The 71,851-nt window shown below is 42.8% G+C and overlaps 2 protein-coding genes and 1 non-coding gene across 3 annotated transcripts in view; all 3 read left to right on the forward strand.

Moving 5' to 3' along the window:
* Positions 1–923, forward strand: part of MYCL (MYCL proto-oncogene, bHLH transcription factor) — a 4,537-nt gene extending 3,614 nt beyond the window's left edge. Inside the window, exon 3 of the mRNA XM_068966599.1 lies at positions 325–923. Coding sequence (XP_068822700.1) covers positions 325–923 — 599 coding nt within the window. The remainder of the gene's footprint in view (positions 1–324) is intronic.
* Positions 924–14,953: 14,030 nt separating this feature from the next.
* TRIT1 (tRNA isopentenyltransferase 1) lies at positions 14,954–57,156 on the forward strand. Its single transcript, XM_068964431.1, has 11 exons — positions 14,954–15,067; positions 41,732–41,872; positions 44,839–44,937; positions 45,659–45,804; positions 49,488–49,630; positions 50,227–50,338; positions 50,711–50,823; positions 51,056–51,133; positions 53,692–53,801; positions 54,122–54,239; positions 56,464–57,156. The coding sequence occupies exons 1-11, from the start codon at positions 15,062–15,064 to the stop codon at positions 56,631–56,633; spliced, it is 1,236 nt and encodes a 411-aa protein (XP_068820532.1). The 5' UTR covers positions 14,954–15,061; the 3' UTR covers positions 56,634–57,156.
* A 7,435-nt stretch (positions 57,157–64,591) lies between these two features.
* LOC138074625 (U6 spliceosomal RNA) lies at positions 64,592–64,698 on the forward strand. The gene has a single exon (XR_011144458.1). It is a non-coding gene; the product is annotated as a U6 spliceosomal RNA (small nuclear RNA).
* Positions 64,699–71,851: the final 7,153 nt, after the last annotated feature.

The raw sequence follows: 71,851 nt of genomic DNA on the forward strand, positions 1-71,851 counted from the left end.
GCTCTTTCTCTCCATCCCGTCAGTGGGGGAGGGGAGAGCCTGTGCAGACTGGGGGCTGTTGGCTTGGGTCTGCCTTTTGTTCTTATCTAAGCCTTGCTGTGCAAAGAGAAATTGGAGAATATTTTCCTTCTTGCTTATTTCCCTTCCTTTCCTTCACACCACCCTTAGCCTTGATACAATTGAATCAGTTGTCTTTCTCCCCACGTGAATTTGTTTATATCTAAATTGGGAAGATGTCACCTCCTTTCCCAAATTCCAGCATAGGGTCTGTGTATGTGTTTCTCATGGGGTGTGTTTCTTCTGTTGATCTCTCTTCTCGGACAGAGGGTGAAGAAATTGACGTTGTGACAGTGGAGAAGAGGCAGTCCCTGGGTGTCCGGAAGCCGGTCACCATCACGGTGCGAGCAGACCCTTTGGACCCCTGCATGAAACACTTCCACATCTCCATCCATCAACAACAGCACAACTATGCTGCCCGTTTTCCTCCAGAAAGCTGCTCCCAAGGAGAGGCTCCAGAGCCAGGGCCCTGTGAAGATGGTCTGAAGACAGATGCACCAGAAGAAAAGGAAGATGAGGCAGATGAAGAAATTGTGAGTCTCCCACCTGTAGAAAGCGAGCCTTCCCAGTCCTGCAACCCCAAACCTGTCAGTTCTGACACTGAGGACGTGACCAAGAGGAAGAACCATAACTTCCTGGAGCGCAAAAGGCGGAATGACCTCCGTTCCAGGTTCTTGGCCCTGAGGGATCAGGTCCCTACCCTGGCCACCTGCTCCAAGGCCCCCAAAGTTGTGATCCTGAGCAAGGCCTTGGAATACTTGCAGGCCCTAGTGGGAGCCGAGAAGAGGATGGCTACGGAGAAAAGACAGCTCCGGTGTCGGCAGCAACAGCTGCAGAAGAGAATCGCGTACCTCAGTGGCTATTAACTGACCAAAGTCTGACTGCTCTGTCTTCACAGAGACCCAAGTTTATTTTTTAACCTTCCCTCTTCCCCTTAGAAATTTGCACATTTCAGTTCAGGTGGGGCGGCCTGGACAATAGATTCCCGGAATGCATTGCAGCCGGTGCACACACAAGAAGGGCTCGCATTCTTGGAAACATTGCAACCTGGCTCCCGCTCTGCCCTGACTTGCGGGAGTGCAGTGGCTTCTCTGGCGCCTTTGGCTTCTCAGGCAGGCAGCACTGAGGAGACTCTGGGTTTGTTGAGCTCACTAGCTCCGAAGAAAAGCCTGACAGATGCTATGCAACAGGTGGTGGACGTTGTCAGGGGGCTCCAGCCTGCATGAAATCTCACACTGCGGATGAGTCTTAGACTGAGAAAGGATGCTCCCACTGGTGTCTCTGGGGTGACGCTAGGACAGCTGGGCTTGGATGCTCTCCCCAGGCTTCTTTTTCCAAGAGACATACGAGCTGTCTTGAGTGAAGACGAGCTCGCAGACTTGATCAACAGGGACCATTACCTCACTGTCAGACACTTTACAGTAGCTGAGGAGTCAGAAACCTTTAGCATATATATATTCCCATGTTAGTTGACACCCCTCCTCCCACTCTCCATGCTGCGATCTTGAGAACTTATAACGCGCTTGGCCTCTTAGATTCTTTGTCTCAAGGCCCTCTGGGCCCTTTCCTCTGAGGGCAGAGACCATCCCATCCCCACCAGGAGCTTTTTTGGTTTCCTTCCACCTATGTTATGCAATGGGCTCTAAGGCCTTTTCCTACAGGTCAGAAATACTTCCCCAGGACACAGGGCAAAGCGTCCCAGCCTGTGACCCGGGGAAGGTTTGGAGTCCTGGCTGCGAAAGTGTTCCTTGCCCAGGTGTTTTCCATCTTGGAAATCCTCTCAAAGCAGATGCCAGGCACCTGAGGGGGAAGAGCTGTACTACTTCCTCTTTCCCACTCCCTCTCATCTCAACCCCTGACTGATAACTTTGAAGTTCTACTCAGTTCAGTTCAGTCGCTCAGCCGTGTCTGACTCTTTGCGACCCCATGGACTGAAGCACGCCAGGCCTCCCTGTCCATCACCAACTTCTCTAGTTTATTCAAACTCATGTCCATTGAGTCAGTGATGCTAGAACCATACAAACCTGTGCTTCTCTTGCAACTCCAAGGAGCTTGCTGCCCCTGTAGCCACCCTTGGGCCCTCTGCCAGCCTGACATGAGTCAGAATCCCATTCCCAGAATCTGGGCCTTATTGCAGTTCTTACTGGGAGAGCCGCTGGGACTCATCCAGTGCTCCAGAAGGTGGATTAGCTTCCTGGTGGGTTTTTAAGAAGCTTCCAGGAGCTCTGGCTCAGTGGACCATGATGGATTTTACCCAACTGGGCTCAGCCTCTCCAGGTGGATTCCAGGCACAGCCTCCGATCTGAGAAAGTCACCTAACCCAACAAGTGTCACGTGGGCAACCCCTAAGTCTAGCCTGGAAGAAAGATCGGCCCTTCCAGCACTCCGCCCAGGGCAGCAGGTGCCTACTGGATGGGGGTTTGAAAATGGGGGAGGGAAGGAAGCTAGAGTGCTATACGTGGCTCTGGGAAGCCAGCTGCTACTTCTAAACCTGTTATGCATGATGGTCTGTTCCTGAGGTTGCTTCCTGGCCTCAGAGAACCCCAGTGGAACTTGCAAAAAGCCCCCTGCTTCTGGAGCATGGTTTTGGGGAGCCAACTGACTTCTGGAACTGTCTCTGGAGAACAGGTGGGATGTAGGTTATTGATGTCTCACCTGAAGAGCTTGGGTTTTATAAGCTGCTGTTGGGTATTATGCTGGGAGCAGTCTTCTTTTTAATACTGTATTTTTGTATGCCTTTTGCAAAGTGGTGTTAATTGTTTTTGTACAAGAAAAAAAAAAAGAACTCTGGGGCAATTCTCCTGCTGCAAAAGTCTGATTTATTTCAAAAGGCAGATTTACCTGAAATTTTGTATTTAGTTGTGAATACTGATTGCCTGATTTTAAAATGTTGCCATCTGGGACATCTTCTAATAAAAGATTTCTCAAATGTGTCAGAGGTGGGGGTGGGGGGAGCTTATGCCCACCATGTCTCCCAGAACCAAGGGACACTGTTTTTTAGGGTAGCCACAAGTGATCTCTAACCATGTTGCTAACCTGGTCACTCCACCCTGGGTTCCTGAAATGCCATTTCAAACATGTCTAAATAACGTAAGTTCAGTACTCAGTAAACACAAAATTGTCTTGTGAATTCCAGAGTGCTGAATTTGTATTTTAGAAGGCTTGAAATCCTGGTGTTCCACCATTAATTCATCCTGTGCCTTTTACCTTTACCTGAAAGCCCTAGTTTCCCTACTTGTAAAATGGGGATAAATGCTACTTCCCAAGGGATTGTTGTTATTTAGTTGCTAAGATGCATCTGCCTCTTTTGCAACCCTATGAACTGTATAGCTTGCCAGGCTCCTCTGTCCATGAGATTTCCCAGGAAAGCATACTGGAGTGAGTTGCCATTTCCTTCTCCAGGGGATCGAACTCACATCTCCTGGATTGGCAGGCAGACACTTAACAACTGAGCCACGAAGGAAGCTTATCACAGGGATTGGCAGGCATTAAAGGTAGACTTTTTCTTTTTCAACTGCAAGGCTTGTGGGATCTTAGTTCTCCTACCAGGGATTGAACCTTGGCCATTGGCAGTGACAGTGCAGAGTCTTAATCACTGGACCACCAGAGTATAGACTTTAAACTGCTTTTAAACTGTAAAGCCTTAAATCTTTTTAGGTGGTACTTTTACCATAGGTATTTTAATACCTTTTTTTTTTTTTAACCATGCCTACCGCCCTGTGGGCTTCAGGAGACGTAAGAGATGTGGGTTTGATTCCTGGGTTGGGGAGATCCCTGGAGAAGGGAGTGACAACCCACTCCAGTATTCTTGCATGGAGAATCCACATGGACAGAGGAGCCTGGAGGGCTACAGTCCAAAGGGTCACAAGAAGTCAGACGTGATTGAAGCTACTGAGCATGCCTGCATGCACTGCCTTGCAGGATCTTGATTCTCTGACCAGGGATCAAACCCAAGCTGCCTACAATAGAAGCGCAGAGTCCTAACCACTGGGCAACCAGGGAGTTCCCTTGCAGGATGTCTTTTTAAAAATTTTATGAGAATCGGTGATATAATGTGATTTTTTCCCCCTTTCTCCTTTGATTAATACAGGAACATAGTTCTCAGAAACTTGCTCTAAATGCAAGAGGGGAGACTTTAATAATAGCCACTCCTGATGGAGCACTGCTGATCTCTAAGCACCTTGCTCCTTCCTACATGTTAGACCACACCAATCATGTGCCAGGACTACAGAAGAGGGAACCAAGGTTCTAAGGGTGAAACATAACTGCCCAACGTTACACAGCTAGTAAGTAAATGAGTTCAAGGGATGTGAAACCAGCTTTGCCTATCTCTAGAGCCAGAGGTCTTAACCACCGCATAATAATGATCAGCTTCTTTTGTTATCATGGGGTGTGTAGAGGAAGTAGACAGGGAATTTAATCACTTAACTGCTTGTGGGAGCTATCTCCTTGGGGCCACTGTGCCTGCCACTTATTGGGATGAAGTGGAGCAAATGTCCTGTGACCAGCCACTCTGCCACATTTGTGGGTTGAGTAGGTTCGTCTTGCCCCAGAGAAGCCCCTTCTAGGACTATGAAAGGAAAACAGGTGCAGGTCAGAAAAACCATGAGTATCATGGTAAGAGAAGGCCACTGTATCTCATGTAATCCTGCCTTACAGCTGAGACCTGGGTCGATATTGCCCACCTGCATTCCTACGCCTGAGTCCAAAAGCTACTATAAATTCCTCACATTTACAAAGTGACTCTCATCACAGCCTGGTAAGTAAGCAATATCTGCCACTTGGTACTGGAGCCCAGACAGTTTTTCTGTTTTGGTTTTTTGGCCACACCTTGTGGCTTGCAGGATCTTAGTTCCCTGAGCAAGGATGGAACCTGTGCCCCCTGCAGTGGAATGGAGTCCTAACCACTGGACCACCAGGAAGTCCCCCAGACAGGTTTCCTGCTCAAGGTCACAGATCAGAATCCAAATCCCCAAACCAGTCTTCTGGCAGGTAAACTTCCCACTCCACCCCTATGACCCCTAGGTCCCCAAAGCCAGGGCATAAATAGCTGTTTGATAAAACAGACTTGGATTACTGGGATACTTTCCTTAAAATTCCATATCCCTCTTTTAGTTCTAGTCGCTCTGTTCCCACTGAGTGTAACATCCTTTTTTGGGGGGCTGTGCTGGATCTTTGTGGCTGTGCTCAGGCTTCCTCTAGTTGCAGTGACCTGGGTCTACTCTTCGTTACAGTACAAGGGCTTCTCATCATGGTGGCCTCTCTTGTTGCGGTGCATGGACTCCAGAGCGCAGGCTCAGTAGTAGTGGCGCGTGGGCTTAGTTGCCCCAAGGCATGTGGGATCTAGGTATCAGCCCCATGTGCCCTGCATTGGCAGATGGACTCAACCGTTGGACCAGCAGGGAAGTCCCCATTCTTCTGCTTTGGAGGCCATTAGTTAAGAAATAAGAAAATTTGTAGGGGCTTCTCTCCCTCTACTAGACCTTGAAAAAATTCACGAGTGCTCAGTAAAATCCTAAGAACTCCTAGGTACAGGGCCTACAGCTGATGCTAATGTTGCTTTACATTGCTTAATTCTCACAATAACCTGGAGGAAAGGATGGTATCAGCCCCATTTCACAGGTGAGCAAATTGGAGCTCAGAGACATTGAAGTCATTTGTCTGAGCCCAGACAGCTAGTACAGACTGCCTGACTTGCCTGACTCTGAGCTTCAGTTCCTTTGAGTCTGAAACTCTGCTGAGAAAGGAGTGGGAATAAAGCCATCTCCTGGGGGGAAGAAAGGGTGTTTCTGGAATGTGAAGTATTTTAAGCTCCTTCCTAGCTCACTTCTGCAGACTCCTACCTCTATCTTTGTCTGAAAATAGCCAGGAGTTTATTCCTGGATTTCGGAGAAAAATTTCTACAAATTAGGTTTGCCTCTGAATAGTACACTTAAGGGACTACATACCCCTCCCAGAGATGTGAACAGAGATAATAAGGAACAGCTGAGAAGACACACGTGGTGTGGGAAAGAGAGCCCATCTGCTCTGTTAGACAATCAAAGGCTAAATGGAGTGCTTAACTCCTGCCCCTATTGGTAGCTATTTTAGGGGGACTGAGACAGGTTGAACTATCTTAGAAGTGCTGAATTTATCTTAAGTGCCCCTGGAGTCAGAATATTTCAGAATATGCACTTTAGAAGGAGAAGGGATGGGTGCAGGGGTGGAGGGGCAGGTGGTGAGGGGAGGGGGGGGTGGGGATGGTTTTGTTGACCTGGAAGGTGATAGGGGGTGTGAAAGAGGACTCGAAGGATAAGATAACCAGTGGGAGAAGACTGATGACTGGGTGACTAGGGAGGGCAAAGGGGAGGTCTCTAAATATGTTAGCTAAAGTTCCATGGGGGTGTGGACATTTCTACTTTAAGCTTAGTGGACAGCTCTTAATGTCTTTATTTAGAATTACTGCTAAAGGGATCAACCATATTAAGACTGGGCTTCCCAGGGGGCTCAGTGGGTAAAAAAAGTAAAGTCAAAGTGTTAGTCCCTCAGTGGTGTCCTACTCTTTGGGACCCCAAGGACTGAAGACCTCCAGGCTCCTCTGTCCATGGGATTTTCCAGGCGAGAATACTAGAGTAGGTAGCCAGTCCCTTCTCTGGGGGATCGAGATCGAATCTAGATCTCCTGCATTGTAGGCAGATTCTTTACCTTCTGAGCCACCAGGCCTGCAGTGCAGAGGACCCAGGAGATGAGGGTTCCATCCTTGGGTTGGGAAAATCCCCTGGAGGAGGGGATGGCAACCTGCCACAATATTCTTCCCTAGAGAATCCCATAGACAGAGGAGCCTGGTGGGTTATAGTGCATAGGGTCGAAAAGAGTTGGATGTGACTGAAGCAACTGAGCATGCACGCACCTGTATTAAGATTGCCATTCTTTTGGTGAGTAAACCTAAATATGATCTTAAGGTCTCTAATCAGGTAAGTTATTAAACAATTAATACTCAGTGCCAGGGGTCAAGTTGGTGCCCAAGAAGTAACTGTTGAATCACCTCTAAACTTGTGGGAAGTAGTATGGTTAGGTAACCTCCCACAACCAACAGAGCTCAGTTCCAAATCAAGCTCTCCATTTTCCAGCTTTGTGACCTTGGACAAATTATTAACCTCTCCCAGTCCCAATTTCCATATTTGTAAAACAAGTATAAATCATAGCACCTGCTTCTTAGGGTTGTTGTGAGCGATACTAAGTGCTTAGTAAATGATTAATATTATTTAAGCCATTTAACAAGCCCCACCTAGAACACCAATTAATCATATTTAAAAGGCGATAGAAGGGATTGGTAAAATAAGAAATCTTCCCAGAAGGAGTACTTAAAATAATCTGAGGTGGACGTATTAATGCCTCTGCTGCTGCTAAGTCGCTTCAGTCATGTCCGACCCTGTGCGACCCCATAGACGGCAGCCCACAAGGCTCCCACGTCCCTGGGATTCTCCAGGCAAGAACACTGGAGTGGGTTGTCATTGCCTTCTCAAGAGGCAATAAATCATCAGGGAAGGAGTAGCCAGGAATTTGGGAGACTGAGATGAGCAGAGAAAGAAAGAAGAGCAAAGACCTGAGTCTGACTGGTCCACAGCATCCCACACGCCCCATGGCAGGTAGGAGGTGGGAGTCTGTGACGCTGTTGCACATATGGGCCCTCCATTTGTCCTTACTGGGCACTGCAGTGTCTTCAAACTGAGCTGGAGTCAATGACTCCATTCAGTCATTAAATCCTCTAATGTGTATTTTTGTTCAGGCAGTGATCCTCACACCTTAGTGGGTCTTAAGAATCTGGAGATGGAAACGACAACCCACTCCAGTATTCTTGCTTGGGAAATCCCATGGACAGAGGTGTCTGGTGGGCTAGTATGGTCTATGAGGTTGCAAAAGAGTTGAACACAACTTAGCAACTAAACAACAAACAAACCCCCAAAACACTGATGTAGTAGGTCAGGGCCAGGAATCTACCCTGCTGATAAGCAAGGAAGAAGATGGAATCCTATGGTCACACTTAGAAAAACATTGGACTAAGGGCTTAGAGCCAGGTCTTGTGGCCAAACAAAAATATTCACAGAAGTTGCTATAGATGGCATAGTATAATGGTTAAGAATAAGGGCTTGGGGTTACTACTTATGTGATATTTGGGCAAATCATTCAACCTCTCCAAGTCCTAGAAGTTTCCTTCTCTAAAATGGATATAATATTAATACCTACCTCATAGGACTGTTGAAAAGATTAAAAATAAATTACTGTATGTGAGTGCTCAGAATAGTTCCTGCCACATAGTAAGAACAATGATATATGAAGTGATGGTTCCTTATGGAAGTTTCAGTTCAGTTCAGTCGCTCAGTCATGTTTGATTCTTTGCAACCCCATGGACTGCAGGATGCCAGGCCTCCCTGTTCATCACCAACTCCCAGAGCTTGCTCAAACTCAAGTCTATCAAGTCAGTGATGCCATCCAACCATCCCATCCTCTGTCATCCCTTTCTCTTCCTGCCTTCAATCTTTCCCAGTATCAGGGTCTTTTCCAATGAGTCAGTTCTTCACATCAGGTGGGCAAAGCATTGGAGCGTCAGCTTCAGCATCAGTCCTTCCAATGAATATTCAGGACTGGTTTCCTTTAGGATGGACTGGTTGGATCTCCTTGTGGTCCAAGGGACTCTCAGGAGTCTTCTCCAACACCACAGTTCAAAAGCATCAATTCTTCAGTGCTCAGCTTTCTTTATGATCCAACTCACATCCACACATGACTACCGGAAAAACCATGGCGACAGAGGGACGACAGAGGATGAGATGGCTGGATGGCATCACTGACTCGATGGACGTGAGTCTGAGTGAACTCCGGTTGTTGGTGATGGACAGGGAGGCCTGGTGTGCTGCGATTCATGGGGTCACAAAGAGTCGGACACGACTGAGCAACTGAACTGAACTGAACAAGTCTCAGTAGTATTTGGCTAAGTGAAGAGGAGGAAGGTGTTCTAAGCTAAAGGAATAGCTATGGGGAAGAGAGGATTGGGAAAGTTATGTGAAATCTGGGGATGGATCTGGTCTGATTTTCAGGCCAGGTGGTCTTATTTTTGTAAAACAAGAGGAGTTGCACTAGATTTCTAAAAGGATCCTTTTACCACAAACATCCTCTGTGATTCATTAAAATAGGGAAGTCAAGAAAAGAAACCGATTGTGGTTTGGGACACAATTGAGATTGAGGTGGTGGGATCATTCAAAATAGAGCACCCAACAGGAAGTTGGAAATGTGACATTAAAACTTTGGAAAGGGGCTTAACCAAGATACAAAGCTGATGAAGGCCCACAGTGCCAAGTCACAGGAAGGAGAAAGGGCCATAAAAGCAAAGGAGAGGGCTTGAAGAAGCCATGACATTAGAAACAGAAAGGACCTCTGATGGCTCTGCATCTTTTCTCCTTTTGCACCTCCCTACTCTGGTTTTGCAGCCTTTGGGGATCCCTGCGCATGTGTAGGCTCCCTTGGTGATATGGGAAGGCAGGAAGTGAGCTCTTTTTGAGAACAGAAACTTGGGGTTACTACCTTTGTGATGTTTGGGCAAATCACTCGACCTCCCTGAGTCCTAGAAGTTTCCTTCTTCTGGGATTTCCCTGGTGGTCCAGTGGCTAAGGCTCCATGCTCCCAATGCAGGGGGCCAGGGGTTCGATCCCTGGTCAGGGAAGTAGATCCCACATGCTGCAACTAAGACCCAACATGGTCAAAGAAATAAAAACAAATATTATAAAAAAAAAACAAAACGAAGTTTCCTTCTTCTGGTGTGCTCTGGAGAAAACTCTATAACACAACATAAATCCTACAACATGGTGAACTCCACTCTCTTCCCCTCACTTGTTCTGAGCACTCTGATGCTCCCAGATTTGAGCTGGCCAATCGCCAATGGAAAGTCATGGAAACGGACATCCACCAAACCAATGTGTTGTAATTACTCACAGGCACTGTACTGGGTTGTATTTTGTTCCCCGACTAAACTCATGCCTATCCAGAGCCTGTGAATGTGACCTTATTTGGAAATAGAATCTTTACAAATATCATCAAATTAAGGTGAGGTCATATTGGATTAGGATGGTCCCTAAACCAATGACTAGGATCCTAAAGAGAGGGAAGTGGGGACAGAGACACACCCACAACAGAGAGGATGGCCACATGAGACAGGCAGGATTACAGTCACACTGCTGAAAACCAAGGAATATAAAGAATTTCCCCAAACTACCAGAAGTTAGAAGAGGTAGGGAAGGATTCTTCACTAGAGGGAAGCATGGAGTGTGACCCTACCGGTACCTTGATTTTGGGCTCCTGGACTCCAGAACTATGAGAGAATATATTTCTGTTGTTTTAAGCCAGCCAGTTTTTAAGCCAGTTTGTGGTAATTTGTTATGCTATCCTGAGGAAACAAACACAGGCACCAAGTTCATCATGAAACATCCCTGCAGGAAACTTTTTTTAAAATTTAGGATGGGGGTCAGGCTGCAAAGCACTTTATCTTTTAATTTGTGATTTAAAGAAAAATATTTTTTTATTGGGCTGTGTTGGATTGTGGTACATGGACTCAGTAATTGTGGTATTATATGGGCTTAGTTACCCTGAGGCATGAGGGATCTTAGTCCCTGACCTGGGATTGAACCCACATCCCCTGCATTGAAAGGCAGTTTCTTAACCACTGGACCACCGGGGAAATACCTAATTTGTGGGGTTTTTTTTCCTTAATGTTTATTTGGCTATGCTGGGTCTCAGTTGTGGCATGTGGGATCTAGTTCCCTGGCCAGGGAATGAAGCTGAGCCCTCTGCATTGGGAGTGGATTTTCCTAGCCACTAGCCCATCAAGGAAGTCCCCCTAATTTGTGATTTAAAATAAAATTTTATGGCTGCACCATGTGGCTTGTAGGATCTTAGTTCCCTGATTGAACCCAGGGTCCTGACAGTGGAGGCATGGAGTCCCAAACACTGAACCGCCAGGGAATTTCTGGCACTTTGGATTGTACCAAAAATCTAGTGTTTTTCTTTGAACCAACTTTCTTCTCTTACTTTAGAAACAGATGCTTCAGGCCTTTCATGACACATTCCTCCTCCTGTCCTAAATGTCGCAGCATCTTCTAGAATTCCAAGTTCAAACTTTCTGGATGCTCCATTTTGAATGATCATTCCACTCTAATGGCTTCTCCCTACCTTTCTTTCTTTAAAAAAATTTTTTTTTAATTGGGTCATTGTCCAGATTCTGCACTTCTCCTTTTCAGCCATGTTTCCATGCCCATCCTACCCCACGTACTGCTCTCAGTTTCCTAAAGGCAAGGTAAGGCAATGTAGATGTTGCCCAGGCCATATCTGCCCTAGGATAGAATATACACATACACAAGCAGTGACAGTTAGGTGGCAGACAGCGGACTTACAGAAGGGCAGGCAGGAAGTATTATCCTCCAAGTAATTAGTCTCCCTCGTATCTCATTCCTGCATTTTAGACATGCTCTTCCAGACTGAACCTATCCCAGCATTTTAAGAAATAATTTTATTGATTTTTGGCTGTACTGAGTCTTTGCTGCTGTGCGGGCTTTTCTCTAACAAGTGTGAGCAGGGGCTACTCTCTAGTTGCTGTTCTGGGGCTTCTCCCTCTGGTGACTTCTCCTGTTGCAGAACGCCGGCCTCAGGTGCATGGCCTTCAGTTGCTGTGGCCCATGGGCTCTAGGGCACAGGCTCAATGGTTGTGGTGCTCAGGCTTAGTTGCTCTGTGGCATGTATGATCTTCCCGTACCAGAGATCGAACCTGTGTCTCCTGCATTGGCAGGTGGATTCTCTACCACTGAGCCACCAGGAAAGCCTGCATATTTGCCTTTTAAACTTTTTTTTTACTCCAAATAGTCTGTAAGCAGTGGAATATATTGAAGATGGGCTTCTGAATCCTCCACCTCTAGATATACACATATATTTAAGTGAGAGACTGCCTTTCCTCTTGAGCTGTCCTTCTGAATAGGTTGAGCTGCTTCCCATCTGGCCTCATACAAAGCAGAGAGGGGTCAGGGCTAATACCTGGGCATGACTACAAATAGCTTTTCTGACTCACTTTCGTCACCTTTTGTTTCTTTATTTCCCTGCAGTGCTCCCATTAGAGGGTTTTGGTGGTGCTAGAATCTGCCTGCCAGTGCAGGAGGCACAAGAGACACAGGTTCGATCCCCGGGTCTGGAAGATCACCTGCAGTAGGAAATGGCAGCCCACTCCACGATTCCATGGACAGAGGAGCCTGGGTGGCCACAGTTCATGGGGGTCGCAAAGAGTTGGACATGTCTAAGCACATTGTTTCTTAGAAACACTTACTAACTCTTCTTGATCATAGACTTCAATTTCCCAATTTTTACTTGAACTTAATCTCTCCAGTTAGGATTTCAAGTTACAGGTTATCTTTAAGGAACTATTCTTAGTATAGTTTAGAGTTCAGAAGATCATTAGGGAGACCTAGGTCCAAAAAAATAGCCTAGAGACATTTAAAAATATGTTCCAATTCTCCTTTGGTGAGGCTGGCAGAATTAGAATTACAATGAATGGAAATAGTATGATTTTTTTTTTCCTCACTTCTCCCTTCTCCTCATTTGTTTAGGACTACAGGCTCCATTCTGATTTAGGAGTCAGAATGAAATTCCTGCTCAGTATTTCAGTGATAATTCTCCCCATGGTCTATAGGATCCCTGTTCTCTTTGTTTCTATAGCAACAGTCCTGTGTTGCTTGGTTAGAAGCAATTTTCTACTGCTGTGGTGAAGCCCCATTTTTTCATTCCTTGCTCCCCTGTTGCCTCGGTAACCAGCCTCTCCCTCTTCTGGTCTCTCAGTAGTAAATTCCACTTCCCCCTCCTTCCTCCCTCTCTCTCTCTCACAACAGTCACCTGGTCATGACTCAGACAGCGCTTTCCCATTGTAAGTGGGCCTCTCTGTCATGGTCAGATTGTCATCATGATATTAGCCTCCCTTTTGCTTTATTTGCATCATTTCTCTGGCCTTCCTTCTTTCTGGTGGTTGTCAAGGTAACTGTACCCTCGGAAAATCTCCAGGCAAAGGCTCTACAGTTAACAACCATCATGTGAGAGTGTCTGCCAATATGTGGCCACACATCTCGATTTTAAAACCAGCCCCAGGCGGGTACCACAAATTGGAGAGAACAAGGCTTTTGATCAAAGCAGGCTGGATTGAGAAAAGGAGGTACAGGGGACCCTGGGACACGTGACTACAAGGTTGAGGCTGGGTTTGCAAGAATAGTCATTATGCCAGTAGTGATCCAAGTGATTGAGAAATGTATTTATTGGCAATCATTCTAGGCAGGTCTGTCACATGCTATAACCATCCAGGGGTGATTCCTCTGGCCCAAGAGTGACATGACCTGAGAGCTAGGCAGAGCCAAGGAGTAATCCCAGGGAGAAAGCAATTAGAACTCTTGAACTTGCTAACAAAGGGTGAGTAGAATAGGTATTTAGGCACTTTCATACATTACTGGAAATTTCTCTACCCTTAGGCGGCTGCTCTTACCTCTTTAGTGAGGCAGATGGGGTGTTACTATTATAATAACACAAAGTGTTCAACAAATGGTGGTTATTATGTGCCAGGGCATTGTAGCAGACACTTTTCAGACATTACTTCATTTTCTCCTTATGGCAACCCTGAGAGGTATTTAATGATGAGAAAACTAAGGCTAAGCTAATTGTGTGAAGTCACTCAGCTGATAAGTGGCAGAGTTGGAATTCAAATCCATGCTCATCTGACCAGGTGCCCAGGATCCAGATGCCTGCACCAGGGATCCAACCCCTGCCTCCTGGGGTGGAAGTGTGGAATCTTAATGCCTGAACCACCAGGGAATCCCCCAAAGCCCTTTCTTAAAGGTTGTGGAGTCTCCAGAATTTTGGTCCTCTCTGGACCTGATTTTTCCCCGTCCCTACTTTAATCTGAGGGTTGTTACTATATCCCTTCTACCTTCCTTATTTTTCCTCTTTGTATGTTGTCGGTTGTTTACTTGCTTATTTTTCTCTCTGTTCTCACCCCATCTCTTGCATCCTTTCACCAAAGAGATGACAAATTTTGTTTTGTCTTCTGATTGTGTCTGAGTTTGAGTTGTTGGATGAAAACATAACAGCAGCCCTCTTTTCCTGAGAACCAGGAAGATCTGATCCTAGAGAAGGTCACACCTCTGAGCTCACTGGCTGTAGCACTAGGTAGGCGAGCTATTCTCTCCATTAACAAATCATTGGGTATCTTTTCGGTATCAGGTACTATACTGGATCCCTGGGTCAGGATGATCCCTTGGAGGATGGCATGACAACCCGCTCCATTACTCTTGCCTAGAGAATCGCATGGACAGAGGAGGCTGGCGGGCTGCAGTTCTTAGGGTTGCAAAGAGTCGGACACTTCTGAGTCGACTTAGCGCGCACACAGGCACTCACTGTACTGGAGATACAGTAATGTCCCAGGCAGAATCTGTTCCTTGCCTTTACAGAACTAACAGTCTGGAGACAAAGTCAGACAATAGAGGTCAAAACATAATTTCATACTATAATTCGGGCTATGAAGAAAAAGAAGTGGGTGCTAGTTTAAAAAAGAATAATAGGTATAAATCTATTTTAGATAAGGCTGATATGTTCCCATTTAAGAGAGGAGTTAGTTGAGGTTTTCACACTAGCTAGTTGATGGCAGTCACAGCAGGAGCTTCTGAGCTTGGGGACCTTAGTCCCTTGTCTCCTCCTTCCCTCTAGAGCCCGAGGTCCGCGCAGGCGCACTGACGGTTGCCATGGGGACAGCTGATCCGGCGCAAGCGCAGACGTCTCCAAGATGGCGGCGGCGGCGGCGGCTGCGAGAGCTGTGTCTGTGGGCTCTGGGCTCCGGGGCCTGCAGCGGACACTACCGCTCGTAGTGATTCTCGGGGCCACGGGCACCGGCAAATCCACCCTGGCGTTACAGCTCGGCCAGCGGCTCGGTGGAGAGATCGTCAGCGCTGACTCTATGCAGGTATGACAGTGCGGCTGTCCCCGGCCTGGGGAACCGGAGGCCGCGTGCGGGCCTTTGGCCGAGTAGATATCTTGTCGCTTGGTGGAAGTGGGTGAACTCCGAAGCTTGTGGGGCGGAGAGGGCAGAGGAAGGGCACCCATAATTAGTAGGCGCCCACCGTACGCCAGACACCGTGCCAACATCTCATTTACTGCTGACGACTTCACTGTCTGGTGTGTGGGTTCTATTATTTTCCTTTTACGGATGAGGGAGTTCACCTCGGGAAGCGAAACGACCACCGCCTTGTCGCAAAGCGAGTATGTGGAGGCGATGGTATTTGAACCTACAAGGTTGACATATAGGTGTCCAATACATACCTTTTGATTGAAAATTATCCCAGAGCTTTTGCTGTTTAGAATTTCCAGCGAAACCAGGATAAATCATTTACCATCTGTGATTGTCTGCTGGGGGAATGGATCACCGTGGATAGTCTTGAGACCTGGATTCTCCTCCCTAATCTGCCATCGGCCTAAATAAGGTGACCTAAATAATTAGGTCGTGATTTGTGCTTCGATTGAGGGTGGGTGACATTTGGGGCAAATCTCTGATGGAGGAATCACAAGTTAAGAGTTTTTACAGAGTAAATAAGATGCTTGGTGTGAAATGCCTGCTGCTGAACCTCAACAAGGAGGGGCAGTCCTTTTCCCCACTGTACCCCATGAACCCTGTGGGCATGGTCTCCACCCTCATTAGTTCATTTGGGGTGACATGACCATCAGCACATATCAGGTGATTGGGATAATTCAACAAATATTTGTTTGCAACCTCTACTTTGTGCTGACTTTGAGAGACAGACTTTAGCTCAAATCCCAGCCTTGCCTTTTCTAAGATATGCAACCTTAGCTTGACCTCTCTGTTTCTTTTGTAAAATAGGAAGAATAAAATTAGTAACACAATATTATTGCAATGGTTAAACAGATTAAATATGTAAAACACTTAATAGGAGGCAGGTATTAAGTGCTAAAAATATGGTGAAAGTGAAGTTGCTCAGTCATGTCTGACTCTTTAGGACCCCATGGACTCTAGCCTACCAGGATCCTCAGTCCATGGGATTTTCCAGGCAGGAATACCGGAGTGGGTTGCCATTTCCTTCTCCAGGGGATCTTCCCAACCCAGGGATTGAACCTGGGTCTCCCGAATTGTAGGCAGACGCTTTACCGTTTGAGCTTCCAGGGAAGCCCTAAAAATACGGTAGGTGCTATTTTCTGCAAGGCCCTTTTGGAGAGACAAAACTGCATTCCTTGTTCTCAAGGAGTTTTAGTCCAGCTAAACATGAACCAAAGCAAATTAATACATGTTTGAACTGAGATTTTCATGATGCTTTGCAAGGTGTGGTAGGTGGAGAGGAGAGAGACTACAAATTTTAGATCTTACATCCATGGGGAAAGTCTAGCCCGTGTGTGGAGAATGCAGCAGGTGTGATGCACATTAGGAATCTTACGCTCAGGATTCCTCGTCTTGGTGGAACTGTTTCCCCTCCATAAGCGTGCGTCTTTTACTCTCTTTATTTAGGTCTTTACTTAGATGTCACCTTATTGAAGCCTTCTCCGACCATCTTTCTTAAAACAACACACTGTTGCTCCCTGTTTCCCCCTCTTCCTCACATACCACACTTGGCAGGAAAGTGTTCTTAATAGAACATCTTAATTTTACATCTGTTTTAAAGTAAGTTGGCAGGTCCTGGCAATAAGGGTTGGTGATTGCTCTGTAATAGCTATTATCCATTATTCAGAAATGTTTCTTTACTCATGTCTGTGTGCCACAAGGTTGAGCTTGCTAGAGGTCTTGCTCAAGGTGAAATAGGCCACATCAGTTGGACACTTTGTGTCTTGTACAGTGCTGATGACATGGTAGATCTTTAACATTTGATGAAATATTTGTTGGCCTGTCTTATCAAAATTACACATCTTGATCCATTTAGATTCTTCCTGTGGTTGTAAGTAACTAGAATATGAGAATTAAATTTCTTTTCATCCTTGGGATGCCGTGAGGATTAATTAATGCATGAAAAACACTTTGAAGATAACTGAGCTATCTGAACTGGCTATGAAAGAGTTAGTCGCTCAGTCAAGATTCTTTGTGACACCGTGAACTGTAGCCTGCCAGGCTCTGTCCAGGAATTATCTGGGCAAGAATGCTGGAGAGGGTAGCCATCCCCCTTCTCCAGGGGATCTTCCTGACCCAGGGATTGAACCCAGGTCTCCTGCATTGCAGGCAGATTCTTTATAGTCTGAGCCACCAAGGAAGATTGTGTTTAATTTTGATTATACCTGGGATATTCATAACATTTCCTCTCATACCTGTTGGAAAACTTTGACCTTTGATTTTTACTTTTCAGTTCAGTTAATGAAATGAAGTATCTCTGCCCCTTTCTCCGTGGGTGTACATAGTTCTTCATTTCTACCATTGCTTACCATGCCCCTGATAGGGTAGTGCTACTATGCTTGCCTTTTTTTTTCTCTGCTTGCTTTTTAAGCAATAGAAAGAGATAAGGCTTTTCAGTGACTTGAGGTTGACTCAAAAAAGTTTTGGCAAACTTGTAAACAAGTGGTACTGTTTTTTTAAAAGTTAACTTATTTTTAGTTGTACTAGGTCTTCATTGCCTCCCGAGGCCTCTCTCTAGGTGCGGCAAGAAGGGGCTACTCTGTAATGGTGCACTGGCTTCCCATGGCCGTGGTTTCTCCTGTTGCAGAGCAGAGGTAGGCACTTGGGCTGCAGTAGTTGCAGCATGCAGTTTCAGTAGTTGTGGCTCGCGGTCCCCAGAGCACACAGTCTAGTTGTGGCACGAGGGCTTGGTAGCTGCGGCTCTCGGGCTTAGTTGCTCTGGGGCATGTGGAATCTTCCTGGACCAGGGATTGGACCCGTGTCCCCTGCATTGGCAGGCAGATTCTCATCCACTGTGCCACCAGGAAAGTCCCAATGAATGATATTCTCAGTGTTGGAGTTAACCAGCTTCTCTTCTAATTTTATTTTTTATTAACCAGCTTCTTGAAAGAACAGTTTCAGTTAAATCCGCGAGCAGAATCATAACTTAAATTTGTATAGCCCTTTTTATAAAATGCTTCTATATATGCTTTTTTGTCCTCACAATAACCTTGTAAGGTAGATACAATTATCATTTCACAGGTCTTAAAGTGGGTAGCAGACCTAGAGTTGGACATAGGTCTCTACTTTCCACGCTCAGTTCCTTATCTATACACAAAACTGTCATCCCTTTTGGATGAGGCAGGAGCTGTGGGAGTCAGTCATTGGAGAGTACTTCTCAACTTGTATGACACTCATCCTTCACACAGAGAAGGCGATGGCACCCCACTCCAGTACTCCTGCCTGGAAAATCCCATGGATGGGGGAGCCTGGTGGGCTGCAGTCCATGGGGTCGCGAAGAGTCGGACAGGACTGAAGTGACTTAGCAGCAGCAGCAGCATCCTTCACAGGAATATGTTACATTTTGGTCAAGATATAAAATGTATTTTAGGATTCATATTGTGGATTGTAGTGTGAATTCATCATGATATCTCAAGTTGAGTGTTGAACTGAGTGGTGGCCACGTGATGCATTGCTTAGGGGGCTAAAACTTACTGCAGCTGAGACATAATTTACTGTGAATAATTTGATGGTACCAAAGGCAAAGAATGTTTACTGGAACAGAGGAGAAACGAAGGGCTTGTAGAGAGCCTAGAACGAGCAGTAAACTTGCTTGTTATAACAGCCACAGAGATGGAAGGGTGACCAAGTGGAAAGTGCGACAATTAGAAAGTTTTTGCAAGTTTCCAGATTGACCTTTCTAAACCAGCATTTGAATTTTAATAATCTCAGAAGTATACCAGTAACTCAGAAAGGATTGTAAAACACTGTCTTAAATCTTAAATTGTCTTGCACCTCATACTTCTTCTATCATCCTTTTGTCCTACCTTAATTGTTGGGTCATCCCCACGGCAGTCCCAGCAGGGCAGTTTTCATCCAAGGAAAGTACTTGTTTTTGTAAACATTGAAGAAGTAAGTGCTGTAAGTACTGAGGTAGCTTCTTTGAGATAAAACCACGGGGTGTTAAGGGTCGTGTGTCTAGGGTGGTAATATTGTGGTAGATAATGACTCGCTTTTATAGCCAGTTAACACCTGAGGTCCTGCCTTGCCTCTCGCCTCTTATTCTTGCATCAGTGGTTTGTTGAGTAGGAAGTCAGAACTAACTCTCTGAGGAATTACTTGGTTAGGGACTTCTGGGCTCAACTGTGGACTTTCATGGTAGGTCTGACAAAAGTGAAAAACAACCTTTGTGCTTAATTTTCTGAGTTTTCCAAACTCCAGTTTCACAAGTTGTCGAAGCATACATATTCTCAGCTAGCAGTAAAAGTCTGAATTCAAAGGACAGGTAATACAATCCCTGTTTTCCAGGATGGAAACACTGAGTTGCAGAAAGATTAAAGAGCAGACTAGAGATCACACTACCAGGCACTCGCACACCTGGGGATTGGATCTGGCTCTTCTGACCCGTGTAGTGTCTGATATATTGCAGGAAGGCGATGCTGAAGGCCTTCTTTTCAGTCTTTTCTTGGCGTGTAAATTTAAGGTACAATGCTTCGCCTTTAGTGACTGATGAAACATTGTACTGAGAAATTTGAAGGCACTTGCCAAAAGATGTACAATGGCTGCCTGGAAATACAGACTGCCAACTATATGCCAAGAGAAAATAAACAAAGTGTTCTGTTTGGGTTTATAGAGAGGAAGTCTCTCTAATGCCTTATTAGTTCTTCAAGTTCTGTGGAGAAGCAGTAGTCATACATAGGAGCACAGTTCCCTTGTGTTTGCCTAAACCTCCAAGAGGAGAAGCAAGTTATTTTTGGCAGTCTGACTAGTAAGCAGGCTATGTGTCATCTAATAAATGTGGAGTTCTCCGTTCTTTGTCTGCTTTGGGACATAATTTAGGAGCAGTGTTTTTTTTTTTAAAAACCAAAGGACTGCTTGTCTGATAGTGCTCAAGGGAGATCTGGCTTGCATGGGGGAGGGGTATGAAAGAAGAGATGGGATAGTGGGTTACAGTGGCTTACTAGGACAGGAAAATAAAAGCTACAAAAACTTGTCAACTGAGAGGAATGAGGGCTATCCAGAGTCTCCTTGACACAACTGACAGAGGCAGTCTTTTAAAGGACTAAGCATGAGCGTGAACCAGAGGAGATACCTCAAATTTGGGGTATTTAAAAAATATATCTAAAAAAAAAAATGTATATATATATATATATATATATATATATTCATTTCTAGGTCCCTGGGTTCACCTCCATTGTGAGTGAATTTGATTTTTCTTTGGCTACTGTATGAAGCATGGGTGGGTTGTACACATATATTTAGTTTTTTTTGCAGCTGTGGGAAGAACTTTAGAGTTAAATCTGCCATGTTCTATAAGGAAAGAGAAGTGGCTACTGGCTAAATGGGAAGACATGAGAGAGCACATGTGGGTTGCAGTTTCAGATTTGTGAGGATGTGGTGCTGCTCTGATATTTCATTGCTGGGGGCCGGGTGCTGAAACAGGAGTATTTATATGAGGGGTGTAAATTATTTGGGGTACACAAGAATTTACCTGTGTGCTCTGTATGTACTCTAGTATGGCTTAACCGAATTGGTTGTGGTTTCTTGTGTAGTTTGTTGGATTCTTTAGATAATTTGAATCAGACCAGGTTCCCTTTTTCAGTTTACCCAGAGCTTCTGAGCTGGAACTTCACCACTGCTCCTTCCTCATAGCAGCCAGAGTTCAAGCTCTTATACCACTGTGCTGTGAATAATAATTATACCGAAAATGATAACAATACAAAAATATATGTCAGGCAGTGTTTTAAAAGTTTGTCGTATCTCATTTAATATGCTCACCGCAGCCTTAGGTGGTAGACACTATTGTTATCTCACCCCTAAAAATTACTTCTTGAACCCTCATCTCTGCTATTCTGTGTTTTTTTCTCCGTCTCTTCCTATTTGTTTATCCATTCATCTGCCATCCCATTCTTTTCCGATATACCACTGTATACATTTTATCAGGCAGAGAAGGAAAAAGAATATTCCTGATGAAGGAACAGCATGAGCAAAGTAAAGGAAAGGTGAAAATGCATGGTGTGTTTTCAAGATATGACCCGCATCTATCATTGGCATAGACACTAGAAGGATAGCAGTCAGAGGTGAAACTAAAAATACAGACCCTGAGGCCCTTGAGAGGCATGCCGTGAGGTTTGGGGTTTTAAATGTGGGAATGATAGTAAATATTTCAGAAGGTAACTCTGAGGCCTGGGTGGAGAATGGGTTAGAGAGGGATAAACAGTTTAGGATTCTGTTACGTTAGCCTGGGTAAGAGGGGCTGGAGTTGAGTTGTGGCCGGGAAAAGGGGTAATCATTTTGATGTTTTGGAGACAGAATCAATAGGATTTTGGTTACTGAAGTGGAAGCATTGTAAGGGAAAAAGATGGAGAACAAAGCCTTTTTGTGTTTGGAAAAAAGAAAACATGCTTGTTTAAAAAAATCCAAATAATATACAAAAGTTCCAAGGAAATACCACCATAATCTTAGCGTCCAAAGATAACCATTTTGACATTTTGGTGCACATCCTTCTAGACCTTTTTTTTGTGTATTCGTGCATGTATGTATATGTGTTTTTTCCAATTTACAAAAATTATAAAATACATGTAACAAAATTTATCACCTTAACCATTTTTAACTGTATAATTCTGTGGTGTTAAATGCATTCATGATGTTGTATAACCACTCTCCATTTCCATAACTCTTTTCATCTTGCAAAACTGAAACTCTGTAAACAAGGCCCTGCTGTATAGCACAGAGAGCTATATTCAGTATCCGATTATGAACCATAGTGGAAAAGAATGTAAAAAAAGAATGTGTGTATATGTATAACTGAATCCCTTTGCTGCTGCTACTGCTGCTACTAAGTCACTTCAGTTGTGTCCAACTCTGTGCGACCTCATAGACAGCAGCCCACCAGGCTCCCCCGTCTCTGGGATTCTCCAGGCAAGAACACTGGAGTGGGTTGCCATTTCCTTCTCCAATGCATGAAAGTGAAAAGTGAAAGTGAAGTCGCTCAGTCGTGTCCGACCCTCAGCGACCCCATGGCCTGCAGCCTTGCAGGCTCCACCATCCGTGGGATTTTCCAGGCAAGAGTACTGGAGTGGGGTGCCATTGCCTTCTCCCTTAAATTAACGCAAATTGTAAATCAACTATACTTCAATAAAAAACAGTGATTAAAAAATACAGAAAATTAGATATTTTTCAAATTAAAAAGAAATCTAAAACTGTACTCATTAAGTAATAACTCCCTAGTCCTCCTTTCTCCCAGCCTTGGCAACCACCATCCTGTATTCTGTGTCTGATTTTGACTACTCTTACATAACTTATATAAGCAGAATCATATGATATTTGTTTTGTGACTCGCTTATTTCACTTAGCCTAACGTCCTCAGGTTCATTCATGTGATTCTTTTTAACATAAGTTGACTCATACATTTCATGCTGCTCTGTAGCATGCTGTCGCCCCCCTTAACAATGTGTTACAGTTTTCTTTATGTGTTAATGTATATAACTTGGTATCAGTGGTCTTAATCTGGGGTAATTTACCCTCCCACCCCCACCCTAGGGGACACTTGACAATCTCTCAGAGACATTTTCAGTTGTAAAAAATGGAAAGGTGGGTTCCTGGCAACATCCTACCATACATAAAACAGCCCCTCCCAGCAAGGGTTTACCTGGCCCCAAATGTCAATATAGTGTACTGAGGTTGAGAAACCCTGTTCTACATTATTGTTAGCTTTTAAATTTTGAAGTAATTATAGATTTACACAGGGATTTCAAAGATAGTCCATGTCCAACTCTTTGAGATCCCATGGACTGGAGCACGCCAAGCTTCCCTGTCCTTCACCATCTCCCGGAGCTTGCTCAAAGTCATGTCCATTGAGTCAGTGATGCCATCCAACCTTCTCCTCCTCCGTCATCCTCCTCTCCTCCTGCCTTCAGTCTTTCCCAGCATCAGGGTCTTTTCTAATGAGTCGGCTCTTCGTATCACATGGCCAAAGTACTGGAGCTTCAGCTTCAGCTTCAGCATTAGTCCTTCCAGTGAATGTTCAGGCTTGATTTCCTTTAGGATTGACTGGTTGAATCTCCTTGCAGTCCAAAGGACTCCCAAGAGTCTTCTTTAACACCACAGTTCAAAAGCATCAATTCTTCAGTGCTCAGCCTTCTTTATGGTCCGACTCTCACATCCATACATAACTATTGGAAAAACCACGCCTTTGACTCTATGGACCTTTGTTGGTAAAGTGATGTCTCTGCTTTTTAATATGCTGTCTAGGTTGGTCATAGCTTTTCTGCCAAGGAGCAAGCGCCTTTTAATTTCATGGCTGCAGTCACCATCATCTGCAGTGATTTTGGAGCCCCCTAAAATAAAGTCTGTCACTTTCTGTTGTTTTGCCATCTATTTGCCATGAAGTGATGGGACTGGAGGTCATGATCTTCGTTTTTTGAGTGTTGGGTTTTAAGCCAGCTTTTTAACTCTCTTCTTTCACCTTCGTCAACAGGCTCTTTAGTTCCTCTTTGCTTTCTGCCATAATCCCATACTGAGTTATTTATTTATTGATCAGACTGTTTCAGCTTTGATTATTGGGTGCTCTTTCATGCTGATACTTGCATCCTTTGGCATGTCCCATATTTGTTTGTTTAGCACTTCCTTACTCTCTGGCAGTGCAAGATGCTTTCATCTTAGTTTGTCATGTTTCAGTTCTAGAATCGGCCGTTTTTCCGAGGAGCCTTGGTTCCTTTTACTGGTGAATGGCAGTCAGATACAAAGTACTGGGTGCTAATTGTGCTTGTTGCTACTAGGATATCATTGCTTCTAATCCCTTCAATGGGAAGAGCTAGGCAACATATGTACATACACTTATTCATGCATACCCAAATATCTATGTTTATTTCTGTATCTATGTAGATGTTAAAATAAACTTGAGTTTATACTGATATCTCTGACTCTATTCCACCACAGGTTTTATTCTGATCTTTCCTTCTTGTTATTTGTGACTTCTTCCTCAGAGTAATAAACCTGGCTCTCCTTGTCTACAAATATTTCTTTTTTTGTACAACCTGTAAAATAGTTTAACTAGTTAATCCTGTGAGAAACAAATTTACCAACTAGAGTATAATGTGTGTAGATAATTCATTTTGCCATCTTAGCCATATAGTATCTAGCCATAACATTGTTTTTCAAAGTTACTTAGGTCAACTCCCCTTCTCCCCCTTCAGTGAGATTATGTCATACATCTGTAATATAATTAGATTCATTTATTGCAGACTGCATTCTGTCCTGGTTCCTCAGTCATTCTGGTTAGTATTAAGTTTGCATATGGTAGAGAACATTCATTTTTGTGTACAGTTCTTTGGGTTTTGCAAATGGAGAGTCGGGTGTCTGCCATCAGATATACTGAGCCGCTTTCATCACTAAAAATTGCCTGGGTCCTCTTTGTGGTCATCTTCTCTACCTACACCGATTTTTGGCAACCTCTGATCTGTTTTCCATCCCTGTGTTTTGCCTTTTCTAGAAGGTCATATATGTGGAGTCATACAGTACTCAACCTTTGGGGTCTGACCTTTTTTTTTCTGGCCATGCGGTAGCATGTGGGATCTCAGTTTCCCAACTAGGGGTCAAACCCAGGCCCTCTGCAGTGGAAGTGTGCAGTCTTAACCACTGGACCACCAGGGAAGTCCACGGTCTGACTTTTTTCACTTAGCAAAATACATTTAAAATTCCTCCATGTAGTTACATAAGTCTGTTTCTCTTTATTGTTGAGTATTATTCCATTGTACATTATGTATCCTTTCATCTATGAAACGCCATCTGAATTTCCAGTTTAAAGAAAGCTATTATAAACATAGGTAATGATTTAACTTTACAGGACTGGTTAACTAAGAAAATAGTTTCTGAAAATAGTTTAGGAAACTACTAAATTGTTTTCCAAAATGACCGTACCATTTTGTATTCCTACCAGCAGTGAATGAAAATTTTTGTTTCTTTCTTTCGGCATTTAATATTGTTGTTTTTGCTTTTAATTTTAACAATTCCAAGAGGTGTGTGCTGGAATCTCATTGTGGTTAATTCAAATTCCCCTAAAGGTTAATGATGTTGAACATCTTTTCATATGTTTATTTGCTCTCTCCGTATATCTTTGGTGAAATATCTGTCTGATCTCTTTTCGGAAGGGGCTGTCTTATTGTTGAAATTTAGGGGGTTTTTAAAAACTGTATTTTGGGTACAAATCCTTTATATAGAATGTTATTTGCAAATATTTTATTCTAGTCTGTATCTTATTTTTTCATTCTCTTCAGTGTCTTTCACAGAACAAAGTTTTACATCTTCATTAAGTCCAATGTATCTGTTTTTTCTTCTGTGGGTTGTGTCTTTGGTGTCATATCTTAAAAACTCACTGCAGGGAGTTTTTGGCAGCCCAGTGGTTAGGGCTCAGTGCTTTCAGTGCCATGGCTCCAGGTTCAGTCCCTGGTCTGTGAACTAAGATCACATAAGCAGGGGACCCTACCAAAAAGAAAAAAAGCGAGAACAAAAAAACAAGACACTAACTCATTGCCAAGTCCATAGACATGCTGATTTTTCTCCTGTTCTTTAAAAAAGAAGTTTATATATACAACACACACACACATATATACACACACAAACACACGTGAGTTTTATAGCTTTTCATTTTACATTTAGACCTGTGATCTACTTTGAGTGAATTTTTATATAAGGTTGTGAGATACATATGGATGTCCAGTTGAACCAGATCTGATACTGTTCTTTCTCCATTGAATTGCCTTTGTCAAAGACCAGTTGACTATTTTTGTCAGTCTACTTCTGGGGCCTCTATTCTGTTCCATTGATGTGTTCGTCTATTCTTTTGCCAGTATCACTTTGTCTTTAGTTACTGTACCTTTATAATAGGTCGTGAGATTAGATAGTGTAAGCTGTACAACTTTCTACGTTATTGTTTTTGATCTCTGTGTAGTATTCCATTTCATAGATGTATCATAATTTACTTAACCATGTTTCTTCTGAAGGACATTTAGTAAGTTTAATTTGGGGTTTTTTTTTCTTTTACTTAATAAATGATGCTGAGATGAACATCTTTGCACACACATCTCTTCCTATTTGTGTAATTCTCTCTCAGAATAAATTTCTGGAATGGGATTGCCAGATGAGAGGGTGCACATGTTACTTACTTTCAGTTTTCTAAGAGCTTTATTAGAGGAGGTACTTAAATTTTTCTTATTGAGGTTAAACTAATGTAATATTAACCATTTTAAAATGAAAAATTCAGGGACTTTCCTGGTGGTCCACTGGTTAAGACACCACACTTTCACTGCAGAGGACACTGGTTTGATCCCAGGTTGGGGAACTAAGATCCTGGATGCCTTGAGGTACAGCCAAAAAAAAAAAAAGAACAATTTATTGGCACTTAATACATTCACAGTTTACCTCTGTCTAGTTCTGAAGCATTTCCATCACCCTGAAAGAAAACCCCATAACCATTAAGCCATTACTTTTGAGTTTCCCTTTCCCCCCAGCACCTGGGAGTCACCAATCTGCTTTTAGGAACAGATAGATTTTATCTGTTTTGGATATTTCATATAAATGGGATCATATAACACATGACCTTTTATGTCTGACTTCTTTCACTTACATTGATTGTAGCATGTGTTGGTGCTTCATTTCCGTTTATGGTTGAATAGATATTCTAGTGTGTGGATAGATCACAGTTTATCCATCTATTGACGGACATTAGCACCTTTAGGCTATTGTGAATAGTGCTGCTGTGAACATAGGTTTACATGTTATTTGAGTATCTGTTTTAAATTATTTTGGGAATATACCTAGCATTGGAGTAGAATTGCTGGGTTATATGGTAATTCTGTAGCTTTTTGAGGAATTGCCAAACTGCTTTACACAGTGGCTATATCATTTTGCATTCCCACTATCTATGTATGAAGACAGCAATTTCTCCACATCTTCTCCAGCACTTACTTACCTTAAAAAAAATTGTAGCCACCCTAGTGGATCTGAAAGTAGTATCTCATTGTGGTTTGGGTTTACACTTCCCTAGTGACTGTTGGACATCTTTTCGTGTGTTCATTGGCTATTCATGTATTGTCTTTGGAGAAATGTCTGTTCAGGTCCTTTGCTCATTTTTAAATTGGGTCTGTTGTTTTTTGTTTCAGTTGCACACATTACATTTTTTCTGTTGTTGCTTATCAATTAAAAAATTTTTAATTGGAGGATAATTGCTTTACAATATTGTGTTGCCTTTTAACATTTTTGCCGTATACAGTGTGAGTCAGCTGTGAGTATACACACATTGCTGGACTGCTTTCAATAAAGTTTACCTGTGGTATGTCTATTTCCCCTTACCCTTGCAATTCTGTGTGTTATCATTGTTGTCAGTCTGGTGGACAACAAATGGATTTTATTTAAATTACATTTTGAGATAAATTGTCTTTTCAAGGGTGCCTTGGGCATTTGTGTTTTTCTTTTTTGAATTTCCTGTTCAATATCTCTTGTGCTTACTTCTGTATAGCAGTTTTCATTTTTGTGTTTATAATTGGAAATATTGTTTCAGTTGGTCATTTGTCTTTTGACACTTACGATTTTTTTTTTTGCATATAAAGGCTTTTAATTTGTATATTCTTGTACACTTTTTAGGAGTACAAGTTAACTTTAACATTCTTTTAGAAAGAGTTCATGACTGAAGTTGATAATCCATTGAGCTGTTGGAATTTGCAGATGTGAATAAAATATGCTGATTCTCTAGTGTAAATGAAGATACATCCAGGGGTTCCTTGCCTTCACTCTGCATGTTACTCTCCTCTTGGAGTCTCATGTAGATGCAGATTAAACGTGGGATCCTGCATTGTCCAGGCTTACTTAGGTCTGCATACCTTTGCTTTGGTTAGCTACTTTCCTTTCTCTCTCTCTTTTTTCCACATCTTGCTGCCTAGCACAGTACTTGCAACAGTGGTTCTCACCTTCAGCTGTCGTTTGAAATCACCCAGAGAGCATTAAAAAAAATACCGATGCATGGGCTTATAGTAGTCAGTAAATACCTGTTGATTCCGATTACATGATTTGCCTAACTTTTCAGGTGCCAATATTCTCTCCTAACTTACAGTCCTCGTTTTTACTCTCAGGTCTTCATTTAGCTCATTTATTTTACCCTGGTTGTTGTTGTTCAGTTGCTAAGTCGTGTGTGACTCTTTGCGACCCCATGGAATGTAGCCTGCCAGGTTTCCTTGGGATTTCCCAGGCAAGAATACTGAAGTGGGTTGCCATTTCCTTCTGCAGGGGATCCTCCCAGACCAGAGATTGAACCCCAGTCTCCTGCATTGTTGGCAGGCAGATTCTTTACCACTGAGTCATCAGGGAAGCCCATTTAGCCTGGTAGGCAATTTTATTTACTGGGGAAACTGGGTTTTAGTCCCAGCTTTGTCGCTAACCACTGTATATATAACCTTGGAAAGTTCCTACTGCTCTCTAGGCTTTAATTTCCTCTTGGCTGTGTTAGGGAGGGGAAACTGATTGGATCAGATCAGGGATCTGCAAACTGTTTAAGTCCAGATAGTAAATATTTTACGCTTTGTGGGCCATACAGTATCTGTTTGTCACAGTGTCTGAAACCCCTTTCAGCTCTGGTGTTTTGCAGTTCTTTTCTTTCAAACCCTAGTCAGGGATCTCACCACAAAAAGCCAAGGAAAATATAGATACCAAGTATTTTGTGTACTGCTTACCATCTGTCTGGCACAGTTCTAAACACTTTGCATGTATTAACTCTATTTCTCAGAATAACCCAGCAAGGAGTGTAGGTGCTGTTTTTATCCCCATTTTACAGAGGCAAACTTGAGGCAAAGAGAAATTAGAGACTAAACCTGCCAAATGAAGGCTACCACTGGGTAGTAGAGCCAGGTTTGAACCTGGATTTTCTGGATCCAGTGTGCTATGCTCCTCTCCCTGCCTTAGACACACACCTCCAAATAATGGAGCACCTCAGCTGTTATTCTCCATCCTAAGAAAAAGTATCATTGAAGCCAAAAGGAGTGGGCCAATCTTAAGGCTGTAAAGATGACCACAGAATAGAAGCTTTATCATTAACTCTGTTTTCTTCTCTTAAACCAGCCCTTTTGTTTCTGTCTTAGCATTATGTTCATATGGCATTGTCCGTGTGTCTATTTCTAGCTTTCTGTCACACTGACTCTTTCTTTCTTTACTTTGGGCTGCGCTGGGTCTTTGTTGCTTCCTCCAGTTGGCGGTGAGCAGGGCTGCTCTCTCTGGTTGCGGTGCGCAGGCTTCTCTTTGGGGCGGCTTCTCTTGTTGCGGAGCACGGGCTCAAGGCGTGCGGTCTTCAGTGGTTGCGGCACACAGGCTCTAGAACTCGGGCTCGGTAGTCGTGGCGCACGGGCTTAGCTGCTCCACAGCGTGTGGATCATCATCAGGGATCGAACGGGTGTTCCCTGCATTGCTCGGTGGACTGCAACCGCTGGACTCCCAGGGAGGCCCTGCCATGTTTCCTCTTGAACACTTTGAAGGGGTTCAGTGTATGGCAACTGTTTTCCCCTCAGCATCTCAAATTTAGTTTCACCTCAGTAGAAATTCATTACTTCAGGCAAGCAAACAAACTAGGGTCAAATGAGGATAAAAATTCTACTTATAAGAGGCAGCAGAGGGGACTTCCCTGGCAGTCTGGTGCTTAAGACTGTGCTTCCGCCACAGTTTGATCTCTGGTTGAGGAACTAAGATCTCACATGCCATGTGTCATCCCCGCCCCCCCCTCCCCCCGCCCCCGCCAACAGGCAGCAGAAACTGCTTGGATTATAGGCAAAGCACCCTGCTTTAGTCCTGCCTCCCCTGCCATCAGTTATATGGCCAGGGTTGCTCTTTGAGCCTCATTATTCTCAATACAAAAGTTCAGGTGATTAGACTGGTTATGTTATCTCTGAATTTCCTTATATCCATGCTTCATCAGTGTTTGCAGGTGGACTTCCAAGCACCCACTGCAAAGGCTCTGCATTGCAAAATTTCTCACATTTCACTTAAAAGTATGTGCTAATTTTGCATTCTCTGATCTGATCTCTCTGTATTTATTATATGTCAAAATGTTTCAGCTGCTTGTTGCCACCAAGTAAGATTGATTAGACATTGTATGAAAAAGCAGAGATAGCACTTTGCTGACAAAGGTCTATATAGTCAGAGCTATGGTTTTTCTAGTAGTCATGTATAGATGTGAAAATTAGACCATAAAGAAGGCTGAGCACCAAAGAATTGGTCCTTTTGAACTATGGTGTTGGAGAAGACTCTTGAGAGTCCCTTGGACTGCAAGGAGATCAAACCAGTCAATCCTGAAGGAAATCAACCCTGAATAATCATTGGAAGGACTGATGCTGAAGCTGAAGCTTCAATACTTTGGCCATGTGACGCAAAGAGCCGACTCATTGGAAAAGAACCTGATGCTGGGAAAGATTAAGGGCAAAAGGAGAAGGGGACAGCAGAGGATGAGATGGTTGAGTGGCATCACTGACTCAATGGACATGAGTTTGAGCAAGCTCTGGGAGATAGTGAAGGACAGGGAAGCCTGGCCTGCTGCAATCCATGGGGTCTTAAAGAGTCAGACCCGTCTTAGTGACTGAATAACAACAACAAAGATAGATTTGCTGAAAGAATACATCACATACATATTATGTGTGCACTTTTAATTTGATAATCATAGCCTTATGTGATTCTAGTCCCTTTTCCTTTGAAGAGAGAAGATCTCTATGGGAAAGTAAAAGCCATCACTGGCACTATAAATTTCAAACCACTTCTATTACCAGACTGACTAAACATGTCAAGGTACTGGTTCTCCTGCTTTCTAGGCATCTTAATCTGTCTGATTTATTCAGCATGTTTGCAGTTGGATCTCTGCTAAACAAAGCTAAAAGAAGTAGTTGCCTGTCGTGATGTTCCTGCAGCTAACTCATTGTTTCTAATCTAGTAAAGTGTGAATTATTTTTAAAGTTATCATTTTATTAAGAAAGAAAAGTTAGCCAAGAGACTGACCTTTTTTTCTACTCTTCAACATCTCTTCAACTGAATAACCAAATTCAAATTACTTTAATTAAAAAAGAAAATCAGCTTTCTATTGAGTGTCAACATCTTAAAAAACTTTTGTTTTCCTTTCACCCTCCTGTGCCAAAACTTTTCTTGAAACTTGGGCTGTTATAACTCGAAGCGTTGCTAGATGTGAGGAACTTGAGTTTCCAGGAATAAAAACTGACTTTGCAAATTCACAAAGCTGATTTGTGTGGAGCAGAGATTAGCAATGTAGTAGGAAAAGAACACTGACTGTGAAGTAAGAAGACATGGATTCACAGTTTGTCTCTGCCACTAAATAGTTGGGTGACTTTGGGCAGATTGCCTAATGTGTCTACATTTCTATTTCCTCACTGGTGAAATGAGGCAACATAACTTCATAGAGAATGAAACTCAGCATAAAATCTAGCACTCTCTACCTCCAGCCCAGAGAATCCATTGAATATATTCCATGTATTAGACATTGTGCTAGATGCTGGAACTAGAGATAAAATACAGTCTTCCCTCAGAATTTGTAGTTCAGTGGAGGAGATCGAGATACTTCTCATGTACGGGAAGTTCTGTGATAGAGGTAATGTGGGAGCGTGGAGGACAGGCACAGATTGGGGAGAATTGGGGAGAGATCTCAAAGCAGGCTTTCATCAGAGGTGATGCTAAAGAGTTTGGGGATTCATGAGACCAGATTTTCATTTTAGAAAAATCACTGACTACAGTGTGTACTAAATTGGAGGGGTTATCCCGTAAAGGAAAGAAGATCAATGAGGAAGTGGATGGAACAGTTCAGTTGAGAAATCATGAAGCCTTCAATTGATAATGGCAGTGGGCAGTGTAATGGTGGTAAGCTTTGAGATAATTTTAGGAACTCATATGGATAGAAGTTGAGGGAGAATAGAATTGTGAGAGAGAGAGAGATACTAGGATCATTTAGCTTTTACTTTGATTGGGTGGTTCATTCAGGTATGGGTAGAAAGGTAAGGAGGTCAGTTTTGGACATAGCAGGTTTCAGGCGCCTGCTTGGGGTGGTGATAAAGATGATGATAGCTTTGTATTGCTGCTTCCTATAGGGCAGGCCTATTCCATGTGCTTTCCTGTATCATTTATTTAATTTTTACAATAATTCTTTGAGGTTAGATTTAAGGTTATCCTTAATTTATAGATGGGGCTTCCCTGATAGCTCAGCTAGTAAAGAATCTGCCTGCAATGCAGGAGACCCTGGTTCGATCCCTGGGTCGGGAAGATCTGCTGGAGAAGGGATAGGCTACCCACTCCAGTATTGGGCTACTCTGGTGGCTCAGATGGTGAAGAATCTGCCTGCAATGCAGGAGGCCCCAGTTTGATCCCAGGGTTGGGGAGATCTCCTGGAGAAGGGAATGACTACCCACTCCAGTATTCTGACCTGGAGAATTCCATGGATTGTATAGCCCATCGGGTTGCAAAGAGTTGGACACGATTGAGTGACTTTCACTTATTTTATAAATAAGGAATGTGAGGCACAGAGAGGTTAAATACCTTGCCCAAGGTTACATAGCTAGTAAGGTGTGAAGCCACGATTTAAATCCTGACAATCAGACTCTAGAGTCCTTACTGTTAACCACTTCAATACTGTATTTTATAGCTCTCACTGATGATGGAAATGTCTACGAGGGAGTTAAATGTACATCATGAGAGAGAACTAGATTGTAGATAGGATTTTGGGAGTTAAAAACACACACAACAAATGGTTACAGAGGCCTTGGGGGTCACGCAGAGAAAGTGTATAGTATAGAAAAATGGCAGATGGATGCTGTAAAGACTGCCATTTCTCAGTATTGTTCCCATGACATGCTTAGTGGCTCAGTTGTGACCCTATGGACTAGCCTTCCAGGCTCATCTGTGGGATTTTCCTGGCAAGAATACTGCAGGGTTGCCATTTCTTCCTCCAGGGGGTCTTCCCAATCCAGGGATCGAACCCAAGTCACCTGCATTTCCTGTATTGCAGGTGGATTCTTTACCCTTGAGCCACTGGGGGAGTCCCCTTTTCCCATGACAGACATTGCTAATAGCTCGGTGGGAGGTCCTGTGAATAGGAAGAAAACCTGGAAGAAATAGTGCCATTTGCAGTCCCAAAGGAGATGATTTATGAAGGAGAGCTTGGGTGTATCAGATTTTTGTATTTTCCGTTATTTGTTTTGAGAGCTTAGTATAAAAAATGTTATATTTGGCAGTCAGGGTTTCTTAGTGATCTGAGTGAGTGAGATATCCACAGAGCAGTGGGGATCAGCCAGCAGAGAAGATGGGTGGATAGTTATTATAGATTGACCCGTAATCCAAGATTGTGGTTTTCAAGGTAGGTATAATCCCTAGAGGTAAGAAAGTGACTTCAGAGAAAGTGAGGAAAGGATTTCAGGATATAGTTTGGTTTAAGAAGTAAATGAAGTCAAAAGGGAGAAGATAACTTGGAGGATGGAACCGAACTGGTGGGGGACAGTGTTTCCCTTTTCTTGTAGACAACTGTATTGGTGCATCATAGCCAACTGGCCCTCGGACAGAGCTCCAGGATCTGCCCAGTGCCTCTTCTGATTAGCACACTCCTTGGGACCACCCAACAGCATTACAGCCCCAAAAGATTGGAGCTTAAAGGAGGAGGACCTTAGGCTGTACAGATTTGGGGAGGAGTATCTCCAAGGTGAAATTTCTCTGAATCCAGTTTCTCAACTTTGAGACTCTTGACATTTTTGGGGGCTGGGTAGTTCTTTGTTGTGGAGGCAGGGGCTGTCTTGTGTATCGAAGGGTGTGTTTGACAGCATCCCTGGCCTCTACCCACTAGATGGCACCCCCACCACCAATTTGTGACAACTAAAAATGTTTTTAGACAATGCCAGACATCCCCAGTTGAACAGTTCTATGAAGACCTACAAGACCTTCTAGAACTAACACCCAAAAAAGATGTCTTTTTCATCATTGGGGACTGGAATGCAAAAATAGGAAGTCAAGAAACACCTGGAGTAACAGGCACATTTGGCCTTAGAATACAGAATGAAGCAGGGCAAAGGCTAATAGAGTTTCGCCAAGAAAACGCACTGGTCATAGCAAACACCCTCTTCCAACAACACAAGAGAAGACTTTACACATGGACATCATCAGATGGCCAACACAGAAATCAGATTGATTATATTCTTTGCAGCCAAAGATGGAGAAGCTCTATACAGTCAGCAAAAACAAGACCGGGAGCCGACTGTGGCTCAGATCATGAACTTGTTATTGCCAAATTCAGACTTAAATTGAAGAAAGTGGAGAAAACCACTAGACCATTCAGGTGTGACCTAAATCAAATCCCTTACAATTATACAGTGGAAGTGAGAAATAGATTTAAGGGACTAGATCTGATAGACAGAGTGCCTGATGAACTGTGGTCAGAGGTTCAAGACATTGTACTGGAGACAGGGATCAAGACCATCCCCAAGAAAAAGAAATGCAAAAGAGCAAAATGGCTGTCTGGGGATGCCTTACAAACCACTGTGAAAAAAGAAGTGAAAATGAAAAGCAAAGGAGAAAAGGAAAGTTATACCCATTTGAATGTAGAATTCCAAAGAATAGCAAGGGGAGATTGAGGACAAGGACCTTTTCTAAGTCTTTGCACACCTAACATCTGCAAATGATCTGGCGCATAGTACACTCTCAGTAAATGTCTACTGAGATAAGCCAGTTTTGCTGATAATTGGTTAAGTAGGTTAGAGTTTCTTAGAGTATTTCAGTTATCAGGCCTCAAAAAGGGCCAGAGTTCCCTTAGTATTGTCAAAATCTGATTTGTCTGGAGAAGCATTTTATCCCATCATTTCTTTTATTTATTTTTATTTAAAAATTAAAAAAGAATTATATTCAGTCATTTCTGTGAGGACAGATCACAGGTGTCCTCTGGGAGGATGGGAAATGGGCAGAGTGACATGCTGGCTTTAAAAGATAACACAGACCCCTTTAGCTCTTCTGGCACCTGGAGCTGACTGTGCTGTAGGTAGTTTCAGAGTTTCACTGAAACTATAGGTAAAGCTGGGAAATAGGCAGAATGTCAGGCAGTCAGCTGCAAACCTAACCTGTTCTGGTGGAATGATGCTTTCTAGGCAGGTAATAAAATTATAAGCCCAGTTATGGCATTTACAATAATATGAACCAAACGTGACATTTATAAAAACTGATTGGTTTCCAGGTTTGTTTACATGTTTATCCTTAATGCAAATATAGAAAATGTTGCTCTGTTTTACTTTTTTGGCCTAGCAGTATGGTTTTAATTGATAAATAATATACACCATAGAACACATAATTCATAACTGCATAGTTCAATAAATTATCAACAAGTGAAAATACCCGTGTAACCAGAACTCAGTTCAAGAAATGAGAACATTACCAGCCCTCTCAGTAATTTTGAAAAATGCTGTATGATTCAGCAATTCTACTTCTGGGTTATATATTCAAAAGAATTGAAAAATTCAACAAATCTTTGAAAATTTTATCTTATTGCTAATTTTCATTAGTTTCTCATTGTGTCTAAATTCTATCAAGCCTTTTTAAAGTTATTGGTAAAATAGGCACAACAAAGAAGTTACCATTTTACCATTTCAGTGGCCCTATGCACATTTGGATGGTTCTGCAGCCATCATCATTCAGCATCTCCAGGACTTTTTTCCTCTTCCCAGATTAAAATTTTGTACCTATTATACGTTGACTTGCCATTTCTCTCTGCCCCGGCCCCTGGCAGAATGACAGGGACCATTCTGGCAACCACCATTCTACTTTCTGTCTCAGAATTTAATGATATATGTCATATAGTAATATGATATATGTCGTATAGTAAATGGAATCATATAGTAGTTGTCCTTTTGTACTGGCCTATTTCACTTGACATAATGTCTTTGGGGTTCACTCATGTGGGTGCTAGTGGTAAAAAACTTGCTTGCCAAAGCAGGAGACATAAGAGATGCAACTTTGGTCTCTGGATCGGGAAGATCTCCTGGCGGAGGGCATGGCAACCCACTTTAGTGTTCTTGCCTGGAGAATCCCATGGACAGAGGAGCCTGGCAGGCCACAGTTCATAAGGTTATGAAGAGTCGGATATGACTGAAGTGACTTCGCACACATGTTATAACAAGTGTCAGAGTTTCCTTTTTTTTAAGGCTGATTAATCTTCCCTTGTCGGAGAAGGCAGTGGCACCCCACTTCACTACTCTTGCCTGGAAAATCCCATGGACGGAGGAGCCTGGTAGGCTGCAGTCCTGAGTGACTTCACTTTCACTTTTCACTTTCACGCATTGGAGAAGGAAATGGCAACCCACTCCAGTGTTCTTGCCTGGAGAGTCCAAGGGATGGGGGAGCCTGGTGGGGTTGCATAGAGTCAGACACGACTGAAGCTACTTAGCAGCAGCAGCAGTCTTCTCGTGTAAATATAGGACATATCTTGTTTATCCATTTATCTGTGATGGACACTTGGATTTCTTTCACCTTTTGGCTGTTGTGAAAAATGCTGCTGTAAACATTATATCTGTTCAACTCCCTGCTTTCAGTTCTGTTGAGTACATACCTAAAAGTGAAATTGCTGAATCAAGTATTTCCCTGGTGGCTCAGACAGTAAAGAATCCCCTTGCAGTGCAGGAGACCCAAGTTCGATCCCTGGGTGGGGAAGATCCCCTGGAGAAAGGAATGGCTACCTACTCCAGTATTCTTGCCTGGAGAGTTCCTGGAAGAAGAGCCTGGTGGGCTGCCACCCATGGGGTCGCAAAGAGTAGGACACGACTGAGCGGCTGTCGCTTTCACTTTTTTATGATTTTTCTACTTTTCACTGTTTGAGGAGCTGCCTTACTGTTTTCCATAGCTGCATCAGTTTATAGTCCCACCAGCATTTTACAGGGATTCTAATTTCTTTACATCTTCACCACCTTTTTTAAAAAAAATAATAACCATCCTAATAAAGTGCATCCAGGTTTTTTAAAGTCTTTTTGTTATGGAAATTTCCTGATATAAAAAAGGAGAGCAAGTAGTAGTTGAACTCCCATGTATCTGTCACCTGTGCTCAATAATTGTGAAAGCTTGGCCAGTCTTGTTCCAATGATAATCTCTTTATCCCCTATTATTGCAACTCAGACACCAGTCATCATAAACTTTAATTAATTAATTAAAAAATTGAAGTAGTATAGTTGATTTATAATATACAAACTTTCTTTTTCTCTGTGGAAGACAAAGCATAAAACAATATTATTAATATAAATAATGTTTGTGAATTTTACTTGGGTCATAGCCATGTATTTGACTCAGTGATCCGTCTCTTGTGTCTTATTAACAAATATGTTCTCAGCATCATTCTTGCTCTTGTACAGTGCAGAAATAGATGCATTTTACCTATGCTTTTCATCTACTTCTTGCTTGTTAACAGTTTTATTCATGAGTAAAATTTTGCAATACACAGTTACTGTGATCACAAGCTGCATAGTCATTTGTAAATACAACTTTAACAGCATATCAGGAACTGCCAAAAGTCATATTAGAATGGAAAAGAGTGAAGCAACATCATTATAGACATAACTTTGCTGTTGTTTAGTGCTGAGTTGTGTCTGACTCTTTTGCAACCCCATGGACTGTAACACGCTACGCTCCTCTGTCCATGGGATTTCCCAGGCAGGAACACTGTAATGGGTTGCCATTTCTTTCTCCAGGGGATCTTCCCAACTCAGGGATCAAACCCACATCTCCTGTATTTCAGGCAAATTCTTTACTGCTGAGCCACCAGGGAAGCCCTAAACATTACCTTGAATCACTTCTAATATTCTTCTATTGAAGCATATATATTGTCATACAAAGAGATACAACCAGTCTAAAGGAAGTCAGTCCTGAATATTCATTGGAAGGACTGATGTTGAAGCTGAAACTCTAATACTTTGGCCACCTGATGCGAAGAACTGACTCATTTGAAAAGACCCTGATGCTGGGAAAGATTAAAGGTGGGAGGAAAAGGGGATGACACAGGATGAGATGGTTGGATGGCATCACTGAGTCAATGGACATGAGTCTGAGTAAACTTCAGGAGCTGGTGATGGACAGGGAGGCCTGCCATGCTGCAGTTCATGGGGTTGCAGAGTCGGACACGACTGAGCGACTGAACTGGTATATTCTCATACAACATATGTATTAGTTTCAGATAAATAATATAATGATTTGATGTTTGTGTATATTGTGAAATGATCATCATGACAAATGTAGTTAACATCTGTGACCATTCACAGTTAGATTATTTTTCTTGGGATGAACCTTTAAAATTTAATGTTGTGTGTGTGTGTGTGTGTGTGTGTGTGTGAGTCACTCAGTCATGTCCAACTCTTTGTGACCCCATGGACTGTAGCCTCCAGGCTCCTCTGTCTATGGAATTCTCCAGGCAAGAATATTGGAGTGGGTTTCCATTTCCTTCTCCAGAGGATCTTTCTGACCCAGGGATCTACCCTGGGTCTCCTGCATTGGCAGGCAGATTCTTTACCATCTGAGCCACCAGGGAAGCCAAAATTTACTCTTAGCAAGTTGTTAATATGCAGTAGTAGTTGTTATTAACTATGTTATACATTACATCCTCATGACTTACTTATTTTATAACTGGAAGTTTGTATATTTTGACTGTCTTCACCCATTTTGCCCACCCCATACCCCTGCCTCTGGCAACCACTAATCCTTTATCTACGCAGCTTCAATTTCTCTCTTTTTTTTAAAGACATATGCTTTCATTTGCAGTACTCTAATATACTGTATACCTCAGTATATTACATACTGCTATGTAGAAACACTGTATTATTCAGCAAAAAAATAACAAAAATTCTTTATTTTATACTATAAAAGCATATTATACCTAAAATTTAACAATAATTCTTTTTTCAGATACCTTGTTTGTATCACCCATATCTTTATGCTCAGTTTCTTTTAATCTGCTGGTACAGGAGACAAAGGATTACTAACAAGTTGCTCAAAGATGACAATTTACATTGCTAACCAAGATTCAGTTACAGTTTTTAGTTTGTTAACTCTGGTTATTTAAAACCATTCTTCCTGATATTTGTTGGCTTTTGTGTATATACCATAAATAGTACAATAGGTGGCTACTGCCTTCAGCAAATAAGGTGAGTTTAATTCTGGGATCGATTTATATTTATGTGTTTGTTAAAATTGGCCATTTGAAGGGGCTCCAGAAAATATACATAAAAGCAAAATATAGGATGAAAATGTATCTATCTACAAATTTACCTACATATCTGATAGAATGTGCTGGTAGAGACTGTTTACATTTTGGCTTTTTTGGAGGTAAGGGCTGGTGATTAGCAGCTGTGCATTTCCTAATGTTAATTTCAGTGTTAAAAGTGAGAATCTGCTTATAGGTCAGAAGTCCTCTACTGGCAAAATCAAGTTGTATAAATTCTTTAACACTGGGCCATTTGAAATCTAAACTACAGCAGAGCCAACTAAAGGCTGTGGAAAAGGAGAGGAACACACAATTATTCATTCTTTTTCCCTCCTATAGTTTTCTTACCTTGCACAGCAGATCCCAGTATATGCTACTGCACTTTATAACTTTTGAAGGAAGTCTTGTTCAAGATACAAAGAAAAGAGCTCCCTACAATTTAAGATCCATCAGTGTTCAGGTGTCAGAATGTAGTTCTGTTGTCAGGCACAGATAAATGGGTTAAAGGCAGAGCTAGTACTTTCTCTTGGAGAAAGCAATGGCAACCCACTCCAGTGTTCTTGCCTGGAGAATCCCAGGGACGGGAGACCCTGGTGGACTGCCATCTATGGGGTCGCACAGAGTCGGACATGACTGAAGCGACTTAGCAGCAGTACTTTCTCTACGGCTCTGTTTATATGTTTTCTTGTGCTGTTTTACTGATTAACCATTTTCTTTTTGTTTGAAGATAGTTTATATCCTTGTTTGTTAAGTAACCTCAGTAGCTAAGAGCACAGAGGCTTCAGAGTGATAGTGACACTGAAGTTCCTGTCCATTCTCCTTCTGTTGTTGCAGTAGTATATAGATGGTAGTAATATAATGACCCTTATTTTCAGCGGGTAAAGAGTCCACCTGCAATGCAGGAGACCCCACTTTGATTCCTGGGTCGGGAAGTTCGCTAAGAAGGGATAGGCTACCCACTCCAGGATTCTTCGGCTTCCCTGGTGGCTCAGATGGTAAAGAATCCACCTGCAATGCGGGAGACCTGGGTTTGATCCCTGGGTTGGGATGATCCCCTGGAAGAGGGCATGGCAACCCACTCCAGTATTTTTGCCTCAAGAATCCCCATGGACAGAGGAGCCTGGCGGGCTACAGTCCATAGCGTTGCAAAGGGTCATACACAACTGAGCAACTAAGCACAGACGAAAACTAAGTAGGTATTAACTCATTTAATTTATACAACAACTGTATAAGATAGATATTATTATCCTCATTTTACTGCTGAAGCATTAGGGCACAGAGATTTGTAAACTGACTACTCCAAGTACAAATAACTAGTAAGTGGCAGAGTTAGGAATTGATCTGAGGCAGCCTGGCGCCAGCGTCCTCCCTCCTTACCATTATACTTTATTGTTGTACTTACTTGACACCCATTTAAGTAAAGGGAAATGTGAGATAAAAAACGTTCTTAACATCTTTGTGGGCTCTATGGAAGTTATTATTTGTGCATTCAGTGCTCCCTGTAGAATCAGTGATTACAGAGAGAACATTTAATCTAAAGCATTCATCCCTATTTTCAAACTAGTATTTTCAGATCTGTTCTCCATCTGAGACCTTGCATTTAGAAAAAGTACACTTGAACTTTTTAGTTGAATTGGCAGATCAAGAGCTTACAGACAGGATATTGCCTCTGAGTATTTAGACTGTATTTGCTGACCTCCTGAAGCAGTAATTTGGCACAGTGTTTCTGCTAAGAGTTCAACAGTATTAGGGGTTTTGACTTCAAAGTGTGTATATGTGTGTTTTATATATATCTTTGTAGATAGACCACTTCTCCACAAATGGAGCCAATCTTACACAAATTCTGAAAATCTTTCAGAGCCATTTAAATCCAAAAAATATCTAAGCATTTGAAGTAGAACTATATGCAACACAACATGTTACCTTTGTGAAGACTTGTGATAAACAGAGTAAATAAAGCAACCTGCCCTCTTTTAAAGGCTTGAAGTTCAGGCCAAAGAACCTCCAGTAAATCTTGCAGAGTTAGTTCTTATTTGGGCACCGATTTACATGTACTTTTTATCTTTAAGTCTGAGTTAGTAACCACTATTTTATTATTTTTTTTAAGTGTTCTGATTTCTTCTGCGTCTTTTGTCTTGGATTATGTGATCTGGCTGTGCTCTGGTTAGAACACATTTCCTCTGGTGATTTGGGTCAGTCAAATGTTTGGCTGCAGCGAGCAGTAGATCATTATTTCTGCCCATGAGGTGTGCATCTTATGGAATACATGACTTTCACGCTAATTTTCTTTCCCCTAGGTTTATGAAGGTCTCGACATCATCACAAATAAGGTTTCTGCCCAAGAGCAGAGGCTGTGCCAGCACCACATGATCAGCTTTGTGGATCCTCTCGTGACGAATTACACAGTGGTGGACTTCAGGAACAAAGCAACTGCTCTGATATCCTACGGGGAGACAGCAGCTAGGCTTGGTGGCTGCATGGCAGCCCAAGCCAAGAAAGAACTTTTCTTTGTGCTAACAGTTTCTCCTGAGCAGAGATACCCAAGACAGCAGTAGCATCCCCATCAGAACTCTTTGGATTGAAAGATACAGTGTCCTTGCTGCTGCATCTTGTCCTCAGACTGCGGGGTCAGCATCACTTAGGACCTTATAGAAGTGCTGGATTTGGGCCTCATTCTAGACCTACTGAATCAGAATCTGCATTTAACTAGAGTCCCAAGTGATTCATAGGCGTGTTAAAATTTGGAAAGTGCTGTTTTAGTGGAGAGAACACTGACTTAGGAACCAGAAAATCTGTGTCCTAGTTTTAGAATTGCTTCTTTTGACTATATACATGTCATTTCATTGGGTAAAGCATTTACCCACTGAGCTTGTTTCCCATCCTTTAAATAGGGATAAGAAATTAATTTAGAAATATAATGGGATTATAGTAGGAAAAAATAATTCTGGGTAACACCAAAGAAATTTTGGAAAAAAGAATAACATGAGAGGACTGCCCTTATATTTTAATGTCCAAACTGCCTTTACTCTATGGACTACTATATATTAAAACATATTGAAAAGTCATAATAATTGTCATAGCATGAAAATTATATAATACTAGACAAATTTATAGCACAGATAAGTAAAGCCAGGTACAACTTGAAGTTGTATGTATGTATGTATGTATGTATGTATGTATGTATTTTATGATCAAGGTGGCGTTTCAAAACAATGAAGAAATAATGCAGTAGTTAATAATTTTTCCTGTGGCAGTTAATTTTTTTTTTAAGTGAAATCAGGTCCTTATTATATGTGACATAAGTTCCAGATGGATTTCAGAGTTAAATAAATGTCCTTTATTTTTTCAATGAAACTTTAAAACAAATGAGATAACATGTAATTGAGTAGTTATGTGAGATTAGAGTAAGGAAGGACTTTGTAGATACAGTCTTTTAAAAAAAATTTTTTTTAATTCAATTTTTTCTTTTTTATTGTGTTAAAATGTACATAAAATTTACCATTTATAAGTGTACAGTTCAGTGGTCTTAAGTATATTCACATTGAGCAGCTATCACTACCATCTATGCCAATAATAGTCTTTTTTTTTTTTTTTTAAAGGAAAATAGCTAGATTTGGATATATTCTTGTATTACCAATACAAGAATTTGTATTGGTAAGAATACTGGCTTCCCTGGTAGCTCAGACAGTAAAGAATCTACCTGCAATGCAGGAGACCCAGGATCAATCCCTGGGTTGGGAAGATCCCCCTGGAGAAGGAAATGGCAACCCACTTCAGTATTCTTGCTTAGAGAATTCCATGAAGAGAGGAACCTGGAGGGCTATAGTCCATGGGTCACAAAGAGTCGGATGTGACTGGGTGACTTAACACTAGCCATTGGAGAAGGCGATGGCACCCCACTCCAGTACTCTTGCCTGGAAAATCCCATGGATGGAAGAGCCTGATAGGCTGCAGTCCACGGGGTTGCGAAGAGTCAGACACGACCGAGCGACTTCCCTTTCACTTTTCACTTTCATGCATTGGAGAAGGAAATGGCAACCCACTCCAGTGTTCTTGCCTGGAGAGTCCCAGGGACGGGGGAGCCTGGTGGGCTGCCGTCTATGGGGTCGCACAGAGTCGGACACAACTGAAGTGACTTAGCAGCAGCAGCCACTGGTAAGAGTGTATTTCAACTACTTCAGTTCCTAGGTTTCTATCCTAAAGAAACCTTGCCACAAGTATACCAGGAGATAAGTGATAGATCTCATTTTAACAACATTATTGCTCTTAACAGCAAAAACATATAAATACCCAAGTTCCTACTTAGAGGAGAATATATAAAATGTGCCTTGTTCATTTAAGTACTATATCAGCAGTGAAAGTGATGAAGTTGTAGTTCCATGTATTATGGAGGAAGAATCTTATACTTAATTAAAGGGGGGCATACAATTTGTTTCTCTTTTTTAAAAAAGGACATATTTCTTATAATCTTTGACTGGTAACATCTTTCTGCCCACCCTACCCCAACCTCTTGTAGAGGGTTTCTGATAGAAAAGAGGTCATCTATCTCTGTGCCTACAGAGGGGCTGGCAAGGGGAAGAAGTATATAAATGAGTCTTTATCTGGGTTGAAAGTCTCTTTATCAGTTACCCTCAGAAGCACAGTTCCTCTTAAAGTAGATATTATCTGTTTAACAGAGATTGTAAAGAGAAGAATTCCAAGTAGCAGGGGTATGAGAACAATAATGACTAAAGTAAATTGAGTGCTTACTCAGTAGAAAAAAGTATTTCAGGCATTGTCTTAGGGGTTTTATTTGCATTGCCACATGTAATGCTCATAAGAACTCAGGAGAATTTTATAGGTGAGAAAGCTGAAGCTTAGCTTGAATGACTTGCCGAGTGTTGGAGCTGGTAATTGAAATCTGCTTGTCTTTACATCTGTGCTTCCCAGGTCATCTGGTAGAGTTTCAAGCGTGAAATATATACTACTACCCCAGAATGGTGGAGACTGACCGAGTCTAAGAACCACAGCTTAGAGAAACCAGCTCATAATTTGCCTTAGAAGGCAAAGCCACATAATGGATGTCATTTTCATGGCTTCCTGAGCAGCTGGCACTTGGTGCTGTGAGAGTCCTTTAGGCTTGTGCTTGTTAAGCTGATTTGGAATACTAAGCAAGCTTTGAATTTGAGCAGCAAGGCTTAGAAAGTTCTAGAACTGGAAGGAATTACCATCATGCATCTGTCTCTGGATTATGCAAGTCCCTCCAGAACTGATAGGAAATGATTCTGAGAACTCATGAGAAACACTGAAGACTAGTATCAAAAATATGACAGATGAATGTGGTTTCTTACTAATCCCCTACTTCCACGTGAGTCAGCATTTTCTTCTTGATATTAAATATTTTGATGTCTTTCTTAACGTTCACATTGAAGATATATTTGCCCGAGATAAAATTCCTATTGTCGTGGGAGGAACCAATTATTACATCGAATCTCTGCTCTGGAAAGTTCTTGTCAATGCTAAGGTATGTTTAGTTCCCTTGTAGTTCAATGAGGAAATGGGTTCTTCTTTCTTGCCAGCTGATTTTAGTGGGAGGAAAGTTGACTCTTGCCTATTTTTTATACTCAGCAACTGTACTAATTTTCCTACCTAATATTCTGAAGCAAGTGCCATTTCCATATGTGAAGTGTGCTCCTCTAGGCTGGCCTAAGGGCAGGGGCTGTATGTGGGAAAGACTCTTCTCTGTGGATTAATTAGCATCGCCATGTAAGTTAACAGTACGTTAGTCTGATTCAGCATTTCCTGGCTGTAACAATCTGTATGTCGGGGAGATACCTGACATCAGCGTTTTTTACAGAGGTGCTATTGCATAGGGTGAGATTTGCAAACTATTCAGTATAATGTGCTGGAAATTCTGGTCCATTATTGGATTACACTTACTGAGAAGCTAGACTCCTAGATGTGTTAATATAGATGTATTAGTTAGGGTAGCTCATACTTCTGACAAGGAAGCAGTGTACCTGCTTCCCTAGACAGTAGATCCTCTTTCTCTTTATTTGCTGTGGCCTCATAGCACTACCGTGGTGTGTTGGAATTTTCTGTTTATGATCTCTCACTATTTGACAAGACCTTCTGATTGATCTCAGTTGTGTTCCTAACACTTAACCAAAGTGCCTGGCACATACAGTGTATCAGTGTTTGTTGAATTGTTTAATTAAATTTACCTCTAAACCTTCATTTGATAGCCACAGGAGATGGGCACTGAAAAAGTGATCGACCGAAAAGGCGAGCTTGAAAAGGGGGATGGCCATGTTCTCCACAAACGCCTAAGCCAGGTTGACCCGGAAATGGCTGCCAAGCTGCACCCACATGACAAGCGCAAAGTGGCCAGGTAAGAAAGCTGGAGCCACTGACCCAAAGCCCTTTGAGAGGTAGAGGGCAGTCAGTTCTTCAGGGTGCCTGGGTGGCAAGACAGGTTTGGTAATAGCATTTAGTGGAGATTGATGTGTTCTAGCGCAGCGGGTTCAGTTCAGTTCAGTTCAGTCGCTCAGTCATGTCCGACTCTTTGCGACCCCATGAATCGCAGCACGCCAGGCCTCCCTGTCCATCACCAACTCCCGGAGTTCACTCAGAGTCGCGTCCATCGAGTCAGTGATGCCATACAGCCATCTCATCCTCTGTCGTCCCCTTCTCCTCCTGCGCCCAATCCCTCCCAGCATCAGAGTCTTTTCCAATGAGTCAGCTCTTCGCATGAGGTGGCCAAAGTACTGGAGTTTCAGCTTTACCATCATTCCTTCCAAAGAACTCCCAGGGTTGATCTCCTTCAGAATGGACTGGTTGGATCTCCTTGCAGTCCAAGGGACTCTCAAGAGTCTTCTCCAACACCACAGTTCAAAAGCATCAATTCTTCAGCGCTCAGCCTTCTTCACAGTCCAACTCTCACATCCATCCATGACCACAGGAAAAACCATAGCCTTGACTAGACGGACCTTAGTCAGCAAAGTAATGTCTCTGCTTTTAAATATACTATTTTGGTTGGTCATAACTTTTCTTCCAAGGAGTAAGTGTCTTTTAATTTCATGACTGCAGTCACTATCTGCAGTGATTTTGGAGCCCCCCAAAATAAAGTCTGACACTGTTTGCACTGCTTCCCCATCTGTTTGCCATGAAGTGATGGGACCAGATGCCATGATCTTAGTTTTCTGAATGTTGAGCTTTAAGCCAACTTTTTCACTCTCCTCTTTCACTTTTATCAAGAGGCTTTTTAGTTCCTCTTCACTTTCTGCCATAAGGGTGGTGTGATCTGCATATCTGAGGTTATTGATATTTCTCCCGGCAATCTTGATTCCAGCTTGTGTTTCTTCCAGCCCGATGTTTCTCATGGTGTACTCTGAATAGAAGTTAAATAAGCAGGGTGACAATATACAGCCTTGACGTACTCCTTTTCCTATTTGGAACCAGTCTGTTGTTCCATGTCCAGTTCTAACTGTTGCTTCCTGACCTGCATACAGGTTTCTCAAGAGGCAGGTCAGGTGGTCTGGTTTCCCATCTATTGAAGAATTTTCCACAGTTGATTGTGATCCACACAGTCAAAGGCTTTGGCATAGTCAAGAAAGCAGAAATAGATGTTTTTCTGGAACTCTCTTGCTTTTTTAGGAGGCCCTAATTATTGCCTTAGCCCAATTCCCTCAACGAATAGTTGCACCCTACTTTGTTGTTACATTTAAAATTCGTAATACAAGGTAGTTGTTCCCTAAGGCCTGTGTACTCTTGCTTTGTTTTCTTCCTTTGCTTGTATAACAGTTTTCATATAAATTTTTTCTGGCACGCAGCAGTGGCTGAGTTCTGCCCCAGCACACTGCCCATTGGGAGGCAGGTTTTAATTTTATTTTTTTCCATAACTTTATTTATTTATTTTGGAGGTAAGTTTTATAAATTGTCTTATTGATCAGCTCACCTTAACACGTGGAGGCTTTCTTGAAGGGAAGAGAGAGATGATCTTAGTTCATTAACCATGTTTTCTCAGGTTATTTTGAAATTGAAACCTCATGTGTTGGTGTGTTTTTCTCCCTCTCTCACTAGTATTAGATGGTTTATTTTTTCCTCCATAAATATGCATCTTCATTGGCTCCATATTCTGTTCACTTCTGACCACATCTTCATTTTATCAGTTATTATACCTACTTTTTTCCTTCCAGTTTTCTTGATATATAATTGACATACAGCACTGTATAAGTTTAAAGTGTACAGTGTAATGATTATTTTTACATACATCATTACATTATTACCACGATAAGTTTAGTGTACTTATATAGATAGAAAATAAAAGAGAAGAAGAATTTTCTTGTTATGAGAACTCTTAGGCCAGCCTCTCAACTTTCATTTATAGCTTACAGCAGTGTTAGTTTTATTTACCATGTGGTGCATTGCGTGCCTTCTGCTTGTTTATCTGTAGCTGGAAGCTGGTATCTTTTGGCTAACTTCATTCAGTTCCCCCTTCTCCCACCCCAGCCTCTGGTGACCACACATCTGATTTCTTTTTCTCTTGTTTTGAAGTTTTATTGATCTGGAACACTGTGTTGATTCCTAGTGCATATCATAGCGATCTGATTTCTCTATACATTACAGTATGATCACCTCTCAGGTGTATTTTTATGCAGTGCTGGAGGTGACACCATATCTGGCAGAGCAGAAGCTCTAATGAGGATCTACTATATGGATGTTCATACACTTTAAATGTTGTAGCAACATTTGGTATTGATAGGGGTTGTGAAATATTCCACTCAAATAAGTGTTCTAGATCAGTGTTTCTTAAGCCTTCTCCATTGTCTACTCTGCCCTTGAAGCTTTTTTAGAACACTTTTTCTCTTGTTGTAACTCCCTCCCTCCCCTCCTTGAAGATTTTGGTTATGGTTGCCCTTTGGAAGGCTGCTCATGATCATGATGTCTGAGTGTTTTTGCCCCTTGAGGTCAGTATCACCCTGTTAATAGTGCATATTCTAGATAAATGAAGTATTTTCAAGTGTCCAAACATTTTATTGTAAACATTTTAATAGAATTCTTCCAAAATTTTTTGGAAAACTCAGGGATTCGAGTTTTTATATTGTTTTATGGTATGATTATCTGTTCCTTTTATTAATCAATTCTTATCATTTCTCTTTGTTTTGCTACTTCTAAAATAGTAATGAGTTGAGAATATATTTTAGTAAGACCAATAGGTTTGGAGCAGGAGTTCTAGAGTCTCTAAAAGAAGATCCAAGGACCTTTTTCATCTTTCTTTTTGTTTGAGGCTGTATATTCTAACCTCCAGATAAGTAGGATATCTATTACTACTTTTTTTCCCTTGTAAGTCCTCTTTTGAGAGACTGGTGATGGGGAAAGATGAGGGGTTTCTACTCTTGTGTTAAGGTTTCAGGAAGTAGAATTAGATCAGGAAGGGATAGATCACTTTCAAGCTGGTAAGTTGCAATCACCCAGAGTGGTAGAGTATAGATTTGAGAGTTAAATTACCTAGTACTGCATAACATAGTAGATACTAACAGAGTGGATGGTGGCTTAAGTATGTGAATTCTTTCTTCAGTGATCTTTGTGTGTGTAGTAGAGTACTGAATTAGTCTGAAGCATTCTTCATTAATTTTAGACATATTTAAAAAGAAAATCGATGAGCTGGTTATACAGCATACTTTTGCACTGTGGGAAAGGCATTCCAGCGAGACTAGACTTGTTCACTTATAACAAGGTGTCCCAGCAAGCTTTTACTGCTTTCTTGAAAGTGAATATGTCCTATTCTGTTTGTGTAGAAGAAACCCGTTGTTTCTGAACCTAAAGATTTCAGAGAATTTTATGTATGTTTAGAAGGGTAGTTTTATTTCTTTTAAGTCTTCTTTATAACTCTTTTCTGAGTAGCTATAGGATTGCCATATAACACCAGACCTTCATGTGTTCAGGGGCTTAAACGGTGAAAATGACAATGAGGCATTCTATAATAAATAGCCTCTCTCCTGTTTTACTTGAGAATTAATATTTCCTAATGGTTTTATGGATGTGCCTACGCTACTCTTTCAAATGACTTAGGAGCCTGCAAGTGTTTGAGGAAACGGGAATCTCTCATAGTGAATTTCTTCATCGTCAACATGCGGAGGAAGGCGGTGGTCCCCTTGGAGGCCCTCTGAAGTTCCCTAACCCATGCATCCTCTGGCTTCATGCGGAACAGACAGGTAAAAGTCCTTTAGTATCCCAGAGTCCATCTGAGATAAAACTTATAGTAATACATTGCTGTATATAAATGTTTAGAGTAAGTCAGCTATACCTCAATAAAACGTTGTTTTGAAAAAACATGTTCTTAGTGGCATATGAATGGTTCATAATAAGTGCTAAGCAAGTGTTCACTATTAATTTTATTATTATTACCAAAGGCACAGTGTCATTTCCCTGGGTACCAGTCTGGAAAGCAGGTAAAGGTATTCCTGGCATTAGTGTATGATACCAAGGATGAGATAAGATGGGATGGGAAAGGGGCTGCTATCCAGAGAAGATCCAAAGGAGAAAGAGAAGGCTCCTGTGGAAGGAGGTCTGACTCTTTGAACTGGCTAGTGCTTTCTCCTTATATGATAAGATGATGTGCCTCATTCTTGCTGTTTTTATTGAATTGCAGAGTTTGTGACTGAATATAATGATGAATTATTAGATAATCTTTGGACTCTGAACTTCTTCCATTTGAACAAATTCTCTTCTTTGTGGCAGCTTAGGCATTCATCATGTATAGTACGCACCTTCGGCAGGCTTGCTGGTTGATGAGTTAATTTGATTCAAGTTCTAGATGAGCGCTTGGATAAGAGGGTGGATAACATGCTTGCTGCTGGTCTCTTGGATGAACTAAGAGATTTTCACAAACGCTATAATGAGAAGAAAGTTGCAGAAAATAGGTGAGAATTTGGCTGTTACTTTCACCTGCTCTTCATTCCTTGCTTGTGGTCGAAAGACCATAAACGCAATACTGGCTTTGGATCTACTTGCTTATTAGCCTTTGTCCTTGGCATTGGCTGCGCTTGTGGGAAGGAGGGTTGGTGTACTTGTTACAGTTGCAGTTTTCTAATCTCACCAACATTCCCAGGAGTTAATTTTCAATGGAAATAACGTGGGAGCTGATTGGGGGGTTAGAGGAAGGATTTCAGAGAGGTGCTGACTGCTCAGGATCTCAGTTTCTCCATCTGTGAGATGAAATGGTTCAGCTCATTTCCAGGGCCCTCTAGCGCTCAGATGCAAAGGCTTATCTGCTGATGCTCTCTTGTTCCCAGCCAGGACTATCAACATGGTATCTTCCAATCAATTGGCTTCAAGGAATTTCACGAGTACCTGATCACTGAAGGAAAATGCGCACCAGAGATTAGAAACCAGCTCCTAAAGAAAGGTGTGAATTCTCCATCTAACCTAGCCTTGGAGTGTCCAGCTGGTATGGTCTGAGAAAGAGCTGAGGCTGAAAGAGTCCCACATGGCCTTCAGCTCAGAATGGAGATTTTCACGGAGCAAGGATCCACCAGTGTGCTGATGCAGCTAGTTTTCTCCGATGCCAGGCTGGCTGGACCTTCCTTGCGGCAGAGTGAGAAGTGCTTAGAGGTTCTTATACCTGCTTTGTCTTTCAGGCATTGAGGCTCTGAAACAAGTGACTAAGAGATATGCTCGGAAGCAAAACCGATGGGTTAAAAACCGTTTTTTGAGCAGTAAGTCTCCTTGTTTTCCTTACACTCTGGGTCTGCTTTCAATGGAACGTCGGCATTCTCAGCTCACCCAGAAAGTAAACTTCAGTTTCTGGATCTGACCTGGGGGGTGTTGCATAAGTGATTATCCAGGGGTATTTTCTTTTGATACCTCAGAAAACACTTCTTCCTGAGGAAGAATCTACCTTATGCCTTGAACACCTGAGTACCGTCTGCAAGCTAGTAAGAGCAAGGTAGCAATGTTTTCTTAGTAGAGTTGGTGTTTGGGGTTGATCTTAGCTTCAAATTTTATAGCTGAAGAACAATTAGATGTCTGTAGGAACGCTTTCCTAATTAAAATGGTTTTGGGGCCAGATAAGTAGTATAAAAAGACAAAGCCTTTACCAATTCTCCTAGCATTACTTTTGTGTTCAGATACGTGGTGTTTCAAGCTGCTGCACCTCTTCAGTTGAATGGTGCTTTTAAGGAAAAGGGAAGGAAGTTCTTATTCACTGGACCCTGTACTATATCCTTAGCACTAAATTGGGTGCAATACATTTATTACTGGGACTTCAAGGTGGGCATTTTCCTTTTCTTTCTGAGGATAAGTAAATAGAGGCTTAGAGAAGTTAAATAACATGCTCAAAATCCCCTTGCTAATAAGCAGTAGAGTACTGGCTGCAGGCCTGACTCCAAAGTCCACACTCAGCTGTACACCCACTGTACTTGTTTCCTTCAGCTATACCTTTAGCTGGATAGAATTAGTATTGGGCCTTGGGTCAGGAGTGGTGTGGTCACGAGCTAAAATATTAATTTAAGGGAGGTTAAGCATAAATGAAACCTTGTTTTTATCTTTTGGGCACTTTTAACATATGCTTTTGAATCAACTCCTATTCACCTTTGCCATTGAATTTCTGCTTTCAGTTAGTTACAGGTAAGTACAGCCGAGGCCTCCCCTCCTCCCCAGTGCCTCTAAACAGAAACACTTTCGTCTGTGGTGTTTGACGGATCGCTATATCAGTTCTCATTCTCTGCCAGCATTCTCCATGCAGTTCTACTTAACCTTGCTTTCTCTGCACCTCCTGCTAGATAGAAGTCTTTTTGTCAGCCGAAACTGAAGTTCACTACTACAGATTTCTAACACAGCCTCTTTTCTTACCAGACCTAACAATTAGTCTGTAACAAAAGATGGGGTTTTGAGGGGTAATGATTTGGAACTTCTTCCTTTGGTAAAGCCACAATAACCCCCCATCTCTGAGTCACTCTGGGTTGATGGCACAGTGCATCGTATGCTCGTTCCTCATTCGTGTGTGTGCCCACACAGCGTTGGTGCTGGAGTGAAAGGCAAAGCTGCCCTGTAAATCAGGAACCGCGTGTGATTGGCCAGGGGCTGGTCTGCTGGGATATGGTTCTGGCAGAAAGCCAGAGGGACTTCCCCACCCCAGCTTGGCCTTGGACCTGAGCCAGAAATAGCAGCTGGGAGCCGAGAACTTGTTGAAAGGTGCTGAGACAGGGCACAGAAGCCCAACAAAGGACTCAGAAGGGAAAGGAAAATATAGAGTGGCCTGGAAACAGGTGCAGAGCTTAGCCACGGCCAGGTGTGCTGGGGATGCTGCCTGCGCCCTCCCAGTCTCACCTTTCCGTGTGGTGGCAGGTGCAGCCCAGTCCAGTTTATGAAGAATCTTATTTGTGGTTGGCACAGTCAAAAGGCCAGCACCTGCCAGCCGTTGGCATTCCGAGGACTTTGATGTTTTTGTCCATGGGGTGATGGTCTTTGCCTTTAGGCAACTGACTTAACCTAGATGTGGAAGACAATTTAGTGTGTCCACAGACTGAGGAAGCCAGCAGCAGAGACTAAACACGGTTGGCTCAGTTGGATGAAATGCCTGTAGCTGTACATTTGGCTACCTCCGGTCTTACCTCCATTCAGAAGTAATTCACCATAGGGTATTTCTTGAATACTGCTCTGGATCTGTTTCTTAGAAACAGGGCGCAACTACTTCAGTTCCAAGGCTTTTTTCTAATTTTCAGATTCAGTAGCTCCCTGGCTGATACTCTGCTGTTGCCAGCCCGTGATTATCAGTATGGTATTAATGAGTTTTGTGAGTGCCAGACTGCTGAAGGGAAATACACAAACCTGAGATTAGTGTCTGTTTCTAAAGAAAGCTGTGAACTCTCTTGCCACAGAGTGACATCACCAGCAGATGATATGGACCTTAGAACAGGTGTTCACTTCAAGCTGCTAATTTCCCCCTAAAACATGCTGCCTTTTATATTGCAGCCCATACAGTGGCCACTGGGGTGTTACTGTGTGCTGTTTTCCTGAGTGATCTGGAAGATCCCACACCTGAGACTCTAGATTATACAGCTAGACATGTTGGCTCCAGACCCATCAACCTTCTCAGTCTTTCTTGGACTGTGTGTAGTTGTTTGGTTTGTGTTACTGATTAAAAGAAGTGGCATGGTCAGAATGTTTATTCCTTTGGCCCCATATCTTTCCCTTGAGGATTTTGGAGTCCTGGGGGCAGAGTAGATTGGGTCTTGGAAGCTGACCTCTCACGACTTTTCTTTGTCATCATTAGGACCTGGTACCAGTGTCCCCCCAGTATATGGCTTAGAAGTATCTGATGTCTCAAAGTGGGAGGAGTCTGTTCTTGAACCTGCGCTTGAAATTGTTCGAAGTTTCATCCAGGTAATTATTAATCATGGTCCCATCTATTGTCTGATTTTCAGAGAGCTTTGTGTAGCTGACACCTTCGTTGCTATGCTGGGGAATGAAGCATTCTTTTCCATGGAATAGAGCAGAAGGGCTGGCTGCTTTTAGATCCCTGGAGGCTGTGTTTCTACTTTCACATTCAGAAAGGTTGTTGTTAAAATCTGTTCACAGCCCACCTGCTCTCTGGGATGAAAAAAAGGAATCTTGGGAAAATCTCACTCCTCTTAATATCAGAGAATGATATCCAGATCTCTTTGAACAAATGCTTCTTCCCCATCCCTGTCTTGTTTTTTCAGGGCCACAAACCTGCAGCCACTCCAGTAAAGATGCCAAGCAGTGAAACTGAGAACAAGAGAAGTTATCACATGTGTGAGCTCTGTGATCGAGTCATCATTGGGGACCGTGAATGGGCAGGTAAGAGTCTGGGGTCGAACACAGAGAAATCTGCAAGGGCGGGTCACACTGACTTCATGAAATTTAAGGGCTTTGGTAGCTTGAATGCTGGAGTCTGCTTGTTTGTAAAAAGATGGCCAGATTCCTCTAATAGCCTGTGTTCAGATTTCATGGAGGCCTTCTCAAACGGGAGAGTTGTGTCTGTATTCTGAATTTCAAAGGAAGATCGTATGCCCTGTAGCTTTGCCTAGAGTAGATGTTTTATACTGAGAGGTTGGCAGTTAACTTTCCAGAGCTCCTATGACTTTTGTAATCCTCCTTTAGAGGAGTTTCATGACCTCTCATGTTTAGACCTCAGTGAAGGTGAAGTAGGATTTGAAGGGAAGCCAGGCAACTCACCCAAGAGACCAAAGGGGCAGAAACAGCTAGGGGGAGGGGGGACAGGAAGTGCAGTTACTCCTCCTGAGTACATTCTTCAAAAGCGGTATCTCCAGTAATTTTTAAGGTAATGTGTTGAAAAGCTGTTGGTCACATAAACTCTGATGAAACGTGTTAAGGTGAACTGTGTGGAAGCAAGACTGTCAGATACTCAGAAGGACAGTGGTGAAAGGGTGCTCTTCTTTATAAGGTGCTTCCAAACAACCCAGGATCGCCCTGCCCCAAGGTTCTAGTTCCTTGTTTCAGAATCTAGGTCTGTCTTTGCCACAGAGTCAGCTGCATTGCGGTTCTCTTTCGGATTTCTACAGTCACCCAGCAAAGGCCAAAAGCGCCTTAGCTGCCAAGCCTTGGATTTACGTGGCATTCAGAAACTTGTTTAAAGCTCACTCCTTTTACGCACAAGTAGGACTTGTATTTTACCCAGTGACTGGAATCCTCCCCTTCAGGGGACTGCTTTGCATGGTTGGGATTTTCACAGAAGTAGATTTTTCTCCCCATACCAACCAATAGAACTATGAGTTCTGTTAACTGTTAACTCTGGCAAAATGAACTGCATTGTCAGAGTCTGGGGATGGCTGTGATTGCCCAGGCAGCACAAGAAGCCTCGATTATCGTTGGTTCATAATGATGAAAGGGGAAGAGAAAGAGAGTGCCTGGTTGTTTTTTCTAAAGGAAACTTAGTGGTTCGATTTGTCGAATGTCCTTCAGGGATTGCCATAGAGAAGCAACATTTGTGAGCCTTTGTGAGTGGAGCTTGTGTGAGCCTTCTATAGTGCCATCTGTCAAGTCCTTGCTCCCATCTCCTGCTGCCGTGGGGAGCCAGTCCAGAGATCATTTTTTGCCTTAGGCTCTAGCTGGAGACAAAAGCTGACTTTTCCCCTCAAGTAAATTTTCCTTGACTTCTAACCTCTTCCTTTCCTACTTTGCTTCTGAATCCCTAAAAATGATGTTTTGAGTAAGTGTAAAAGAGTTTAATCTCGTTTTCTGTCCTTTTAGGTATTTCCAAATAAGATTTCCGTGAAAAAGAGCAGGCTAGTAAAAAGGAACTTCTTTGAGGTACAAGCTGAGAACTGCCTTTGGGGTGAGAGGTCAGAAATTGATATCAGCCAAGAGTAGCTTTTTACTGCTTCTGTGACCCCTTGAAAGGGACCATTGGAAGAATACTCGCTGTGATCTCTGTGCATTGTGTGCTGGAGAATGTGAGTGTCTGGGTTAGCCATTCAAATGGCTTGTCTGACGCAGGCAGAGGGTTGTCACACCAGGAGGGGCAGCCTGAGCGAGCTGGTAAGAAGTGAGAAGACAGCTCAGGGTACTGTAGGCCTACAATACAGACAAGAATTTGGATTTCTAACTTTTGAGCCACATGGGTTGAAATGTATTCGTAACAGGCAGCCTCATGTGGGAAAATCGAGTCTAGAGCCCTATTCTGGAAAATTGAATCTCTTTTTGAGCTATAGCTAAGCCAAAGAGCTTACCTGCTGTGTGACCTTGGACAAGATATAAGACCTCCATGAACTTTGGTCTCCTGTATAAAATGAGCTGAATAATACTGTCCCGCAAGATTGTTGTGCAGGTTAGTGATAGAAAGCACCCAGCAGATAGACATGGTTTGTGGTTTATAGCTCACTCTAGTTTGCTAGCTAGCTGGGCATATGACTTATTCTACTTTTAAAAATGCCAAACAGCTATACCAGTACATGTGTTGATCCTGTTATTGTTAGAGACAAGAATTGTATGGTTAATTTTGTATGCTACCAGAATTAATTAATTGTAGAAAATCCTAATTTGTTTGTTTGTTTTGTCTTAGCACATATGAAATCCAAGTCCCACTTGCACCAACTGAAGAAAAGAAGAAGGCTGGACTCAGATGCCGTCACCACCGTAGAAAGTCAGAGTGTTTCCCCAGACCATGACAAAGAGCTTAAAGAAAAGGAATCTCTTGGGCAGAATGATAAAGAGCTGAAAGCCAGCATTTAAGGGACTTGTCCAGTGACCTTTGCGAAGGTGGCAAGAGTCCAGTTCTTTCATTCAGTGCTATGGCTTTAAAGTCTCAGGTTCTCTGCCCTGGAAACAGTAGGTCTTGTTAGCTCCTTGTGTGGCTGATGTGTCTGGTCTGGTAATGATGAGTTCGGGAAAGGAGGTTTTTTTTTTCTTTTAATCTTTAGAGATTCTATTTTTAAAAGAGGCCCAGATTGCACTTTTTAACATTTGATCTTCTTGGTGATAACTACTGGAATTCACTGTATCCCTTTAAAAAATGTTTTATGTCCTTGACTCTGGCTGTAAATACCTAATTTCCAGACACTTTTATAGCTGACTGAGTTATTGTGAGCCACAGTTCCGGAGTTCTGGATGGGAGTGAATGGCAGGAAAGGGATCAGCCCCAGTGAGATAACCAAGTGAACCAAACCAGTTTCAGGAATTCCATGAAGCAGAGAATCAGACTGAGGTGGTTGGGACTTAAAATCTGAAGACTTTGACATTTGTTGAGCTCCTCCTGTGTGATAATCACTGGTATATTCCTATTGAGTTAGGAATATATTTTTATTAAAAGTTAAATAAAGAAAAAGTTTTTAGGAGCCTCTCTAGTGCTTAAACAGGTGTATGTGTGATGTCTAACTTATATCATGTGCTTTGTTTTCAACATGAGAAATTTTTCTCGAAGTCAACATTCTTAATATGTCTATTTATTTAGCAGATGTTTATTGAGCACTTAATTGTATTCCTGGAAAACATCTGGAAAGGGTCTTTTTGTTTGTTTGTTTATTTGGCATGCGGGATCCTAGTTCCCCAAACAGGGATCTGTCCCATGCCCGCTGCAGTGAAAGTGTTGTCTTAACCACTGGATGGCCAGGGAAGTCCCAGGAGGACTCTTTTTTAATTGGAGATTTGTGATTTCCAGTTGAAGCTCTCTTACTGGAGTGATCTGAGCCACCAGCCATATATGAATGTAACATAAAACTAAGCATTTTTAAGTTCACAGTTCAGCAGCATTTATTTTGTGCAACCAGAACTTTTTCATCATCCCAAACAAACTGTACCTATTAAGCAGTAACTACCCACTTAAGCAGTATTTTATTTGTTTAGAATCTAGAATCCACCTGCAATTCGGGAAACCTGGAATCGATCCCTGGGTTGGGAAGATCCCATGGAGGAGGGCATGGCAACCCACGCCAGTATTCATGCTGGAGAATCCGCATGGACAGAGGAGCCTGTCAGGCTACAGTCCATGGGGTCGCAAAGAGTCAGACATGACGGAGTGACTTAGCATGCACACATACACGATATATGAGAGCCCTGAGTAGGCTATAGGGATACAGAGACAAAATGAAATGTGATTCTTGCTTTCATAGAGCTTGAAATATTGTTACCTATACACAAACAACAAATTTAGGTAAGAGAATATCAAAAACCATAAAGGCTGTGTAGAATTTCCCTTGGAGGGAAGAAAGAAGAGGGATCATGGAAGAAGGAGCATTTCTACCAGACCTTAAAAACCGTTCTTGGTGAATGTATTATGAGCTATGCAAAAGTTTTATTTTTTAGATTTTTTAAATATAGTTCAAAAATCAAAATGATGCAAAAAGAGATATTCATTGAGAAATCTCGCTTCTACTTCCATCCTCTTCTCCTCTTATAATCACTTACTCACTTTTTTATGTATATCTCATGAGTTTTTTTAAGTAAATAAGGACAAATGCAAATGTGTATTCTTGTTTCTTCCCCTTACCCAAAAGATAACAAGTAGTGCACACTACTTTGCTTTTTACTTGTTGGCAATACCTAGTGTGCGTGGGTTTTTCCTGCCTCCTCAGGCAGGTCTCCTGTTTCTTTTCTTTACTACCCTCCTGAAGGTCACCCAGTTGACACCAGGCCTTAAGCAGGGTTCACTTGTGTGTGCTGAACTTCATTCAGATGCCAGGGTTAGGCCAAAACTAGCCTCTGAGGAATTCTCAGGCTGTGGCCAGCTTTTTCATTCAACCAACACATATTTTAGAACTTATTCTGAGCCAGGTGCTGTGCTAGACTCTGGAAGTTCAGTGATTAAAAAAGCCCGCATTGGTCAAATAGAGAATTACAGCTGTGATAAGGGCTGTAAAGAAAGGACCCTAGCTGTGAGTACAGGTAACCCGCAGCGCTGCCCCTCCTTGGTGTGTGTGTCTGTGTGTGTGCACGCATGCATGTGTAGGTGTGTATTGAGGTGCATGGTGTGGCACAGCACGCGTCTGGAGCAAAGGCTGCACACAGTAGCACGTGATCTGAAAGCTGGATTTCACAACTTCACTGCCTTCCCCCACCCCTCACCCCCAGTCTGTGGGGGGTCCTGGATCCCTTGAGTTTTATTGATCCTTACCCACGTTACCTGATTTGAATCTCAAGAATAAATGTATTTTTTGGTCAAAGGAGAAATTGTCACTGAATCCACATCATCTTATTCCCTATATTAGATGTGGTGTAGTTTTCCCAATCAGTGTATTAACTACTTCAGGAGCTGATGAGGTGGGAGGTGGCATCTTCCCTCTGGAAGTGGAGATGAATCCTTACTGTGAGCCAAGCAGCACCACGCAGTGTATATACATTAGCTTCTCATACAACCCTGGGAGAAAGAGACTGTTTTTGTATATGTTCCCCAGTGGGGAGATGGGCTCAGCAAAGGTACCTAAGCCAGTACACGGCAAAGCTGGAATTGAAGCAAGGCCACAGAATTCAGGGTTCAAGCTGCTGAGCCCTGTGTTAAGCTGGCAGAATTTAAAGAGGAACCTTAGTCTCTGAAATGCTCTTCACTCAAGTTGCTAAGTATGCTTTAAACCTTAAAACAATTTAAATGGAGAAGCAGGAAAAACTAGTTTTAATAATCCTTCCTTAAAAAGCCTTTAATCCATTCATCTGAAATACCTGGAACTACAATTTCTCATTGAACTAACCATCCCTATCTCTGTGGCAGCTGGCAATCAGGGATTTCTTGAAAGAGAAAAATCCAAGCACCCAGTATTTGTGAAACACTTCGGTCTAAAGCACTGTGGTTGTGCCCACTATCCCTATTCTTGTTAAGTTGTTTCAGTTGTGTCTGACTCTATGTGACCCCATTGTCTGTAGCCCACCAGACTCCTCTATCCATGGCATTCTCCAGGCAAGAATACTGGAATGGGTTGCCATTTCCTTCTCCAAGGGATCTTCCCAACCCAGGGATTGAACCTGCGTCTCTTGCGTTAGCAGGCAGATTCTTTGCCGGGTTCTTAGAAACTGTCGATTCAGCAAGATAAAATTTCCTGTACCCGCAGCAGAGGGCCTTAGGGAAGGCAGAATCCTCACTAGCCAATCTCTCCTCACTAGGAGTCTACTTGGTGTCCTGGTCTGAGGCACTGCCTTGAGGTCGATTGCCCCTTTCGGCCTGCCTGCCCCATGAATGACTTTGCTGTTGTGTGTAGGGAAGGAATTGGAGAAGGAAATGGCAACCCACTCCAGTGTTCTTGCCTGGAGAGTCCCAGGGACGGGGGAGCCTGATGGGCTGCCATCTCTGTGGTCGCACAGAGTCGGACACGACTGAAGCGACTCAGCAGCAGCAGCAGGGAAGGAAGCAGTTCTGCCTAGTGATTGTTGTAAATGTAGAGGTGAGAGGGTCTTTAGCACCTTCTTGTACAGGTGGGGGAACTGAGGCCCCAAACATGGATGTCTCACAGTTACACAGCAAGTTGTGACAGAGCCAGCACAAAGCTCAGGTCTCCTCTCACTCGCTGCCCAGCATCGTACCAGATCTCAGTTGAGAGCAGGAAAGGACCACCCGTGGGCATTTTGTTCAGCCTAGAGAGAGGATGAGAAGTGCCCCGGTTAATCCCTAGACCAGCAGAGCCTTTCAGTGCAGGTACCTAGAGTCTAGCCCATGGCAGTGCTGTCTAAATGGCTTTGGCAATTCCAACTCTCAGCAAGCCATTTAGGGCCATCTACCTCTGTTAGTAAAAACCTTTCCCCTCAGTTTATTCTTTTTAATTTTGGGAGGATAATTACTTCACAATATTGTGGTGGCCTCTGCCATACATCAACCTGAATCAGCCTCTCAGTTTCGAGAGAGAATTGACAGATAAAGTAGAAATCTTGATGAGACTTTAGACACTTCTTGTAGTTCAGACAATGCTGTTTTAAGTAGACAGGAAATATTTTGACTGTGGAAAGAGGTGGATTTTTAGTCTTGAAAATATTTTGAGTTTAGCAAGAGAACATTTCATCTATAGCCTACGTTTGTGGTTTGAACCTTTGTATTGACAATTCTCAGTAATTATTTATAGTCTTAGCCTCAGTTCCACATTCTACAAAGATTTTTCTGCTTAAAACACTTAGCACAACATTTAAAAAAGAAAAAGCTAGGAAGAAGGCTTTTACAAATTCAACAACCTGTCTGTATATCCCCAGCATCTAGAAAGTTCAGTATTTGTTGAATTAATTGTGTGAAAGCCTCAAAGTTAGTGGGTTTCTACATAAGTAATCTGTTTTTTAATTGTTAAATAGCCTTTAAGTGGGGTGAAATCTTGGGATAGTAGCCACAGAAAGGAATTTCATTATTTGATTATCACCTACTTGGGTGGTTAGGGCTGTTTTCTGAAAAGCTGGCTAACAGGTCATTTGTAAAGCTGTTTTGAATACATACAAAGGCCTCTGCATGGTTGTATTAGTTAGGGTAAAAGGCTAAGCTGCTGTGACAAAGAGACTCAACAATACAGTGGCTTAAAGAACAAAGAAGTTTGTTTCCTTCTCACGTAACAACTCTGAGGGGAGTTAACATTTCCGAAGTGAGCGGTCCAGGTCAGTGGGGCAGCTCCGCTGCAAGCGGTCATTCAGGGACACTGATTCCATCTGTATCATGTTGCCTCTCCATTGTCTGGGGAGCATCGTCAGCACTGCCTGGTTAAAGTTGGGTCATCTCTGGTTCCAGTCAGTGGGAAGGGGACAAAGCGTAGAGGAAGGCTGGGACCCTGCAACGGCACACATAATTTTGCCCACTTTGCCTTGGCAAGAACTTAGTCATGTGGCCATATCTACCTGCAAAGAAGGCTGAGAAATGAGTCAAGCCATGTGCCAAAAAAGAATGGGAGAGCAGATTTTGGTGGGCAACTTGCAGTCTACACTAAATTAGTCTTGTGGAAAGAGCGCTGGTTTATCTAATTAGCTCTGATAGCTTGCTAGGGGCACATCTCTTATTTCCCCATCTGTGAAATCAGCGAGTGATAGGAGCTGACCTCTGAAACATTTCAAAAAGTAAAGCTTGAGAAATTCTTGGCTGCTGAGATTTTAAAATGAGTATTAAAGTGTTACAGTTAACACGAGACTGAGTGAGCCTTAGGGCCAATGGCTAATGCCCTAAAGGTGGTGGAGAAGAAAGTCAGAAGGCATTTTGATAGCCACTGCAGGATACCTGAGTTAAGGGCTGTAACCGTCTACCTCCAGACTTCCTGATGTGAAAAAAAAGAAACTGCTATTTGTACCTGCAGCTGAAGGCCCGCCTGTCTAATATGGTGTTGGTGTGACCCAGGGAAAGTTTTGTTCAAGTAGCCCGAGTTGCCTTGTTTATAAAATTACCTCCATTGCAAGGGACATTGTAAGGATGAAATGAGGCCCTGTTGAAAGAAGCATAGTGTTTGGTGCTGCAATGCCCAGTAAGTGGTAGGCATAAATTGGATTTATTTGCTTCGTTGGGGAAAAAATAGTGCTACTTAAGTGGTGATTTATGGTATGTTGTCAGTTTCCAGAAGTTACCAAGGCCAGATTATATTTAAAACTGACTGGCTTGATGTTCCCTTGTACTAATGGCCAGGAACGGTGCCTCAGGCTTTATCTGTCACCCAGCTAGGCTTCAGCTGTTAGTCGTTATTGTTGTTGTTTTTAATGCATATGATTTCTTCATGGGTCAGCTTGTTTGCATGAGCAGTCTCATTTACCTGAAATGCTGTTTCCCATGCTCTTCACTTTGTAAACGTCTGCACATACTTCGAGGCCCAGATGTGATGCCCTCTCCTTAGACAAAGCTTCCTTGGCTCCTCAAGGGAGGCTTAGTTTTTCTTTTCTTCATGTTCCCGTAGCAGTTTATACATAACATTAGCATGTACTTTTAGATGGTACTACACACCAGGCATGTTCTAAGTAGTTTGCACATAATAACTCATTAAGTCCTTCAACAGCCCTATGAGGTGGTATCATCATTGTTATTAGCTCTATTTTTCAGTTGAGGAAACCAAGCAGAAGAGTAATTTTGTGGAGGCCAAACTGGGATGTGGAACCAGGTGGGTGGCTCCAAAGCCTTGAGTTCTTATCCACCGTGCACTCTTACCCCCGCATTATTCTGCCGCCGCACATGTCGCCTGTAACTGTTGCTCTCGTTGGAGAGCGAGTCCTGCCACCGCGTGAGTCCTGTCTTAAGGAGAATGTGAGACACACAGTGGGTCGGTGGGTCCCCAGTAGATACAAGGCTGGGCTAGACAAGACACAGTGGCATACCTAGATGTGAACATGGCTGCTCTGTTTTTTTATTTAATTGCACTGGGTCTTCGTTGCTGTGCAAAGGGGCTGCTCTTTAGTTTCGGTGCAAGAGTGGCTCATTGCAGTGACTTGTCTTGTTGCTGAGCATGGGCGGCTCTGGGATGCACAGACTCAATAACTGACACCCCATGGGCTTAGTTGCCCCTTGGTAGCTTAGTTCCTAGACCAGGGATCAAACCTGTGTACCCTGCATTGCAAGGCGGATTCTTAATCACTGGACCACCAGGGAAGTCCCTAAACATGGCTACTGTTCGTTAAGTGCTTCGCCACGTGCCAGGTTGTTTGTGTTAAGTACATGTATACTTTGGGGCTTCCCAGGTGGCTCAGCGGGTAAAGAATCTGCTTGCAATACAGAAGACACGAGATGCAGGTTTGATCCTTGGGTCAGGAAGATACCCTGGAGGAGGGCATGACAGCCTACTCCAGTATTCTTGCCTGGAGGATCCCACGGATGGAGGAGACCCACAGGCTATGGTCCACAGGGTCTCAAAGAGTTGGACGCTACTGAAGCGACAAAGCACCCACACAAGTGCATGCCTCATAATGATTTCTTTACACAAATGAACAGGGTAATGAATTATCCCCGTTTTATAACCAGGCATACGTGTACAGAGAGCTTCATGATGGCCAGCAGAGTAGACATGCAGATACTTGCTGAGGACTAGAGAGAAAGTTCTGTGAGGACGGGGATTTTTGTCCACTGTTAACTGCTTCATCCCTGGCACCTACAAGGGGCCTGCTGCTTGAAAGGCACTCAGTAAATATTTCTTGAGCTAGGATATGAAATCAGTTTGGGCTGACTTAAAACTTATGCTCTAGCCATTGTGTTGTACTTCTTCAAAGGCATTCCTTTAGGGCTTTATAAATGTACAAATTATTTATATTCCATCTGTATAAAGAAGGAAGGTGATTTAGGTGATGGAATTCCAGTTGAGCTATTTCAAATCCTAAAAGACGATGCTGTGAAAGTGTTGCACTTAATAGGCCAGTAAATTTGGAAAAAACAGCAGTGGTCACAGGACTGGAAGAGGTCAGTTTTTATTCCAATCCCAAAGAAAGGCAATGCCAAAGAATGTTCAAACTACCACACAATTGCATTCATCTTACACGCTAGCAAAGTAATGCTCAAAATTCTCCTTGTGAGGCTTCAACAGTACATGAACCCAGAACTTCCAGATGTTCAAGCTGGATTTAGAAAAGGCAGAAGAACCAGAGAGCAAATTGCCAACATTCGTTGAATCATAAAAAAGTGAGAGAGTTCCAGAAAAACATCTGCTTCATTGACTACACTAAATCCTTTGTGTGGATCACAACAAACTGTGGAAGATTCTTTAAGGAGATGGGAATACCAGACCACCTGACCTGCCTCCTGAGGAATCTGTATGCATGACAAGAAGCAACAGTTAGTGCTCGCTTCGGCAGCACATATACTAAAATTGGAACGATACAGAGAAGATTAGCATGGCCCCTGCGCAAGGATGACACGCAAATTTGTGAAGCATTCCATATTTTTTACTTATGCAGCTCAATTCCAGAAAAATAGACCCAATCAAAAAATGGGCCAAAGAACTAAATAGACATTTCTCCAAAGAAGACATACGGATGGCTAACAAACACATGAAAAGATGCTCAACATCACTCATTATTAGAGAAATGCAAATCAAAACCACAATGAGGTACCACTTCACACCAGTCAGAATGGCTGGGATCCAAAAATCTGCAAGCAATAAATGCTGGAGAGGGTGTGGAGAAAAGGGAACCCTCCTACACTGTTGGTGGGAATGCTAACTAGTACAGCCACTATGGAGAATAGTGTGGAGATTCCTTTAAAAATTGCAAACAGAACTACCTTATGACCCAGCAATCCCACTGCTGGGCATACACACCAAGGAAACCAGAATTGAAAGAGACACATGTACCCCAATGTTCATTGCAGCACTGTTTATAATAGCCAGGACATGGAAACAACCTAGATGTCCATCAGCAGATGAATGGATAAGAAAGCTGTGGTACATGTACACAATGGAGTATTACTCAGCCGTTAAAAAGAATTCATTTGAATCAGTTCTGATGAGATAGATGAAACTGGAGACGATTATACAGAGTGAAGTAAGCCAGAAAGAAAAACACCAATACAGTATACTAACACATATATATGGAATTTAGAAAGATGGCAATGACGACCCTGTATGCAAGACAGCAAAAAAGACACAGAGGTGTATAACGGACTTTTGGACTCAGAGGGAGAGGGAGAGGGTGGGATGATTTGGGAGAATGGCATTGTAACATGTATACTATCATGTAAGAATCATTTCACCAGTCTATGTCCGATGCAGGATACAGCATGCTTGGGGCTGGTGCATGGGGATGACCCAGAGAGATGTTATGGGGAGGGAGGTGGGAGGGGGGTTCATGTTTGGGAACGCATGTATTGTCACCCTGCTTTTTAAACTTATATGCAGAGTATATCATGCGAAATGCTTTGCTGGATGAAGCACAAGCTGGAATCAAGATTGCCAGGAGAAATAACAACTTCAGATATGCAGATGACACCACCCTTATGGCAGAAAGTGAGGAGGAACTAAAGAGCCTCTTGATGGAAGTGAAAGAGGAGAGTGAAAAAGCTGGCTTAAAACTCAGGATACAAAATATGAAGATCATGGCATCCAGTGTCATCATTTCATGGCAAATAGATGGAGAAACAATGGAAACAGTGAGAGACTTTATTTTCTTGGGCTCCAAAATCACTGCAGATGGTGACTGCAGCCATGAAATTAAAAGATGCTTGCTTCTTGGAAGAAAAGCTATGACCAACCTAGACAGCATATTCAAAAGCAGAGACATTACTTTGCCAACAAACGTCCGTCTAAAGCTATGGTTTTTCCTGTGGTCATGTATGGATGTGAGAGTTGGACTATAAAGAAAGCTGAGCACCAAAGAATTAATGCTTTTGAACTGTGGTATTGGAGGAGACTCTTGAGAGTTCCTTGGACAGCAAGAAGATCCAACCAGTCAATCCTAAAGGAAATCAGTCCTGAGTATTCATTGAAGTACTAATGCTGAAGCTGAAGTTTCAATACTTTGCCCAAGTGATGCGAAGAACTGACTCCTTGGAAAAAACCCTAGAGATTGAAGATTGAGAAAGATTGAAGGCTGGAGAAGGGGACGACAGAGAATGAGACGGTTGGATGGCATCATTGACTCCATGGACATAAGTTTGAGCAAGCTCCAGGAGCTGGTGATGGACAGGGAAGCCTGGCGTGCTGCAGTCCATGGGATCGCAGAGTCAGACATGACTGAATTCAACTGAACTGATATATAAGAAGGAATCAAGACAAGAAAAAGCAAAGAAAAAAAAAAAGATTGCTGAAGAAGTAACCCTTCTACTAAGATGTTTGTGTTAGGTAAGACTTAATAGTTACAAACGAAACAGGCCAGATGCAAATTACCTTTAGCAAGAAAGTGAGTTTTATGATAGTTACTGAGGTGTTTCATCAAATTCAAGCACAGAGAAGCATCAAGGCCCCAGGTACCACCAGTGCCACTACTCTGGTGCTGTGGAGTTCCCCTTGCTTCAGTCACTGCAAACAGGCTTTCTCTGTGGTGGGAGACAGGACTGCCGTCACAGCTAAACTTTCCATCTTGCAGCTTTTACATCTGAGAGACTCTGCTGATGCTTTCTCTGGTTCTAAGTTCAAAAGTGCTGAAACATCTACACTCATCAGGATGGATTCTATTAAAAAAAGGAAATCGTTCTAAGTGTTGAGGATGTAGAGAGATTAAACCCCTTGTGCACTGTTTGTGGGAATGTCAAATGGTACAGCTGCTGTAGATAAAAATTCCGTGTTCCTAAAAATTTTTAAAGAGAATTGCCATCTGATCCAGTAATTTCACTTCTGGGTATATACCCAAAAGAACTAAAAGGAGGGTCTTGAGGTTTTTGTACGCGCCCGCTCATAGCATTATTCACAGTAGCCAAAAGGTTAAAATAATCCCCACTGTTCATCGATAGATGAACAGATAACCAAAATGTGGTATATACATACAATGGAATGTTATTCAGCCTTAAGGAAGGGAATTCTGACACATGCTGCAGCCTGGATGAACCTTAAGGATATTATGCTAAATGAAATAAACCAGTCCAAAAAAAAAATAGTACAACTCCACTTACATGAGGTATCTGAAGTAGTCAAATTCACAGAGGCCAAAGGAAGTTGCCAGGGCCTGGGGCAAGGAGGAAATCGGGAGTTGCTTAATGGGTATAATTTCAATTCTGCAAGATGGAAAAAAGCCTTGGAGATTGGCTGCACAGCACTCTGAAATGCTTAACACTACTGAACTGTACAGTTAAAAATGGTTAAGATTGTAAATTTTATGTATATTTTACCACAATTGAAAAAAAAGTTCCCAGGAAAGGGGTTCATTAACTCAGCTTGGATCTGGTCCTACCCTGCAGCCCATCAGCCAGGGTAGGACGGAGTCTTGAAAGAACAGGTTAGTTCCCATGGAAACTAAGCAGATGGAAGTGGAGCGATTTCCGGAGGTAGGAGCAGGGGAGTTGCTGTGAGGGAGGGTAACTGGACGCACGAGCAGTGAGTACACTGTGGAGAAACTGCCTCCTAGTCAGCTTGTTTTTCTAAGCAGCAGCGGTGATTATGCTCTGTCCAAACCACTGGGGTATCATTTGCATTTATTTTCACCGTCAGTCATCTGTCACAGTCACTCCTTACAGACATACTTAGCTCACTGTGGTTTAACAGAGTTACATATCTCATTAGTCTTTGCCAAAAATCTTTGAAGTAGTTTCTACAAATGAGGAAACAAACTCACTGTTCAAGTGACTTAATGTCGGGTGTCAGCTGTGAGGGACTAAAAGCGAATTCGAAATCATTTAGGTGTAAAGAAAGGTTTACTGGCTCATGGAACCTATGGACAAGTTAACAGCCAAAGCCCCTCCTGAAAGGCTGGTCAGGTGCCTGTGGTATCAGGAGCAAGTGCCGCCAGGGACTCGGGCACCACCAGCACGGTCTGCCCCGCCTTTCCCTGCTCTGTGTGCTGACTTCACTCTCCTCCACACCCACCAGTTTTCTTCAAATGATTGCTGGAAGCTTCTATACCTCTCACATCAGAAGTGGCCCTGAGCCCTAAGGAAGGACTCTGAGTGGAGCTGAATTCTGTTGTCCACCTCCCACTCCAGATTAATCAAGAGGACTGGTCACCTGAGAACGAGGCAGCTCATTGTAGACCCACGTGACCAGCATGGGGCTTGAGGGGAAAACAGTTTTCAGAAACATTGGTGCTGCTTAGAGAGAGCAGTCGGTGTCTGCACCAGTGACACCGAGCAAGTCAAGTGGCAGGTGAGAGCAGTCCTCAGTGGCGTACGTGCATGGACACACACGCGTGCACACACACACTGCTGAATGCTTTTCATGCAGACGAAGGCCCTCTGTGTGCGATGCCCACACATGCACACAGCCCTCTGTGCAAGGCAAGCACATGTGCGTGCACGCACACACACACACACACACACACACACACTGCTGAATGCTTTTCATGCAGATGAAATCCCTCTGTGTGCAAGGCCCCCAGGACAGTGTATCTCACGTGTGAGACTGGGGTCACCCTTTGAGTCACCAGATTTGGAGTGATGAGCCATCTGAAAGACTAGTTTAAGAAAACCATTTAGGCCTATATTTTTGGTCTGAGGTCCTTGTTAATTATGAAGGGGATAGAGGGATACAGACCATTGTATAAATGTCATTTGTGGATTCAGAAATGTATCTGTGTCCTGCTAGATCTGCACGATGAGGTAGAGTTCGTGAAAACCGCTGAGTGGTTGACGGCAGATGGAAGTGCCAGTCCACCTCAGACGTTCACAATCAGAACCCTCACGTGCTTCTTAGACACTGCCTTCTTGATAATGACCCTTGTGCCTTTCAGGTGTTCTAAATGTGAGCGCATAGAGAGAGCAGGGAATTCCATGAGCATCTGGTTCAAACTTAATTTGACTGTGGATCCTTTTGTTTGCTTTTCTTCATTCTCTAAAGAAAACGTCACCTGAAGTCCAGTCTATATAATACAGATAGCAGATTGGCTTGGGGTCTGGGTGGGTCACAGAGGACTCTGGACTGTCGGATTCAGTCCCTTCTCCTGCGGAACGTACTTTGAGAATCACTGATCTGGAGCAGCCGTTTTATTTCACAGATGAAAAGATTGAGGCTCAGAGAGGCTAAGTGGGTCCCTGAAAACAGCACAGAGAGCAGCAAAGCTGTCGCTGGAAGCCTGGCCTCCTGGCTTCAGAGCTGTGTTCTTTCTACTGTTCGATGCTGCTTCTGGCTATTTGGAATGAGCACTCCGGCAAAGTAGTTGTATTTTCCTTAATGGCAACCCACTCCAGTACTCTTGCCTGGAAAATCCCATGGACGGAAGAGCCTGGTAGGCTGCAGTCCATGGGGTCACTAAGAGTCAGACACGACTGAGCGACTTCACTTTCACTTTCAGCACACGAAAACTTGGACTAACATGAAGGCAAGTAGAGAACTTTGGGAGCCTAATCCAATAAACAGATAAAAGCTTTATGGTTAGCAACATATGTTTAAATTGTCTGACAGACTTAATGGGTGCTTCAGTTCAGTTCAGTTCAGTCGCTCAGTCATGTCCGACTCTGTGACCCCATGAATCGCAGCACGCCAGGCCTCCCTGTCCATCACCAATTCTGGAGTTCACTCAGACTCGTATCCATCGAGTCAGTGATGCCATCCAGCCATCTCATCCTCTGTCGTCCCCTTCTCCTTCCCCCAATCCCTCCCAGCATCAGAGTCTTTTCCAATGAGTCAACTCTTCGCATGATGTGGCCAAAGTACTGGAGTTTCAGCTTTAGCATCATTCCTTCCAAAGAACTCCCAGGGTTGATCTCCTTCAGAATGGACTGGTTGGATCTCCTTGCAGTCCAAGGGACTCTCAAGAGTCTTCTCCAACACCACAGTTCAAAAGCATCAATTCTTCGGTGCTCAGCCTTCTTCACAGTCCAACTCTCACATCCGTACATGACCACAGGAAAAACCATAGCCTTGACTAGACAGACCTTAGTCGGCAAAGTAATGTCTCTGCTTTTGAATATACTATCTAGGTTGGTCATAACTATTCCCCATTTAGGTGCTATAGATGTATCAGTGAACAGGACAATTCTTGTCTTCAAAGAAGTTCAAGTCTTCCAGGCTGTTTCAGTGAATGTGATAAATGCTGTCTGTAAGAGAGATGATTGTACCTGACCCAATTCAGAGGAGCCTGGGGAGACTTTCTGAAGAAATGACATCTAAGCAAACCCCAGAAAACTTGACAGGAGTGAGTCAGATAGGGGAATGTTAGGAGAAAGGCTGGCGAGGTCTGTAGGCTTTAGGTCATAGACGGCCATGTGAACCATTAACTCCAAGATAACAACCTCAGTGGGTTTACTGGAGAAATCACTCTGAACTGGTTGGAGGCAGCTAGAGGCAATAGAGGCAGGGGGATGGTTCTAGTGTCAGTATTTACCAGGTAGAATCGACAGGACTTGATGACTGGTTAAATGCTGGTGATGAGGCAGTAAAAAGGGTCCTTTGGCCAATATGGAGAGCACTGGAGGAAGAGAATGCCTGAGGATTGGGTGGAGGCATCGGTCGAGTTCCCTTTGGAACTTGAGATTGACCTGTCTGCAGAGAATCCTAATGGGAGGTACTGTATGGAACTGGACATTCAGGTTGAGCCTGGAGAGAATTTGTGTTGAGGGAGGTGTGACTAGTTCAGGTGGGACAGTCAGGGAAGACCCTCTGAGGGATGACACCACCTGAGTGCGGAATGCTGTGGGCCATGCCTTATTCTAATTGCTACTGGAAAGCATTGAAGAGGTCTTTTTGGTTTGTCTTTTGTTTCTTCTGTTTGATTTTAGCAGTGGAAGAATATAATCTGATTTTCAAGTTAAAAGATCAATTTGGCTGCTGTGTGGAACATGGACTCTAAGGATAGGGAATGTGGAAGCAGGAAAAAGATGTTCTGGCTGGAAGCCTGCAGTTCAGAAGTTCTGAGTGGGTTAATGGTTAATGTTACCTGCCTCCCTGCCTTGGGACATCCCCTCTCCAGTTTATCTAATCCCATTCATGATTAGATGTGATCAGGTAAATTAGAGATCACTTTTACGTAGACATCTTTCTGTGGAAAAAGGAATCAGAGAGTCCAGCCCACTGTGAGATAAGAAATCCTGCCTAGCTGATTAGACAAGTGTAGGCTGAGCCAATCAGACTCCTCCTTCCGAGGATTTCAAATTACAACTCAGTCTTTGCTGAGTATATCAAACAAGGAAATGTAATGTTTGAGCACATACACAAAATAAATATTGGTTGTATGAATGGGTGCATGGCAAAAAAGATCTGCAGAGAAAGAGGAAAAAAAGCAGATGTGCCAGGGAGCCCCAGACTAGGAGAGAGAGCTTACTGCAGGCTTCTCACCCACTTCCTGGTTTCTGACCCTTCCAGGCCTCAGGGGCTTCCTGGGGTTCCTGGACACCTCCATTTCCTTTTGAAAACTCCCAGTTTTGCTTACGTGAATTTCTTTAAAGTGCAGTTCAAGGAGCCCTGCTCCAGGGTGTGCACCCTGTTATTGCTGCTGTCCAGGTGGCTATGATGCTCTTC

This window comes from Capricornis sumatraensis, chromosome 2 (genome assembly GCF_032405125.1).
Source record: "Capricornis sumatraensis isolate serow.1 chromosome 2, serow.2, whole genome shotgun sequence".
Taxonomy (NCBI): Eukaryota; Metazoa; Chordata; class Mammalia; order Artiodactyla; family Bovidae; genus Capricornis; species Capricornis sumatraensis.

Bases quoted from the DNA above. Each gene is read 5' to 3' on its own strand.
- TRIT1 (XM_068964431.1), top strand. The intron at 44,938-45,658 runs GTATGTTTAGTT...TTCATTTGATAG, and splicing joins AAGTTCTTGTCAATGCTAAG to CCACAGGAGATGGGCACTGA. The intron at 49,631-50,226 runs GTAAAAGTCCTT...ATTTGATTCAAG, and splicing joins GCTTCATGCGGAACAGACAG to TTCTAGATGAGCGCTTGGAT.